We start from the raw sequence: 72,089 nt of genomic DNA, 5'->3' as shown, positions 1-72,089 counted from the left end.
TATACTCTGTCTGTGGTGTGTGTTTCTCTCTAAATAAATACACTTCTTACCTAAAAAAAAAAGATGGGAAAAAACTGAAGTAGAATTCACAGTACATTCTGCTCAGAAAAATTAAATCATCAATCATGATTATTTAACAATTCATACTGTTGTTTTACTGATCTTAAAATGAACAAGCATACTGGTTTTATTCTGCTTTGGTCAGGGGGAACCTACATGATTCACCAAACAGGACTTTTGACAAATTTGATATAGTTATTGTGCCAGTAAGAATCTTTATAAAGGCTTGAATGACTGTCTTTTGCAGTGTTTTCATCTAGTGATTAAGTAACAGAATTGCCCATGACATTAGTTTTATTTTGAACGTAATGTTTGTATTCAGTAGCTCTTAATTGAATCACATTATTTTCCTCAATAATTCACTCTTGAATTCTCATTCTTTTAAAATTAGATAAAAATAGCAAATGTGATTTGCTTTTAGAACTGTGTGCAATTTCCATATCAATATGAGACCCAATTGTTTGGAGTAACTTATAAGAAATAAATATCTATAGTCACTGATGTTTCAAGATGATAATTTTAATCTTTTATAAATAATGAGTATATAAAGATGTTATTTTCTGCTTTTGAGCACACTCATATTCTCAGTGGGAATTCTAAATGATACTGATGTTTTGAAAGTTTAATTTACTCCCCAGCCATAGGATTTAGAAATGATGACTGATATGTCATATTAACTAAGATCAATGGATATGAGTTATAGCTACTGAAATCAGACTTCTGAAGTAATTATCTCTCTTAAAAAATTATATGCATTAAAATCCTGGGTAGAAAATAACTAGTATGCATGAAAGAGAGTTTGAGAATTTAAAACCATCTGAGAATATCCTGAGTTTCTGAAACTAAAATGGAAGCTTGAGTATTCTTAGAAAAAATAGTTAAAGGAAAGGACCGAAGAAAGAAGAAACAAAGAAAAAAGAAAACACGGGAAAAACAAAGACACATGCATGGTTTATTTCATAAGTTAATTTAGGTAATAAGATTACTTTTTTGGAGGGTGATTGATTTGAAGGATTAGAACAGTGTTTGGTACATAGTATGTGCTTAAGAAATATTTGTTGAATGAATGAAAGTAACGGTACAGTGATGATTTATCTGAATTCAACAGAAAATCAGCTAAAAGAAAAATAGACTTCTCCAGATGCCATAAGATCTATAGAATGTCCATCTATGAAGCAAAATATTATAGTTTGTCTTTTTACCTACAGCATAAACACTGATATGTTGTTATTAAAACCTGCTTATAATGAAGGGCTATAGCCTGGTATCCACACATGCTTTACTTTAATTAACAGCAAAGTCTGTTATTAGTAGTGTTTCTTTGCCTACAGTTTTCTGAAACAATGAAATGCCTTGGAATTATAAGTAATATTGAGCCAGATTCACCCAAAATAAATCCTGTAGGAAAATTTGTCACCCTTATACTGTTCTTTTACATTTATATGAAATGTAAATAAGACTTTACTTAAGCAAATTAAGTGCAAATTTCAAATATCTATAAAATTAACTTCATAAACTGAGATTTTAAAAAAATTTCTAGATGAATTGGCTTAATATTGCTGATCATATGTACATTTTTTAAAAAGTTATCAAGTCCCTATTATATGCCCGACACTGTGATTGTTTCTCAAGGTTAAAAGGTGGTTGAGGTAGAATCTCTGCATTTAAAGAGCTCACTTATTCTGAGAGACAATAGCACAGAAACAAGTGAATAAAATAGAGAATGAGAGTTCTTGGTTAGAAAGATGTGCCATGGAAATACAGAGGGTGTAATTCACTCTGTTTGAAAGAAATCAGGAAAACTTCCCAGAGCAGATGATCTCTGAGATACATGTTGAAGGATAAGTAAAAGGTCAACAGGTAGACAAGGCAGATATGGGGATTCAGGCAAAAAGAACAACATGGGCAGTAGCTTTAGAAATGTGATTGTGAAGTTAAAGGTGGTTTTGTGTTGTGGGAGAACAGGACGTTGATGACGGTAATTTGTTATATATCTGGTGAGAGAGGTGGAAATAAAAACAGGAAGGGCTTTATGTACCATTTTAAGGCCTTTGGACTTCCCTACTATGTATGAAAAGAGAGTCAATGGAGGCGTTATAAGGAGAGGAGTCACATAATTAGATCCATAGATTGAAATAGTATTTAAATGATTGAACTGGGGGAGGGAGAGATTGGAAACAGGAACATCAGTAAGAAGCCATTGACATCACCAGGCAACAAATAATGGAAAGCCAGATTAGGAGACTATCAGGGGACTGCAAGATAAATTGTATTTTAATTAAAATAAAGAGGATTTGGTAACTGACCCGTAGAGACCAGAGGGAAGAAAGAATAAAGGATGGCTTCATGTTTCAGGAAGGATGTGCTTCAGTTAGCTTTTGCTGAGTAACAAAACACACCAAAACTAAATTACTTAAACCAACAGTAATTTATTATTGCTCATGAATATCTTGGTCAACTGGACATTTCTGCTCAACTGGGCCAAATTCAGCTGATGTTGGCTGGGCTTGCTTATGTGACTGTGGTCACTTGCTGTGTCAGCTGACTAATCTACTATGGCCTGAGCTGAGAGGCCTAATTTCTGTTCTATGTAGTTTTTTATCCATCATCAGGCTAGTCAGGGGTTTTTCAGAAGGAGTCTGGGCAGGATTCAAAGATAATTAACAGAAGCATGCAAAAACTGTAATCCTTAGCACACAATCACATTCTATTAGTCAAAGCAAGTCACAGGGCCAAAAAGCAAAGAAACAAACAAAAAGCAAGTCAAAAGCTGGGAATAGATTATGCTTTTTGATGGAAGGATTATTGATTTAGGGAGGAGAAAAATTGCAGCCGTTTTTGTAAAGAATCTACTACAGAGTAATTCATTAATAGAAGAGAAAGTAGAGAAGGTGGGTTCGATTGGAAAAGAAAGATAAAATCTTAGAATATATTGAGTTTCAGGTTCTACCTAAACATCTAGAAAAATTCAGTGAGAAATTAAAAGCAGGAAAGGTAAAGTGACTTGCACAACATTATATAAAGTGTAATATTATTATGCTTTGAGACATTTTATACCTAGAACACAGGCTCAATCTGCAATCCAGTATTCTTTCTGCAAATCTATTAATTTATTTAGAAGACACTCCTAGAGGACCAAATGATCAATTATTTATCCACTTGATTCATTATTTCTTGATTTTCTCTCTCCCCTTCTTCCTTCCTCTCTTTCTTCCTTTCTTTCTTTATTCCCAGTATTTACTGAATACCTAATATGCGCTAGATGCTATAGGCATAGACAGGAGAATTGAACTTTACCTTATCTCAGATTGGTTAGTTCAAATCAGATTACAGTGTAATTAGGAAGAACTATGACCACACCCCTTTGCTTAGGAAGATATTTATTTGTTTTGAGCTTCATGTTGGTGATAATCTAGACAACCAACTTTGTTTGCCTTTTGACAAATAAATGAATAACATAAGGTAGACGGAATATAATTAATTGCAAACTGTCTTTCGTAACTTAATTAAACGTTCTGCTCCTACAGCAGGAATTTGAATCTTTTGTGTGGCTGCTAATTAGAGCACATGAAGCCTGTTTTAGTTGGCTAATAATAAGAAAACGAGCAGGAGAGTACTCTTGTTTACCACTATCACAATAGTTTTAACGTAGATATGCTTAATTTCTCAAAGGAAATGGGTTTTAAAATTGTAATGTTTCATGGGGTGTAGGTATGATCTTTCTTTCTTAAACAAAAATCATCTTGTCTAATAAAAACAAAATGAAAACAATTTAATTAAATTTTAAAAATTCTTTTCAAACATGTGTAATGCTTAGTTAAGAAAGAAAACCCACAAACTCACTCCTGGCTATACAATTAATTCATTTACTGGCAAGTAAATATTAGGGTCTCAGTCTTGAGTGAATGATTGGTGGAGATGAAATTTCAGATTTCCTTCTGTCAAATATTGTTATCTAAGAAGTGTCTGTAAAGAGAAGGTAAACTTGGCTCTCTTACCAGTATTATTAAAAAGCTATATCCTCAAGCTCAGCTGAAGTTATTGCAGTTTATGCATTGATATATGCAAGTTCTTTCTAGATTTCTATATCTTTGGAGATCCTGTTACTTACAAATACCTATTCCAAATATGGTTCAAATATTTCAATTAAATTTTTTAATTAAATGATTATATTTAAATTTAAATGTTTGATATTTAAATATTTTGAATTAAATCAGGAATACAAAAGGTCCCAAGTAAGGATTTCACTTTCATTCTCTTGTTCTGGTTAAATTAAAAACACATACCAAAAAGAAAAAAATCGAAAGAGAAAGGAGGTGAGCATTGTTTGAACATGAAATACAAATTCTACACAGTATTTATTTTTTTTACACTCCTTTCCTAGCATATTTGAGAAATTACTATATTTACCCTAAAAGGCAGAGAAGCATATATTCCTCCTAATATGTTTGCCTTGTCCTTTTAAACAGCATATCCAATTGTGTTAATACAGATCTAGAATCTGTTGTACACAGAATATATTCATTTTATAGGATTTTTTTACCTGTTCTTTTAATAAACTAACCATATCTTTTGGCATCTCTTACACTCTTGATGGACATTTTATCCTCAGCCAGAGTTGCTAAGCTTGGCCCTGTCAAAAGCAGACTGAGCAGACCCTCAAGGACATCTACCTGATGGCTGGAGCAGCATCCTGCCCTCAACATTTCAGTCGCTCCTCAGTTCACTGGAATAATTTTAATTAGTTTAGTCCCTACTGAGTTTCTATTTCCTGTTACTCACATGAGGTAAGATATATGCATTACAGTTGGATAAAAAATTGGTAGGTAAATGATTTGCAGGTATATAGCCAAAAGTTTCCAAATCCGAATTAGCAGGGAGGTCAAACAAGTGGAGAAGAAGAAGGAGAAGAGAAGGAAGGTGAGGAAAAGCAGGAGGAGGAGGAGAACAGAAGGAGAAGAAACGCTGTATGCCATGAGCTGCTCGGTGTGCTTTTAGCCTCTGGCTACATAACTCATATTATGGGGAGAGGTGGTGGGAGGTGATCTTCCTGGGAGGTCCAAGAACATACAAAACACTCACAGAAGGATCTGAGTTATAACAGGAGAAATCCACGTTTTTACATTGTGATGCATCCATTTGACACCATGGCTATTTTGAAATTTCAGCCCAGAAGGGTGTTACTGCTGTATTATTTCAGATTACCGAATTCTTCTATAACAGTTAGGAGAAACAAATTAAGAGGATGGATAAAACTAAGTATAGATAGTAAGTAGCTTGTGACAGTCCTTAGACATGGATAAAGTAAGTTCAGCCTAAATATGCTGAACATAGCTAAGAAGGGAGAAAAGGACCAAGTAAGCCCTAAACAGCCATGAGACACTAGTCATCAATCTTCTGTGACACTTACTCTGGCCCCATGTATCTCCTACCTGAGACACACAGATAAAATCCAGAGCTGCTCAGCCAGTCGTCAGTGACCTGCAGCTACTGGCCAGGAGACCTTGAGCGGTGCCTCTCTGCTGGGGGACGTCGTGCTGGCTTCAGGGTTCTCACTGAACCCAGGTCTGCCCCACATTCTGGTCCTGGAAACCACACCATCAGCAGGGAAGGCTGATACAGCAGACACAGGAAAACAATGCATGAACACTGTATGATGCTAGATCCAGGTATTGTCACCTTTCCATTCTTCTTGCTCTGGTTCCTAAGTTTGTGAACCTACTGCCTCTCCTTCCCCTTGAGTTTGCCATCATTTATCAAAACATGACTTGAGCATCTTTCTTTGGTCTGAGGACCTTGCTGGTCCACTGTCTCAGGGATGATTTGCTTATTGTACTTGGAGGCCACTAGCACTTCAAGAACATATCCCACCACACAAGGTATAATTGAGTCCACTTGGTGATGTTTCCAGATCAGGTTAAAAATATTAAGTGGTTTCTCATATTCACGTTAGATTTTTTTAGCAAAAAAAAAAAAGTTCAATTGCAACCTAGTGAGCTGTTGCTGGCCAATGATACTAGTTGTTTCTCTTTTATTTTGAGTCAGTTATCACCAAAATGTCTCAATTACTTCATAGCTCTTTGAGTGTCAAAATGTTTGCCCTCTTCATACATTTACCACAGCAAAAGTCTTATCAAAACTTCATGACCTTAAAGCGCTTTCTCCTCCTCTTACATGTAATGCTTTCCCAGATGCTCTAGTATTTTGAAGGGGGCAGTAGTCTCATGTGTAGCGTGAAAAGCAGTGGAGCGCCCAGTGTGGCATACTAACTCTTATATCCCCCCAGGAGGAAAATACAAATTGGCGTTTCCCTCTTAGCCTCTCCACCTCCCTGCATACTCCCAGGATATGGGTTTACAGATGGACATGAAATTTTTCCTCATTGTGTGTAACGTTTGTTCACCAAGTCTGACATGTATGAACAAGAATTGCTGGAACACTAAGTCACATGTGAATAATGAGAGAACAGCCAAGTTTCCAGCGCTATCAGACAATTCCATTACTCAGCTAAGTAATTTTCAGGGAGTGAAATTTGTGTTTACAATGCTAAAGTAATGGACCTGCATTGCTCTAGACTACTGAAAATAACACGAAATAAATATTTTAGATTCTCAAGTGATGTGTTTGATTAGGTGATTAGGCAGAAATAAATTCAACTGTCAAGTGAACACATTTTGTTTTTAGAGTCTTCCTGAGGAAACTGGGGCTTAGAATAGATAAATTAAAATATTGAGTCTTGGATATTTGACATTCTGTGGTCTCCTAAATGAAACCTTGGGAATTCGATTAAAAATTTCAAGCGGAGACACAGAGAGCTGAATATCTTTGACCCCTATGCAGTTCACCTCTACCTGTGAATTCTTCTTCTTTTCTTTAAGCTCTTATTAAGAAAGGGTGGGCCCATAGCAGTAAGGAATGAAGGGGATCTCCACCACAGCCAAGCAGAGCCACTAAGTCTCCACCTGCACTCATGGGGTGGCAGCTATGGCTAGGTGGCCCTTAGGTTAAAAATATTCAGTAAGTTAATTTCTTTGGTATGTTACTCACCTTGGAAATATTTCCAAGTACAGTAAACCTTTTATAAATTGAAATATTAGATGGCAACATTGTCACAGGTTCTATAGTTCCCGTGTTACATTAGACTTATGATATGCATACGATAATTTGGTGGAATAAAAACATCCTTAAGTGTATGTTGACACTCTAGCTGTACATGAATAACTTAAAAAATTTTCTGTTACGGATTTTGACACCATGTAGGCATAAATTAGCATTACTAATTAATAAATGTTTAAAATGTGAAATAAGTAACCTAATGGGACCAGTCTCCACCAACAAACATGCAAACATCTTGCAAAAGAACTTTCTCTTCCTGTTACTTGAGAAAAAGGAAAAGGATAATAAACAAACAAAATCTACTGAGTATCTAGTATGTACAAGGCCCTGTGTGAACCACTTCCACATACATCGTTTCATGTAATCCTTATGCATCTCATAATATCTCCTTTCTTCCCTCTGCCTCAGAGCTTCCTTCCAATGTACACTGTACAGGATACCATGAACTGAACATTTCATCACAGGCATGTTTACTCACTATTCTCAAGCTCTGAAAAATCTCAGCTGACACTTGACTGGGGCCTTGATGAAGTGACAAGTGACTTGGTGATGATGACATCATACCTTGATGAAGTGACAAGTGACTTGGTGATGACATCATACCTTGATGAAGTGACAAGTGACTTGGTAATAATGATGTCACACCTGGGCACACCAGACAGAGTTGTTTTGTTTTGTTTAGGAGAACTACACAAAGCCAGTGTCTGTAGCATAGATAGTTAACGTCCGTTGGGTTGATGAAATGGAAATTATATAATTTATAATTGAATGCCTTAGTTACAGGACTAAATTAAGTGTAAATTTAGAAGAAAAAAGAAAACAAATTATAATCACATTAAAATAAAATAATCTACCAATTACAAAAGAAGTTAAAATCTAAGATTTATTGGATATATATTTTCCTTCTACTGATTGGTGATGAAATAGCACTTCATTTAAAAAAATGGAAATTGGTTTGTTATCCAATTAAACAATCAACAGCTATTTATTTATTTTTATTTATTTATTTTTTTTCCGCGGTATGCGGGCCTCTCACTGTTGTGGCCTCTTCCGTTGTGGAGCACAGGCTCCGGACGCGCAGGCTCAACGGCCATGGCTCACGGGCCCAGCTGCTCCGCGGCATGTGGGATCTTCCCGGACCAGGGCACGAACCCGTGTCCCCTGCATCGGCAGGTGGACTCTCAACCACTGCGCCACCAGGGAAGCCCAACAGCTATTTATTAAATGCCTACTATAGGTACTATATGTTTGAAATAGCTCAATTTTCTGAAGCACCTATAAGTTTCCCAATTGTTATGTGAATAAGTAGTATGATTTTAAAGACATTTTAAAGCTCTAATTGTTTGATGTCTTATGTATACCCAACAAGTCTCGAAAAACACTATAAAAACACCATTTGAAGATTAACTTTCCCTTTATTACATGTTTGCACGACTACAGTGGAAACAGAAAAATTGAAAAATACGTGGAGACAAGACACTGATTCAATTCCATCCAGAATTGTTAATTTGGATACTGTAGAGAAATCTAAATGATCTAAGCATTTTTTTTTTTTTCGGTACGCGGGCCTCTCACTGTTGTGGCCTCTCCCGTTACGGAGCACAGGCTCCGGACGCGCAGGCTCAGCGGCCATGGCTCACGGGCCCAGCCGCTCCGCGGCATGTGGGATCTTCCTGGACCGGGGCACGGACCCGCATTCCCTGCGTTGGCAGGCGGACCCTCAACCACTGCGCCACCAGGGAAGCCCATATAAGCATTTTTTAAATCAACTGATGGGTGACTCATAATTATTGTCAGTGAACCGAGGTAAACTTTCATTCTGAAATTCATTCTGAAATATACTATTAAAAGTAAATCCCTTTGCAAATGAATTGAAGTGTGAATCTGGGATTCACAGATTTATACGTGGTTACTCTGATTACTTAATTTATCTTAGAGAAGGCCATTGCACAAATAGTTCATTCAGTGGCCCCTCATTGCTCACAGAATGAAAAAATCAAAATCTTTTTTCTGGCATCCAAAGACTACCACAATTTGGATTCGATATAACTTTCTAAACTTTTTTTTCACTATTTCAGTTTAGATACCTTATGCTAGATCAATCCTCAAATAGTGAGTGGTCTCTTAAGTTTTCCTTTAAAAGAGTTTCTTTTTTAGAGCAGTTTTAGGTTCACAGTAAAACTGAGTAGATGGTACAGGGATTTCCCACATAACCTCTGTTGCCACATACACAGAACCTCCTCCACTATCAAAACACTGCAGCAGACGGTACATTTGTAACAACTGATGACCTGCCTTGACACATCATTATCACCCAAACTCCATAGTTTACATTAGGGTTCACTCTTGGTGTTGTACATTCTATGAGTTTTGACAAATGGATAATGACATGTATCCACTACATTATACTATCATGCAGAATAGTTTCATTGACCTAATAATTCTCTATTTATATTCATCCCTCCCTGCCTCTCAGCCTGTGGCAACCACTGATCCTTTTATGGTCTCCATAGTTTTGTCTTTTTCAGGATGTTGTATAATTGGAATCATACAGCACGATGTCTTTTCACATTGGCTTCTTTTACTTAGTAATATGCATTTAAGGCTCTTCATGTCTTTTTATGGCTAGATCGCTCGTTTCTTTTTAAGATTGAGTCATATTCCACTGTCTGGAGGTACCATGGTCTATTTATCTATTCACTTACTGAAGGGCATCTTGATTGCTTCTAAGTTTTAGCAATTATGAATAGAGCTACTGCAAACATTTGTGTGCAGGTGTTTGTGTGGACTTCAGTTTTTAACTCCTTTGGGTTATTATCAAGAATCATGATTGCTGGATGACACAGTAAGAGTATGTTTGGTTTTGTAAGAAGTGTCTTCCGGAGTGTCTGTACCACTTTGCATTCTCACCAGCAATGAATGAGAGTTCCCGTTGCTCCACGTCCTTGTCAGCATTTGCTGTTGTTAATTTTCCATATTTTGGCCATTCTAATAAGTATATAGTGGCATCTCGTTGTTTAATTTAAAATTCCCTAATAACATATGATGTGGGATATCTTTTCATATATTTATTTGCTATCTGTACAGCTTCTTTGGTGATGTCTTGTTCAGGTCTTTTACCTATTTTTAACATGTTTTCTTACTGTTGCGTTTTAAGACATCTTTTTCTATTTGTATTAAAAAGATCAGTCCTTTGTAAAATACGCCTTTACGAATATTTTCCCACAGTCTATAGTTTGTCTACTCATCGTATTGATGTGTCTTTTGCAGTGAAGTTTTACGTTTTAATGACGTCCAAATAATCACTTTTTTTTCATGGATCTTGCCTTTGGTATTGGGTCTCAGTTTATTGCCTTACCCAAGGTCATCTGGGTTTCATCCTGTGTTTTCTTCGAAGAGTTTTTAGTTTTGATTTTACACTAGGTTAATGATCCATTTGGAGCCAATTTTTGTGAAGGGTACAAGGCTTGTGTCTTTTTTTTTTTGCATGTGGATCTCCAGTTGTTCCAGCACCATTTATTAAAAGGGCTATCTTTGCTCCGTTGTACTGCCTTTGCTCCTTTGACAAAAATCAGTTGGCTATATTTATATGGGTCTGTTTCTGTGCTCTCCATTATATTTAATTGATCTATTAGGCAGCACTCAATAGAGGCCCTCTATTATCTAGGCTCCCTTGTCTTATTCACGTCTCAAGGGATGTCCTTGTCAATGTGTATTCAAAGCAACACTGCAGCTCTGCCACCTTCCCTCTTTCCATCTGAAGATCTGCTGGAGTCCCCTAAAAGGCTGACCATTTCCCAACTCAGCTTGTGTCTCAAGTCCTGGTCCCTTGGAGGCTCATTTTTTCCAGTCTTCACTCAGTTGCCAGGTGATGAAGGAACAATGCTATTCTTTTTACTGCTCTTCATTGCCCTTTTCCCAAACTCAATCATGTAAATGAAGGCTTTGCATTCCTGAGCCAAATGAGAACATTGCCCTTTAAATCAAATAATCTGGTGTTTCCACCTGGAAGAGATTGGTTCCAAATTATTGTACCTCTCTGAGTTCCCACTGGTTGTCCGGTGTTGCAGGACTGGGAATCTTCACTGGGGCTCCCACACTTCACAGGGCTGATGTCACTCTGTACGGAGACAGGATTTATCTTTCTCAGTTTGTACATTATCTCCAACTAGGTTAACAGCGAGCCCTCTCTTGATCTTAGAGAAGTAGGCCAGAGAATGTCTGCCCCGAGGAAAGAACTTTAAATTTCTCAAAAACGAGGATTTTTGGGGTCACTTTTCTGGATCTTCCTGATCTTACACATCAGGTCTGTCATTCCACTTGAGTTAGGCGTGTATCGTAATCTCCATCATAAGATACATATATTCCTTGGATGGTGACGATACATTAGATAATCATTTGTTATACTTCTCTGTATTAAGTATGTTAAGAAATAACGAAAAATCTTGTTGTAGAAATTTATAGTAATGGCATGACCTTATGAAAAGTTTTGAAAATCTGGTCCATTTCATCAAGACTTTTTCAGACAAAAACAACAAAATTAGGGACTTAAGACAACATTATTTCCTCATATTTAATTACACGAGAGATAATGCAGGATTGGTGCAGCCAATCCATTTGATTTAAAATAAATGTGTTGATCGTTACTTAAAATATGTGGGCCCAGCATTTCCTGGGCTTTCTATTAAATTCCGTGAAGGAGCGTACTGAGGAGGCTGATTTGGAGTTGCAGCATAAAAATTTTGAGATTAGGAGATAATTATTAGGAGTCATCATTTCAATTAAGTTTAATTTGGAGAATGGTTTACTGCTCTGTGAAAAAATGAAAAACATGAAATGCCTTTGAATGCTGAGCTATATTGACAAACCTCCCCTCTCAGCGGACAAGAATTAAATCAGTTAACTGTGTCTTCTTAAAGCTCCGTAAGATTTAATGTGGCCGGGACATTTATGCTCCCTCCTCTATTAGGTGTGAACTCTAGTAAAGGCTTATAAAGGTGTTTAGGGAGAAACAGAATACAATCTTTGCCAACTCGACTGAGTAGAGATTTATAGAGGAGGATTTGTGTAACTTAAGTCAATAAAGTCCCCAAATGGAGTAATTGAAACATCTGGAATCAATAATCTCATAGGACTAGTTTCCTCTCCTCAACTTCTCTTTTCTTTTGCTTTCTGGCAGCTTATCCAGCCAATAACTCTAGGAAGTTATATTTGGTTTGAGAATTGAAATATGTGTGGAGATGCAGCTGCAAACATCAGTTTAGGGTCAGAATGAGATCAACTATACAGAGATTTAGGAGATGGGAGTTGGAAATAATATCGTCTTATGTGTACCTTTTCAACTACAAAATATATAGGACCATTGTAAGAAATAACAGCATTTTTAAAAATCAGTGTTTAAATGAGACAAATATAGACCTTCTATAGAAATGAACGGGTTTGAAAAGTCAAGATCACATATTAATTTGATTTATCTCAAAGAAGATCTGATCACCAAAGAACAAATGAGCATTTCACCTAATCACACAAAATACGTTAAAAGTGAGCTCAGAAGTCAAATCAAGAAGTTGCAAAAATAAGTAAATAAATAAAATGAGTGCTTTCCTTCCTTCTTTTTTTTTTTAACATATTTATAGGAGTATAATTGCTTTACAATGGTGTGTTAATTTCTGCTTTATAACAAAGTGAATCAGTTATACATATGTTCCCATATCTCTTCCCTCTTGCGTCTCCCTCCCTCCCACCCTCCCTCTCCCACCCCTCTAGGTGGTCACAAAGCACCGAGCTGATCTCCCTGTACTATGCGGCTGCTTCCCACTAGCTATCTGTTTTACATTTGGTAGTGTATATATGTCCATGCCACTCTCTCACTTTGTCACAGCTTACCCTTCCCCCTCCCCATATCCTCAAGTCCATTCTCTAGTAGATCTGTGTCTTTATTCCCGTCTTGCCTCTAGGTTTTTCATGACCTTTTTTTCTTCTTAGATTCCGTATATATGTGTTAGCATATGGTATTTGTTTTTCTCTTTCTGACTTACTTCACTCTGTATGACAGACTCTAGGTCCATCCACCTCACTACAAATAACTCAATTTCGTTTCTTTTCATGGCTGAGTAATATTCCATTGTATATATGTGCCACATCTTCTTTATCCATTCATCTGTCCATGGACACTTAGGTTGCTTCCATGTCCTGGCTATTGTAAATAGTGCTGCAATGAACATTGTGGTCATGACTCTTTTTGAATTATGGTTTTCTCAGGGTATAGGCCCAGTAGTGGGATTGCTGGGTTGCATGGTAGTTCTAATTTTAAGGAACCTCCATACTGGCTGTATCAATTTACATTCCCACCAACAGTGCAAGAGGGTTCTCTTTTCTCCACACCCTCTCCAGCATTTGTTGTTTGTAGATTTTTTGATGACGGCCATTCTGACCGGTGTGAGGTGATACCTCATTGTAGTTTTGATTTGCATTTCTCTAATGATTAGTGATGTTGAGCATTCTTTCATGTGTTTGTTGGCAGTCTGTATATCTTCTTTGGAGAAATGTCTATTTAGGTCTTCTGCCCAGTTTTGGATTGGGTTGTTTTTTTGATATTGAGCTGCATGAGCTGCTTCTAAATTTTGGAGATTAATCCTTTGTCAGTTGCTTCGTTTGCAAATATTTTCTCCCATTCTGAGGGTTGTCTTTTTGTCTTATGGTTTCCTTTGCTGTGCAAAAGCTTTTAAGTTTCATTAGGTCCCATTTATTTATTTTTGTTTTTATTTCCATTTCTCTAGGAGGTGAGTCAAAAAGGATCTTGCTGTGATTTATGTTAATAGAGTGTTCTTCCTATGTTTTCCTCTAAGAGTTTTATAGTGTCTGGCCTTACATTTAGGTCTTTAATTCATTTTGAGTTTATTTTTGTGTATGGTGTTAGGGAGTGTTCTGATTTCATTCTTTTACATGTAGCTGTCCAGTTTTCCCAGCACCACTTATTGAAGAGGCTGTCTTTTCTCCATTGTATATTCTTGCCTCCTTTGTCATAGATAAGGTGAACATTGTGCATGGGTTTATCTCTGGGCTTTCTATCCTGTTCCTTCCTTCTTTTTTGAACGTGGTGTCACTATCTATCCAGCTGCTGAGGCCAGAAACATGAGAGTCGTCCTTGACTTGTTTCCTTAGCATGAAATTTTCTGAAAGTAATAAATAAAACTGAGAGTTTGGTGTTCTTTTTGTATCTAGTTTTGCTCTGATTTGGCTTCTCGGTTTAGTAGACTTCAAGTTGAGGAGGCAGGGATTTCTTCTTTTTTTCCCATTGCCTAATATACCTGGTATCTTGGAGGTACTCAGAAATATTTGTTGAAAACTTGATAGATTATAATCTCAGTGACATCATCAAGCAGGAAAAAATGCAATGCAATCAGTCTACGTCCATCACGATATAGGAAAAATGCACAAAAGTTTGTCACCTTGGGTGAGTTATTTAACCTTCCCAAATCAAAGTTTTCTCACCTGCAATACAGAGGTTAATAATAACAGCAACAGGACAAGGTTACTGTACAAACCACTGATGCTCAAATCCCTCTCCTCTCTCTTTTCTCTTTGTCCTAATGATAGATCCTCATTGAAGACAAAAAAGCAAGGATGATGGCACAACCAAGAGAAAACAGTTTTCCTGGTGGCATGATTGAAGTAGAAATGGCAGCAGAGGTTTAGTGGAGCAACCCAGAGTCTGAGTGGGATGGGGCTGGGGGTGGGTGAGAGGAGCCCCAACAGTGTGAGTGTCAGAGGACATATTCCAGACAGGAACCAGTCCCGGAAAATAATTATCTCAGGAGGTAGACCCTGATACCTAACCCTAAACAGATCCACTCTTCAATAGTAGGGTGACTGAGCAGCCTGGAGGGAGCCCACAGACCTCAGTTCATCTTTGTGCTTATTTGGATCAGAAGTTCTATCAGGAGTGTGATCAGTTGAAACTGTTACTGACGATGAATCCTAAAGTGGCTGCTAATTTAATCGTTTAACACAAGTCAGAGGTTGAGGGTGGCCTCAATTCTATAGCCTGAAATGACTGCCACTGAAATCGATAAAATGGTTAAAGCCCCATTACTAATACATAGGACTGTTCACCCAGTATGACCATTACCTACTGGGAACTAGGATCTCTAGGGATATGACAGCCAGAAAAGGAGGAAGGAGAGGGAGCAAAAGAAGAGGAACACATATACCTCTGAAATCACAGAATATCAGGCTTTCCAAATCACCTGACCAACCCTGGAATCACATGTGCAAATGTACATAAAATTAGATATTTTCACTCTGACGACAATGCCTATTTCATTATTAAGTACAATTTAAATGTTCATTCCAGGAGCAGAGGAGATTGCTTATTCATTCGCTGCCTTTGTTATTTACTTATTAAGAGGTCTTTTAAAAGGGTTTCAATCTAACTGAATTTTCCTAAATTCTGGTTTAGGAAAAGTGTTGGTTATTAGAAGCACATAAATATTCTAGAGCTTTCACTGAATGCAGAAATTCAAGTGAGTTGTGCCAAAGTAATGTAACAAATTCTGATTAATGAGTGAATATCAATGTTGTTTTACAAAAGGTCCTTTTAATTCTGATCAAAGTGCGCAGTCACTGTGCTTATGCTTAAAATCTATAAAACCTTGTTGTCACCATTTATTTATTTCATAAAAGACACTTGTTGAGGTTGATTACATTTGAATTGTCTTTTATTTCTATTTACAACCCAGAAAGTTAAATGAGAGTGCTATCAGCATACTCTTAGGATATGCTCTAGTTTTAAAGATTCCCTCAAACACTTTGAGATAGCTGGTAGGTATGGGATATCTATCAACAACTTGAACAGATCTATATGTCAGTTCCGTAAATTTGAAATAAACTTTACCCTTTATGTTTTATTATGGTCCAATAGTCTTAGAAAATATGTAGTTTTGGATTTTCATCAAATTTTTGCATATTAAATGTTCAATAATGAACTGTTAGATTAAGTAGGTGTATCTGGAATCATTTTTAGTAATTTAAAAATTTTAGAGTAGTTTTATTTTGGAACAATTTACAGAATTAATGCAAAGATGATAAAAATAGTTCCCTTATATCCGACACCCAATTTCCTCCATGGTTAACATTTTATATTAGAATGGTACATTTAAATTTAACTTAAAGTTAACTTTGATCAGCGGTCTGAGGTTTGTTTGTCAGTTTTCTCTTCTGTAAGGTTAGTCTTTCCATAATGTACTCTTTGGAAGAAAGCCATTAGGCACAACCCGCACTGAAGGAGTGGGGAGTCATGCTCTACTTCCTGCAGGGCAGAGTATCTACATAAATTATTGGGAATTCTTCTGTACAAGAGATCTGTCTATTCTCTTCTATTTTTAAATGTATTCAATCATTTATTTACATCAGATAAGGGCTCTCAGGTGTATTTATTTTATATTTTGGATTATAATACAATACTCTTTTTTTTCTTACTCAAATTGTTTTAGCTTTGGCCATTGGGAGATCTTTCAGTTGGATCTTGTATCTGTTTGACATATCCCCATGATTGTGGTGGTGGTGTTTTTTTTTCCTTCTTTGGAGCACTTTTTTCTTTACAGTACTACAAGATACTCCAGGCTCATCTTCTAGGTTACCTCTCCCAGTACCAGAATGTCATTTCTCCAAAGAGACTTGGTTCTTCTTTTGGAGAATAACATTAGAAACCAAGATCTAGGTGCACTCATTGCTTCTGGGGTGTCACTAATTCTGGGCCTTCTCAGTTGACTTAGCAAGGAATTAGATGTGTATATACCAATCTGCACATATACACACACCTTAGATATGTCCATGCGTAACCATTCTGTGTCTACATTAAGCTACATGTGAGTTCATACCGATGTTTGCACTCTATAATCTACTACTCTATAATCTACTACTACATCCTAGTCTCTTTCCATTGCTTATCTATAACTTTCCATTACAACAGAAAGAAAACTCGCCACCAACCATCCATTTACTTAATTGTTAAATTTCAATATACAAGTATAACAGTTTCAGAATTGTTAACCTATAACCCTGTGGGGACCAATATCAGTAATTTGACTAGAGGGTTTTTGTCCAATTCCTTTGCCCTTAGTCTAATAAAATGCACTCATTTCCAAAGTTACTTGGGTGAGCGCATATTCCCATACTGCCTTCAGTGACATTTGTCAGACGTTTAAATTACATTGTCACATTCTGCGTTCCGCCTGTTGTATGGACGCACCAGTTTATTTATCCATTCACCTACTGAAGGACATCTTGGTTGCTTTCAGTTGTTGGTGATTATGGCTAAAACTGCTATAAATATTTGTGTGCAGGTTATTGTGTGGACATAAGTTTTCACACCAGTTGGGCAAATCTCTAGGAATGTGATTGCTGAAATGTGTGGCAAGACTATGTTTAAAATTGTGAGAAACAGCCAGACTGTCTTCCATACTGTCTGTACCATTGTGCATTCCCACTGGCAACAAATGAGAATTCCTATTGCTTTGTATTCACACCAGAAATGGCACTGCAGGTTTTTCTTTTTCATCTTGTTTTTGATTCTTTGCCATTATAGTAGGCATGTAGTATTTTTTCAGTGTTGTTTTCATTGCAATTTCCTGACGACAAATGATGCTGAGCATCTTTTCATTTGGAAGCTGAAACCAGAAGTAACCTGGACTCTAGCATATTATTGTGTTTCATGACAGATTGAGTTCATGAAAGGTCTCACTAATAACACTTTAAATCTGATTTGGATCAGAAGATTTTACTGACATAATTGATAAGGTCATTTAATCTCACACAAGAGCCATCTACCAGCATCTTGTGTTTTGTAAAATCCTACTTAGTGTCTGATTAGAATGCATGACGTTGCTGAATATAATGAAGTTGGGAGCACAGCATCATTCCTCTCTTTTTTACAGTGAGTCAAGAATATATCCAGTTGGTCACCTCTAAAGATCATGGGACTTCTAGTTATTAGCGTAAGGTACCTCTAAGAAGTTGTCAATAAGTAGTTAAGAGAATGTACGAGTGCACTCCCAAAATGGATGAATATATTAATTTTTAAAATATCTTTTGGTAGCCCAGCAGCAAATATATGAAATAGAGTAGAAATTTTATCAGTGATGATCTCAGAGGTTTGATAGACACAAAAAGAGAAATGTTACTAAAATGACTGAGAAAAGCAAACATATGGACACCAAGGGGGAAGAGGCGGTGGGATGAATTGGGAGATTGGGATTGACGTGTAATACACTATTGATACTATGTATAAAATAGATAACTAATGAGAACCTACTGTATAGCTCAGGGAACTCTACTCAGTGCTAGGAAGGAAATTCAAAAAAGAGTGGATATATGTATACGTGTAGCTGATTCACTTTGCTGTACAGCAGAAACTAACACAACATTGTAAAGCAGCTGTACTCCAATGAAAATTAATTATAAAAGTAAAATAAAATAAAAGAGAATTACAGTATGAAATAAATCTTAATTTGGAGGACCTTGACATTTTTTTTCAAATTACACAAATATTTTTATTTTGAAATAACGATGTAATTTTGACAGAATTTAGATTGATAGAAGGCAATTTTGACAACCCATTTTGAACTGGAATTACATAAAATCACATTATACTAAATGGTGTCATTTTATATGAGCTGAAATGTTTGTTAATTGTTACCTGGGTGACTCCAGCAAGCTCCTGTAAATTAGTTGCTGATAATGGGGTTATGTAATCCTTTCTTAAAAAAAGCTACAAGTTTCCTTTTAAGAAATGTTTTGAAATCATCTACAAAATGAAAAAGCAACCTATAGAATGGGAAAAAAATATCTGGAAATCATATATCTGATAAGGGGTTAATATCCGAGATATTAAAAGAACTCATACAACTCAATAGAAAACAAACAATCTGATCAAAAAAATGGACAGAAGTACTGAATAGACATTTTTCAAAAGAAGAAACACAGATGGCCAACAGTTACATGAAAATGTACTCAACATTACTAATCATCAGGGAAATGCAGCTTAAAGCCACAATGTGATATCACCTCACACCTATTAGAATGGTTATTGTCAAAAAGACAAGAAAGGGCTTCCCTGGTGGCGCAGTGGTTGAGAGCCCTCCTGCCGATGCAGGGGACACGGGTTCATGCCCTGGTCCGGGAAGATCCCACATGCCGTGGAGCGGCTGGGCCCGTGAGCCATGGCCGCTGAGCCTGCGCGTCCGGAGCCTGTGCTCCGCAGCGGGAGAGGCCACAACAGTGAGAGGCCCACGTACCACAAAAAAAAAAAAAAAAAAATCAAATCATTATGTTGTACACCTCAAACTAACACAATATTATATGTCAGTTATATCTCAATAAAAAAAGAAAGGAAAAACCTTGTGAAAACTTGAGATGTGAGATGTTAGGACATCAGTGTCAAGAGACACAGGAGGAAGGCATCCAGAGTAGACAGTGTCAGCACCGGCCAAGACGTAGTGTCCAGGGAAAGGGACGAGGTCAGCACAGGATTCTGAGAAGCTGGTACATCAGGTAGATGGATGGAGGGGCTGTCAATAGGGCTGAGGAGAAAACCTAGGAGCAGACTGGAGGAATTCATATCCTTAGCTAAGGGAGGTGAATTTTTCCCAAAGACCAGCTAGAGAAGGCCAAGTTATAAAAGCATATGGTCCTTCTAACTGTCCATTTCCTTTATGAAAGTGAGAAACATCTAAACAAAAGCACTAGCAATAACCATGCAGTCCTTTCTTCACTGATTCAACATAATTTTTGAGTGGGAAAAATTAATTTCTAGTATGTCATGCAATGGACCATGAGTCAGTGGAACCAAGTTCTAGCTGTGATTACTCAAATTAAAAAAAAAGTTTCCTTCTATCTCTGCAGTCGTGTTATATTAATATGTGAACAAGAATTGTAATATAATACATGAAATGAAAATAGATACATTTTATGTTATGAGTGAATTTCCTCCCCCAAGTTTTATCTAACAGTGACATCACATCTAAAAGATGGTTAATTTCTACTGACATACAGGAATTAGGAGTAAGCAAAAAAAATAAAAACAACCAAAAAAGAGACATTGCAATAACTTGAAATGTTTTCATTGCTGCCAATATCATACCATTAATTCACAAAATCCCTTCTTCTTATGTCCTAGGCAGTAACCTCAGGAACAATTAGGGAGTATGTTTCTTTGAGCTGGATAATTAAATGCCAAGAAAACTCACAACTTGATATGTAATTCTCTCAACATCTTGTTGTTTGAAGGAGCCAGTGTTCATATGTAGGATGGATTGAATTCCTAACAACATCTGGCATGAGCAGTGGACTTGGCCCTCACCATAACAGCATTACATTCATGGTCGGAATGACAGCTAAATGGATGGATGGAGCTTGTCTCTAACAGGGCAGATTCATGACTGCAGCATAATGAATCAGAATGTTATAACCTCTGGTCACATACACCCTGGCCTGTTGCTCCTTACAAGCTCTATCAGGGGACAGGGAATAAATTCCTGTTGTCAGATCTAATGGTGAAAGATTCTGGCTTCTAACTTACTGGGAAAGCAAAGTAGAATTTCCATTCCAATAATCTGGATCAAAACACTTCCTGATCACCATGGTCAACTTATTCTGTCACCTAATTAAACCCAAAACATTGCAAATCACGTAAGTTAGCAAAGGAAAGACTGCCTCTTCAACCTTGAAAACCAGTCCTTAAGACAAATACCTTATTAAGTTAGTTAAGTTCTAGGACATGTATTACAGGAGGTTTTCTCTAGGGTTTTTTCATGGGTTAAATAGGGATTAAAGCAAATGGCAAACAAAGTCACAAGAGTTACAAGAGGGCTTCCCTGGCGGCGCAGTGGTTAAGAATCCGCCTACCAATGCAGGGGACACGGGTTCGAGCCCTGATCCAGGAAGATCCCACATGCTGCAGAGCAACTAAGCTCGTGCACCACAACTACTGAGCCTGAGCTCTAGAGTCTGCGAGCCACAACTACTGAAGCCTGCATGCCTAGAGCCTGTGCTCCACAACAAGAGAAGCCACCGCAATGAGAAGCCCGCGCACCGCAAAGAAGAGTAGCCCTCGCTCACCACAACTAGAGAAAGGCCACGTGCAGCAACGAAGACCCAATGCAGCCAAAAATAAATAAATTAAATAAATTAATTAAAAATAAAAGAGTTACAAGAGAAATTGAAATGGAAGAGCAAATTCATACAAACTGATAAGAAGCAAAAATTCCGACCAAAGAAGCTCTCCCACACAAGAAAAAAAAAAAAAAATCCAAGTTCTGAGAAAGGGAATAGCAAAATAGCTCACATTATTTAAATTTTTCCTTAAGCTCGGAAAGATAGCTATATATTTTCTAAGTTGAAGGCCCTTGGATGTTGGGAAGAAATAGTATTATTCATTTTTTAAAAGTTTGAAAATGTGTTCATTTTGCAGTATACTGCTTTCCTTTCCTTCAATATATGCAAGCTTTAGCAAAGCCCAGAATGAAAGAAAGGGGAACCACAAACAGCATGTGCCCTTTGTTGATGGCTACTCATCACTCTTAGGTGCATCCAAAATTAGTATTTGTTCATGAAGGTGAAGTGCCTTTGTCACCCACACGCTGTCATGATTTAGGCTGCCCTATGTTCTGTGCACTTCCATAGGGAGGATTACAGCCAAGCTCATGTTTGCAAACATTTGTAGGTGTCTGCACGGAGTGAATAGTGCCATACTGCCTTGCACTTTTCATTCTTTCGGAGTTTTGAAGACATGATGATATGCCCCAAGAGAGTAGCTGTTTCCTGATGAAATGTGTTTACTAAGGAAACGTGCATAAACTCTATGGGGAGGTAGACAGCTCACTTTCAAGGAGACTAACAGATTAGGATACATGGCATAATGATTGCTTTCTGCAGCACAGAGCACAATGTGAGCTCTGTATTTCTTTAAAGGACTGAAACTATAATTTGGGTATTTTTCAGGTTAATTTGTAATAGTTCCACTAGGAGGAAATCATTCAGGATGCATTATACAAATTGCTACACAATTGAAAAATGAACAAGAGGATTTTAGCGTCCTATAAGTTGCTCTAAAACACATGTTCTGGAAAAGTGCTGTTGGGGTGGGTGGGGAAGTAGAGAGAGAGAGAATCTCGACTGATTCTTTCCCAATGAGTTAAAATTAAGTAGATTCAATAAGTGGTTATGAAAAAGGATGACTACATAGGTGTAAAAACTGCAAAAGTATACCTTGATTTTTGCTTCAATCAGTAAAACTAGAGCATTTTAAAGCTTCTTAAAATATTTAATACTAATAACATTTGAGGGAGATTTTACAACTAATGATATAAAAGAAATTACACACATTGTTCATTAAGGTGTTTTGCAACATCCTTTATCCACCAGGATTCAACATTTTTATTAAATCTTTAGTGATTGAAGCACCATCACTAGTTTTTTAGAGCTGTGTATTCAACTGCAAATACCATGATATCAGTTTAGGTGTTCTGTATGAAAGGGAAAATATTGTTTCGCATATATATATATATATGCAGAATTTTAAGATGAAAGGATAAAGCTGATTGGAAGGAGACACTTTTACATATTGTTGTTTTAAATTTTAACTGTTTGTTCGACATTTCTCCAAAGAAGATATACAGAGGGCCAAGAGACACATGAAAAGATGCTCAACATCGCCAATTATTAGAGAAATGCAAACCAAAACTACAATGAGGTGTCACCTCCCACCGATTAGAATGGGCATCATCAGAAAATCTACAAACAACAAATGCTGGAGAGGGCATTGAGAAAAGGCAACCCTCCTGCACTGTTGGCGGGAATGTAAATTGATACAGCCACTATGGAGAACAGTATGGAGGTGCCTTAAAAAACTAAAAATAGAATTACCTTATGACCCAGCAATCCCACTACTGGGCATATACCCAGAGAAAAACATAATTCAAAAAGACACAAGTACCCCAGCGTTCACTACAGCACTATTTACAATAGCCAGGTCATGGAAGCAACGTAAATGCCCATCGACAGACGAATGGATAAAGAAGAAGTGGTACATATATGCAATGGAATATTACTCAGCCATAAAAAGGAACAAAATTGGGTCATTTGTAGAGACATGGATGGACCTAGAGACTGTCATACAGAGTGAAGTAACTCAAAAAGAGAAAAACAAATACCGTATATTAACGCATATATGTGGAATCTAGAAAAATGGTACAGATGAATTGGTTTGCAGGGCAGAAATAGAGACACAAATGTAGAGAACAAACATATGGACACCAAAGGGGGAAAGTTGGGGGGGAGGGGTGGAGTGTGGTGGTGGGATGAACTGGGAGATTGGGATTGACATGTATACACTAATATATATAAAATAGATAACTAATAAGAACCTACTGTATAAAAAATAAAAACAAACAAAAAATAAAATTTAACTATTTGTGCATAATTCATGTATGTATGGCAAGGGGCAGTGATTTCTAGATCTAGGAAGCCCTTCAGTATTATGTTGTAGGACAAAATACCTCGCTTTTTTAGGGAAAATAATTTCTGCTAATTATCCACCTTAGCCCATCAGAGGATGAAAGAGTGCACTGATACAGTTTTTATTTGATTATTTCATCTTTTGTTGGGCAGTCTTTTTTAGCAAATATTTCAAAACTTTGTTTGGAAAATATCACTTGCTTCAGAAAAAAGTAAAACAAAATGTGAGTAAATATTAAAATATAAACATTTTAATGTTAGCTACATTTTTAAAAAAACAGAAACAACTGTCAGGGCCCTAATTATATCCATCCAATGAGGGTTTTCCCTGTGAAGATTTAGAAAGCAGAGGACTGTCCCCAGGAAAGGACTCAGTAGCTCTTCCCCCATATTGTGTTCTGAGTCAGAGGTACCGCTTACTTCCTGGACATAACTCTCGTGTCCACATAGAACCATTAACTAGGTCACATTCATCCAAAAGAAAATTGTTTTTAACTTGGTATTTTGTAGTATACATGGTCCCAAAGAATACACATGATAATTGACTTTTCATGCCAGGAATTCTAGAATCATGAGAGCACAGATGCACAAAGACATAAAGTGGAGAAAGGGCAGTAAAACTCTTCCACCTCTGAGCCAAGGGGAACGTGTTGGTTTCTTTTAGTCTAAGTTTTTCTGACACAGATTTTCAAAAAAGCGAAATTTCAATACAACTGTAAGTGCAGCGTTAAAAAGCGCACACTGTCAATTCAAGGAAACATTAAAAATGAATCACATATTTTTAAAAAGAGATCATTATATGTCAGTTTTTTAAGTGGAACTTTATTATTTGTTAAGGAAAATATTTTCTGACATTTGTTAAGGCAGTAAAGCAGTCTTTTTTCAGCACTATTGAGATAGGTGTCACACTACCACAGTAGGGGAAAGAAATCAGGCCCAACTCCAAATACAAGGAGAGCAAGTGGGGATTTGTAGCCAAGGAGCAGCTGGGGGGCGGGGGGTGGTCAGTGGGTGGAAAATTACTAAGAGGAAGCATCAAGGGAAGTTTGAACTGACCTAACAGGATTCTTGCTGAAGTCAGGCCAGGGTTGATGAGACATCACCTGGGGACGGGGGGTGAGGGAGAGGGTCAGAAATTTGATCAGATACCAAGGTTGATTAGACATCAAGGATGGGAGGAGGATTTTCTCTAAACTGACTTAGCAGGATTCTTGCTATATCTGGGATCTGCAAGAATAGTTACAGAAGCCCAAGGTTGAGGGCTAGTGGAGAACAAGGCTAGAGGAACCTGAGTAAAGTTGGTCAAGGAGAGTCTAGTCACATCTCACGGAAGTAAGGAGGGATGTTCTGTATTCCCAGTATCTACAACAGGGACTGGAAAATAACAGGGACTTAATAAGCCTATTGGAATGTATAAATACATGTATAAAAGATCTATGTATATTCCATGCATTTTTACTTCTATTTAGTACTTTTAAATGGATTTTCTGATATTATTTGATAGGATACATTTATCGTAATCATGTAAAATATTGGACCTTTGGACTTGTTATTGATGTTAAAAGAAAACACATTTATTTGGGACAGAGCCTCTCAATTTGAAAATCACAGCTTCATTCTTTCAAAACTCTTCATTTGTGGACCTAATATTCGAGGTAAACACTGTATAATTAAATAAATGGATAAACAGAACAAAGGTAAATAGTTTTCAATCTAGTATGTGATAGAGGGTCTAGTTGAAGGAAGGGGTGCTCAGGACCCCCTGGCAGAGTCAGCCGTGCACCACCCTGGGGTGACTGCCCAGGGCAGAGAGGCAGTAAGTGCAAAAAAACCCCAGGGGAGAATAGTCAGTTTGAAGGACAGAGTTGCCTGTGTGGCTCAGTCATAATTAACCAAGGGGAAGTGCTTCAAGGTCAAGTCAGAGGTGGCCCATCTTGCAGAGCTTATGAACTGCGGTCAGGAGTTCCTGACCTTGGTTCCTGACTTGTCCTTAGGTGACAGCAGTGTTTATGAGCCCAGTGGATAAAGAGACTCTCATCAAGAAAAACAGAAAGGAATACAGTTGGAGAAGGAAAACTAGAAGGCAACAAAGGAAAGAATTTTAAGAAGAAAATAGCTAGTCGAGTGTATCCAGTACCACTAAGTCAAATAAAATAAACACATAAGATTATTCATTGGCCCTGGAAACGTAAAAACGAGGAAAGCCTTGAGCCTATTACATTAGTTTGCCTAATAAAATACCACAGGCTGGGTGGCTAACACAACAGATATTTATTTTCTCACAGATCTGAAGGCTAGAAGTCCAAGATCAAGGTGTGGGCAGGTCTGGTTGCTCCTGAGGCCTCTCCTTGGCTTGCATTCTCACTGTGTCCTCACATGGCCTTTTCTCTGTGCACCTGCATCCCCATTAATTTACCTACTTGCAAACGTTTATAATCCCAAAGCCAATACTCACGGCACTCTCCTGGCCATTTGTGCATCAGCCCAGAGGAGGGGGAAGCTTGACTCTCCCAAAGCCTGTGCTCCTCGCTGAGTTTCAACAAGGCGACATGGCCTTCTTGCGTCAGCTCTCATGCTGTAAACAAGTGTCCTTTTCTTGGTCGATACAGTGCCACAGTGTTCATGCTTTTTGGTGGTGATTTTGCTGTTTCGAGTGGCCCCTGAGTGAAGCGCTGAGAGGCTGGTGTTTCTGAGCATGAGGCTGTGATGTGCCTTATAGAGGAAAGATGAAGGTCAGCTATGTGAGTCCTGAGTGACAGTGCTGTTGGCCGTGATTTCACGCTAATGACTCAACACTATATATCAAATGAGGTGTCATTAAACGAAAACACACTTAAAACAAGAATGTCTATTGGTCAGTTGACGTAATATTATGGCCAGAGACTCCCAGGAACCTAAATCTGTATATCCCTGGGAGCAATGTTTTTGTATTCACTAATTCATGGTTGGTGGTGGTTTTTGAGAACTACTTTCACTACTGTACATGCTAAGGGCTCAGTGCTGCCAGAGCAGAAGAGCTGAACTCTCAGGACTCTGGAAGATCTTCAAAGCGGAAAGCAAGGCAGGTTAGAGCCCAGGTGGAGGATGAAGACGTGGTCACTGAGGCTGCCACCACAACCAGCTGTGAGGACAGTGAGTCTGTAGGCACGGTTGCCTCGGGGCTTTCACATGCCCTGGAATTTTGTCCTCATGGTCACCATAAAAGATGTTAAAAAATTATATTTGAGGGCTTCCCTGGTGGCGCAGCGGTTGAGAGTCCGCCTGCCGATGCAGGGGACATGGGTTCGTGCCCCGGTCCGGGAAGATCCCACATGCCGCGGAGCGGCTGGGCCCGTGAGCCATGGCCGCTGAGCCTGCGCGTCCTAGCCTGTGCTCCGCAACGGGAGCGGCCACAACAGTGAGAGGCCCCCGTACCACAAAAAAAAAAGAAAAAATTATATTTTATATGAAGGTGAATTTATAATATAATACACTGAAACATGTTCTTCAACCTAAAACTTCTCTTTTTTCTACTGATTTTAAAAGAAATTAAAACATTTGAGTGAGCTCCTAAAAATATTGTGGGGTTCTGGGCACAGTACCTCATAGGTAAGTCAGCCCTATTTGTAGGTACCAGGGAAGTTAATTGATAAACTTCTTGCTCAATCGTCCCAGTTTTCTCAGTGAGGAAGCAAACATTATCTACTGCAGAGAAGGAGATGAGTTATGGACAGAAAAAGGGATTCATTTAAGTTGAAATTTAGAAATACAAGAAGGAGCTTGCCAAGTTCCAAGTGAAAGTCCCAACCTGAGGATCTTCAGTCTCCATGATTATTTGATTTTTCTTCACAGCCTTGGGTTACAAGTGGAAAAGAGAATGTTCCAGCTGTTAGATTTTGCAGAGATATTGTACATAAAAATTCAAGACGTCATATCAGTGCGGAGACAATGAGTACATAATGCACCCAGGGAGCTGGGTAAGCAAGGCTGGCAGCTCGGGGTAAAATGTAGTTGGTGGTTGTCTGGGAACTGTATATAATTTATCTGTTTTGTGTGTTAGAGAAAGTTTTGGAGCAATTGAATAGTAGGTTTTTGGGAATACGAAAGTGAATGAGCTGTAAGAAGGTAACCAGGGTGAGAGTGAAAGTACAAGATATCAGTGGTGGAGAAATTCCAGATCACAATGAAGTCCAGGGAGTGGGTCGGTACGGTGGAGTGGGAGTGGAGGTCATCCACATGGAGGACTTCAGTGGTTACACTAGGGAGTTGGATAGAAATTGGCCCAAGAGATATTTCAGGCTGGAGAGCCATCCTTGAGCCAGGGATAAAAGAAGAAAAGGCCAAAAAGTAGGGAGATGGCAAGGAAAGGCTTCTGTTACTCTAGACAAAAATATGAGGTTGTTTTCTTTTTTCTTTTTTTTTCTTTGTATTTTGTCCAAGCTTACTAGTGAATAACTGAGTAGTAGCAAATGTAAGGAAGAAAAGTAACAGCTCTGTGTCTTATTCTTGGTCTTATTGTTTGGAAAGTAAGATAATGAGTAACTTACATTGGAAAGGGCTGTAGGGAAGGATATGTTCCCTTGGAATAGCCAGGTTTCTGCCATGGAAAAGAGATAGGATGTAATGAACAGTTAGAATATAGAGCAAATTGATTGCAATAGGAGGGCTATTTAGGCGAAAGGCTTGGTTGGGCTTAAGCAAAGGAAGAATGAGTTTGGGCAAGAATAATATGGCAAAGATAGAGTAGGAATGTAGAAGAAGAATATTCCTGGTTTATATTTTTAGTGGTAGTCAAGGACAAGGGCAACGAGAAGTATGGTGCATTTTAATTCTAACTGAAAACTATGGCATGAAGCTACTTCTCCATCTACGAAGACAAATCTACTGGATGATGTCAAGTCATCAGTTTTTGTAACTATAAAAAAATTATTTTTTTCTCAACAAAGGTTAAGCTTGTTGATTCCTAGGTCAAAATGTAAGAGGACCCAAACTCACTTCCTCAGGAAGCATGTATAGACGCTGAGAGCACTCACCTGGTGTCTTTTGCGCTTGAATTGAGACGTTTTATGGGTTATCTTTTAGTGAGTCAGTCTGAGGACTGCACTACGATTTAACATTGGTTCTATCTAAAAATTAATTAGAAGTTCAAAACACATGATTTTATAAATAAATTTTCAGAAGCTACCTCATTAGTAAGTTGAAGACATAGTGTAGTGCCAAGATTTGTGGTATTGGTGGGTTAAAAAAAAGAAGAGAGAGAGAAAGAACCACACTAAACTAGAGAAGCCAATATTGGTACATGTTACGCAGGAGGATTCCTCAGTGGATTATATCCTTGTTTCATTGGTGTCAGAAACTCCCTGTAGAATTATTTTTTCTTGGATGACTTGTGAGTAATTTAACACACTATTTTAAACAGTGGATAATTACTTTGCTTGGCATGAGGTGCTTCCGAGATAATCCTGGTGTGTGTGGATAGTTTATCCTTTCAAATTTATCATCTCTTGATTTTCTCCAAAATAATTTCTTATTTATCAGTAATTATGTGACCTTCCCCGCACATAAGTCACTTACTTTTACTTACAGAGATAGGATATTGTAGGATTACATAGCCATCCATCCATCTGTGTAGTTTCATGGTAACAGAAAATCCCCTGAAGTCAGCAAATGTCTCCTCTCCAGTTTGTAGCAGTGCTTGAAATTCCATTATTGGAGATATATTGCTTAAGTTCATTGCTGCTTAAACTTAACTTAAAATGAGCTTATATGGTATTAAATTATTCTGATGAATAGCACAGAACAGTTCTCTTCAGGGTAGGGCAAGCGATCACAATGGCAAAATCTCCCAGGGCAGCAGATTTCAAGCATTGCTTCTCAGGGTAATTCTTAGCGATGTTTCAGTGGCTCCACAAATGTCACAGTTAAAGTTCTTATAATTTGTATAGGATACTTGTTTTTATAAAACTCACTTCTCTGACCCTATGGTATGAGGTCTGATATCACAAGGTCTACGTATGTTATTCTGGAAAAAGGAAACAAAATGGATTTTTTAAATGATTTGCTTAACCGCATAGCCTCACCCATCTTCCTTCTTCCCTAATGTTTATATTTCTGTAGCGAATTCAGGCAACCAGAGAAAGGAGAGGGTGCTGCCCTGTGGTTCTCTTCACACTGTGTTAAATAAAATGTCTCTATTCAATATGGGGAGGGATATGGCTAATACTTAATGAGCCCCAAAGCCTCCTGATGTGTTCTGAGTTGAGGTGCGATATTTAAAGGAAGTATGATGCCTCAAGATATGTGTGTGTGTGTGTGTGTGTGTGTGTGTGTGTGTGTGTGTGTGTGTGTTTGTCTGGGGATGAGAGTGAGGGTTTGGAAGAAGAACATTAAAATTACAAGGGACACTTCAAAATAGAAGAAATCGTATATGCCAAGAAATGAAAAATAACAAACTTTCTTAAGCTTCTAGTCATTTGAGATGAATGGTTTTTAGGCCAGAGGTTGCAGCAGGACGTGAGGTGCTTTTGCATCTCACACAGGTTGAGACTTATCTCCTGGCTCACCTGGCTGACAGGATCAGCATTCAGATCCACAGCTCCTTTAGCTTTAACTGGTCCTTCTGCTTCAGTTTTTCCAGCACTCGGGAGGGTCAGGTGCAAATCTAGCTTCTCCTCTGGGACATCCCCATCCAATGGTGTGCTAGAAAACTGGCTGGACGGGAGAAAAAAATAAAATAATCATTTGTGATGTTTGCCAATTTCCGTAGTGTAAACTCCCATTACAGCCAATTTCAAGGTATTCACAGCTTAACGAACAGATGGCAAAATTCCTGCATATTCAACAATCTGCTCTCTTGAGCCAGCATGAGCCAGCTCCAGCCTACCGCTGCCCTGTTGTCTTACAGCATTCGTAGAAGCCAACAACCTTAATTGCTTCCGAGAAAATTCTCGGTAGTAGATGGAAATGAGTCTTTTGTACGTTTAAGGAAAATAAGATTTGATTTATAAGTGATCTAAATTATTGCTGAATCTATAGTAAAGAGTTTTAGAAAACCATTCTAAAAGAGTAAAACGTTTGCGTTCAAAGCCAGTATATTTCATTGCTCTGAGAAGATGAGCAGTTGTCCGAAACGTAAGCCTTTCTTCAACGCACTAAAATATAAAGGTGACCCAATTAAACAGATATATTTCACGCATAAGCACTTTAACACCTCTAGTATCTCTATTTCTTCTTCGCCCTTTTAATACTTTATCAGATGCATACTAGTTTCCTATTTTTTAAATGTTACCTCCATGAATGTCGATTAAATTTCCTTCAATTACATTACAAATTGCTTGAGGATAGAATACAGGTGTCAGTATTTATCCCCACTGTTAGTCACGGTTCTCCAGAAAAACAGAACCAATAGGAGATAAATGATAGATATAGATATATGGAGAGAGAGAGAGAGAGAGAGAGAGAGAGAGAGATTATGAGGAACGAGCTCATGTGATTATGGAGGCTGAGAAGTCCCACCATCTCCCATCAGCAAGACTATAGTATAATTCAGGCCAAGTTCAAGACTAAAAGCCTAAGACCCAGGGTATACAATGGTTTAATTCTCATTATGAGGGGAGGAGAAGATGAGATGAGATATCTCAGCTCAAGCAGTGAGGCAGAAAAAAAGGGGGTGAATTCCTTCTTCCTCTGACTTTTGTTCTATTCAGAACCTCAGTGGGTTGGGTGATGTCCACCCACATTGGGGAGAGCATGCTACTGCGTCCACTGATTCAAGTACTAATCTCATCCGGAGCACCCCCATAGACATCCCTGGAAATAGTGTTTAATCTGGGCACCCTGTGGCCAGTCAAGTTGACACAAAATTAACCATCACAATTTGTCATCCATACATATCTCATTCAACCATATTTAATCTCCAAATAAAGACAACAGCAAGGTCATAATTCTGCCTAACAGGACATAACTATCCTACATAGAACCAAAAACAAACTTAACCCCTGCCCTAGTTCTCAAGTGATGATTATTCTTCTTGATGTCTTTGTAACTTAAATACTATCGTGTAAAATAAACAACACTGAATTTTACATCGAGGTAGTTCAGTTTCCTCCTAGTAGTGGGGATCACTCATCCCAGCCAACAGAGTAACCAGAGTAACTGACCTTCTTTGCCTGTTGATTCAGAGGCATGAGGAGACCAAAATGCTGGATGCAGTCTTAACTGCAGTTCAATGGAATCACTGTGTCTCTGGTGGAAGCATTCCTCCTCTGGAACCAAGACCTGTCAGGCCATCAGAGCATAAAGTCATGGGAACAAGAAGCAAAATTTTGCTGCTGGGTCACTAGAGGTAATAGTGGGTGGCTCATCCCATTTCCACCCCTTGATTCCTGGATTCAGTGAACCCTGGCCATCAGAGAAACAGTGCCATATAGTGGAGCTAATTCAGAGCATATACAATCTTCTGGAGAACGTGGCCCAGCCCTGAAAGGTACTGACTCCTTGTGGTCCAGGTTTCAGCCAAGCAACCAACCAACGAAACTGTCAGAGCCATTCCTATACTGCTCCCCCTCTGCAAAGTGCAACATTCAATGCTGAATCTCTGCTCTGTGAGCTTCTGTCAACAAGTTCAGCCTGATGTTATGTTCCTTCTACTATAATCTCACATCCATAGTATCCATTCCCAAACAAGTTCCCTGGTTTTCTGCCTGTATAAATTAGAAAACTGAAGCCGTTTTTGTTGGAGCATAACACTGATCCTCGTGGGTTTCACCTTGTACCTCACCTTAGGAGCCTGCAGGGACTGCACTCTAGTTATAGGTGTGAAAGGAAAGAGGGGTCCTGAGGAAGGTGAGCATTGTCTTTTGTGGCAGCTGTCTCGGGAGGTGGGGAGAGCAGGATTGGTGCCCTCAGACTGAGGTGAAAAGGCCAATGCCACTGAGTGGAGAGGTCAGTAGCCTGGGAGGTGGGGAGGCACTCCTGCCGGGGTTGAGGAGACTTCTTCCACTGGTAAAGAAGGCGCTTGAGCTGGGAATTTGAACCTCTGAGCTCATTGTTTTCTTTCACCACTTTGTCCGGCAACATTAGAGCAAACAACCAATGTCATTATATTCATGAGTTTTCCAAGAATGTTCAAAAGTATCATGTACAGAGTCACCCAGCTCCTTGCTCCTTCCAAGTGGTTGATGAGTATCCCGTGCAGGTATTTTACGTATCTCTGTAACAGTTCACCCCATGCACTATTGGTGCTCTCTTTACTACTGGAAATTGAGTCATTAGCATCTTTAAATCGAATTATACTAGAGAGCAAACCTAGAAACCCCAGAGCCAATTCAGAAACTCATCCTTCGGACTTCCCTGGTGGTGCAGTGGTAAAGAATCAGCCTTCCAATGCACGAGACGTGAGTTCGATCCCTGGTCGGGGAACTAAGATCCCACATGCCACAGGACAACTAAGCCCACGTGGCACAAAGTACAGAGCCCACGTGCTCTGGAGCCCTCGTGCCACAACTAGAGAGAGAAAACCCGCACGCCACAACTAGAGAGAAGCCCACGCCACAACGAAAGATCCTGCACGCCTCAATGAAGAACCCGTCTGCCAAAACTAAGACCCGAAGCAGCCAAAATTAATTAATTAATTAATTAATTAAATATTAAAAAAAAGAAACTCATCCTTAAAATTCTGTTCCTCTAGAATCACTGTCATTACCAAAACTTGTTTTGGTCAGTGTTCTACAGAGAAACAACCAATAGGATTTTTTTAACTTATCATTTATGTATTTATTTATTTATTACGAAGGATGGGCTCTTGTGATTATGGAGGCTGAGAAATCCCATGAAAGCCAGTGGTGTCTGAGTCTGAAGACCTAAGAACCAGGGGGTACGATGGTGTAAATCCCAGTCAAAGGGCCATAGAAGATGAGATGAGGTGTTTCAACTCAAATAATGAGACAGAAAAGGGGAGAGCAAATTCCTCTTTCCCTTATCTTTTGTTCTAGTCAGACCCTCAATGGACTGGATGGTGATGCCCACCCACATTGGGGAGCACACTCTCCTAAGTCCACCAATTCAAATGCCAATCTCATTGAGAAACACCTTCACAGACATGCCCAAGTAATGTTTAATCTGGGTGCTCCGTGGTCAGTCAAGTTGACACTAAAATTAACCATGACATCCCCGTGGAGCCTAGTGAAATGCCTTGCCCTCAGAAAATGTGTACACAATGACCAGCAGGTGTTCAATTCTCTAAGTTTTAAAGGTCCCTGTCAAGTTGGAAACACTGTACTCCCTGGTTCTTTATATTAATTTTTAAAATCACCCCATTTTCATAATGGTGAATGTCAGGTGAAAACAGGGTGAACATAGACTGAGGTTTCTTTTCGTGCATAAGTTTTGAGACCGAACGCAAGTTCACGTTCCAAAACACAGGGAGGCCAATCTGCAATGTTGAAGTTTGCAGCAGAGAAAGGTTGATTGCGGGTCCAAGAAAGGAGGATGAGTGGCTCTCACTCAAAAACCCCAAACTCCCTGAAGGGTTTCAGCAAAACATTTTTAAAGGTCAGGTGCGGGGGTGGTGCGTTGCAGGGTGTGTGGTCAGCTCGTGCACAGTTCTCTGATTGGTTGATGGTGAGGGAACAGAGCAGTTAACATTATCAATCCTTAGGCGCCAGTAGGTCTGGGGGCTTGTGACCGTCAAGTAGTTAATTTCTTCCATTTGGTGGTGGTTTTAGCATCTGTGAAACAACTCGGGAAGTGTCCATCAGATACTATTATCTGGGTACTTCAGAGAGGAGCTCCAGCAGAGGGCGTGGGGGAGGGCTCTATCCCAGGAAGGCCCCCTAGGGGCCTGCTCCGTTATAGTTTCTGTCTGGTTGATGCATTTAGGGGTTACAAGGAAAAGAAGAAGGTAGAACCAGGGAAAGTTCTGTAACGGAACAGAAGCAGGGAAGGGGAACCCTGGGACTGTGCTGTGCAAATAAGGCTCCTCACTGGAGAACATCCCCAAATGATACCTTAGGAGGAGAGAGAAAAGCGTAGCCTGAGACTAAAAGTCTATATAAAGCTGAAAGGATAGTGTTGCTGGAAGGCAAAGGGGCTGAGAGAATGGAGAAACGGGAATGGGTTAGGTACGAGACCAGCACAGTAGAGTGAAGCTGCTCATTCTCTAAGAAGTGGTAATGTTCTTGTCAGAAATACGCTGATATGTTAGTAACTATGAATATTCGTAGTCATGGAATTCTAGAGTTCTATGGATAGGATGGACACGAGACACATAATCCATCACATTTCACAGATAAAAGAATAGAGGTGTGGGGAGGTTGCTCCAATTTAATTTCATTAAAATACACAGAGTGCTTAATGTATTTTAAAAATAATACAGTAAGTCCCCTACATATGAGCAAGTTCCGTTCCAAGAGCTCATTCCTAAGTCCAATTTGTTCGAGTTTGACAGAGTTAGCCTTGGTAACCAACTAACACAATCAGCTATAGAGTACTGTTCTATAATAGGTTTATAACACTTTTCACACAAATAATACATAAAAAACAAACAAACAAAAAATAAAGAAATTTTTAATCTTACAGTACAGTACCTGGAAAAGGACAGTAGTACAATACAACAGCTGGCATCCAGGGGCTGGCATCGAGTGGACAGGCAAGGAAAGTTACTGACTGGAGGAGGGAGAGGAGGTGGGAGATGGTAGAGCTGAAGGATCGTCAGCAACAGGAGACGGAGGGCAAGCTGCAGTTTGCAGTGAGTACACGCCTGACGTTGATGGAACGTACGTTCGCATCTTTGAAAGTTTGCAACTTGAAGGTTTGTATGTAGGGGACTTACTGTATTATACACCGAAGGGGAGAATATCAAAAAAGACCAGATCCTTTCCTGGAGCTTATTATGCCACTAGTAGAATAAGACAAACATAAAGAACAAATGTAATGGGTGCTACAATGGAAGAAAAACAATTTGTAAGGAATCACGGAACAGAAAAGCATCACTTTGGACTCAAGGAATCACAGAATCCTTTGGCCCAGGGAATCACAGAAGAGGTGTCCTCAACTGGGTTTAAAAGACAGAGACTCCTAATGGTATTTCAGGCGGGATGATTTGGGAGTTACTACCCACCCTCACTCTTACCAATTTTCACTGGATAATCATATCCCATCACTCAAGAATTTTCTCAACTCTTGCTGTCTAACCTCACACACTTATCTGTTAGTGTGCCTCTTTCCTCTAAGACTGGCCTTTAAAAGTTTATTCTAATAGAGAAATTAAGGGGTCATGTCTAGATCGAAGGGATAGCAAGAACAGGGGTGAATTTTAGACATGTGGCAGAGATTGAATCACAAGTAATGGAGGGGCATAAGGAAGAGAGTGAAGCTGGTGGAAGAGAAGATTTGTAGGGGAAGAAGAGGATGGGCTTAGTTTGCCCATATGGAATCTATGCATTAATATGTCTCCACTTCCATGATTACTAATATTTACTGTTTTGGGTTCTTCCTTTGTTTTTTTAATATCCCCAAACCACTTGTCGATATGTATTTTTCATTCAGTAAGCTCAACGTGAATCACTTCATTTCAAAATAGAATGTTCTTGAGTCTCAATAGTTTTCTTCATATATTGCACCGATACATTGACCAGAAAATGATAAGAAAACTGAAAATATTGTTTACTGCATTCAAATCCTTATCATGTTTCTAAGAAAAAGTGTGATTTTTCTGCATTATCCGTATAAGAAAATGAACACATGATTACAAGAGAATCTTCATTTTAAGTTTAACAAAATTCTAGACACATTGACTGAATCTAGGTAATTTTTGTTTTTTCCTAAGTAGAAACCACTTCTGAATAACACTGCTAGCTCAGTTGCGAGTATGAGAGGCACTCTTGTGCATGGCTTTTTAATCCTTCTTGAAATCTGCAAATTATTTTTTGAAATCAGCTAACTCTCTCACCTTTAAAGAAGACTTTTTAAGGATGCTATTAAAAAATAATAGTTTTCTGTTATAAGCTGTCTCCTAGTTCACCTAAGTGTTTAAGTTAACAAAAGACTCGTCAAAAGACAATTTTATCTCAAAGTTGTCGCAGTCAGAATGAACTTCAGCAGACGCAGCCACTGTGGGATTCAAAGGAGTGGACAGAATTTCCACCTGGAAGGCTTTAGGTTCCCCAACAGAGGAAAAATGTGATAGAACTCAAGTGTACTGAAGGAGAATTAGGGTAGAATGGCTGTGGATACCCCAAAACACAACCTGATGAGTTGAAATGTGTCTTGGGATCAGACCTGAAACAGAACATTCAGTCTTTATGCAGACCACTGCAGTCGGAATAGCATTGGTCCAAATCCTAGTTCTACCCTGTACCTTAGGTAACTTTGTTAAACTCATGGACTCTTAGTTTCCTTGACCATTCCTACTGTATACGGTTGTAATGAGGATTAAATAAAAACATACACATGAAGCATTTAGTATGGTTCTGGGAACATTGACAATGAGCAATAAATATTGACTACTAATTTTATCTACAATTTTGAAGCATCCTTCATCATGAATGTATACAATACTTTAGAGCACACTGATTTAAATACTAAGAAATTCAACTTAAAACTGAAACCTTAATGCCTACATTTTTGGAAGTCTGGATATACTGAGCACAGTGTTTTTTTCAAAAGCTTGTTGTGACAGATTATTTGAAGAGGATAATTGATAGTCAGGGAAGCAGAGTCTTGTGAAGCAGAAGGCTCCACAGAAATAATCCTGGGCGTTTTCTAAAAAAGATGTACAACTTAGTAAAATAATTCTGTTAGTGTATTACATGTAGTAGACATTTAGGAAATTAATTAATGGCATTTTTGAGATCAAAATGCTTGACATTACAATTAAGATTATAAAGTATGTTTAAGGAAATAGTAGAGATTGTTTACTTCAAATAAATGTTTTCAGAGACATAAGTTAGCTACAGATTTTTCATGGAAAAAGGGATCCCATTTCTTTTTCATTTAGTAGTGTGAACTTTTGGTCCTTTTCTGTTATTATTTCTGGGTGGTTACAGAGCTTATGATTTCTCTGAGAAGCTATTAGAATTTCACAGGAGAAATTGTTGAAAAATATTTCAGTCTCTAAAGTTGCTACAACATTTGTAAAAAAGATGGATTTTAGTAGAATTGAAAGATTTTCTTGTTTCCGTTAGATAGTTTAGTGAAAACTTCATTGGTTTCATGGAAATTAGAGAAGCCAAGGTCTCCCATGTCATCTCTGTGGTCTTTCTACCAACATACGCTGAGTATCTCCTTAAGTTTTTCTCGCTTTTTAGTTCATGCCATCAAAATACCTCCATTTTCTCTCTAACTTCATTTCGATGCTTCAGATTCTACTATAAATATGATCGCTTTCAAAACATACTGATCCTAATATTCAATAAATATTTAATTTTTACTTTTCTTGCAGCGTACAGTAAAAAGTAACCAAGAGCTGGGATCGAGAGATAAATAGGCAGAGAACCAAAGCTGTGGCTAAATTGTTGCTTCTATGGTCAAATATTGAGAGGAGTCCAAGATCGTCTAAGATAGTCCCTAACCATAAAGAAATAAAGCACATATACTTAAAGGATAGAAATGTCAAAAGAAACCCTTTATTGGTCCCAGTTTTCCTTTCTCACAGATATGTGTCTTGGGCACACTGATGGCAGTCAGAGGTGTCAGACCAAGGAGAGGAACGTGGCACTGGGGACTTTTTTGGGCCTTAAGCAGGTGGCAGACCTCGCTGTCACTCGCACGTTTTGTCTGGTTGCTCTAGACTGCTCACCCTATGTCGTCTGCTCTACAGAGCTGACCTTGGAGTCAGAAGAGTCGGGTTCAAATCCAGGATCTGGCCGTTCTTATTTGTGTGACCTTAGGCATGCTAAGTACCTGCTGGGACATCAGCACGTACATCTGTTAAAAATGGAGCTAATAATCTACTCACAAACTTATGGCAGAAAGGAAATGAAACGATGTACAAGAGACTTGTATGACACTGGCTGAAAATATTAGTTGTCTTCTCCACCACACCCACCGTGGAACAAAGTGTCGTCTTTGTAACGTTTTATTATTTTCTCTCCCTGAAGAGAACCCTTTTGCAATTTTCACGCTTTCCTGATAGCAACGAAGAAATGTTAGAGAGTAAATGTCTCAATTTCCGATGTCTCATCCCACGGCTCACGTGCATCCTACCATCCTTGTCTTGGGGGAAAGACAAGTTAAACCAACAGTAGGTTTGTCATTGTTACACTAATATTTAGTAAAAATCATGTGACAGTGTAGAAAGCTGGATTTAGAATATGACGTCTAACAAAAATCATGTCTTAAATTATCTAAGCCTTAGTCCCCTTCTCTTTAAAATGAGGGTACTACTTTCCCTTTCTTCCCCAGAGAGTATTTTTTGTACCAAGTTAAATCCTTCTGTAGGAAAATATTTTAATATATCTCAGTGTACAGACATAAAATTATGAAGTTTACATTTCAAAGAAACCACACAAGTTAGCCAACGAAGCTGTCACACTTCAACAGTGTGAAAATCGGGCAGTATTGGAGGCAATATTCAACAGCTTCATAGTGAAGACAGGTAGAATACAGGGACTCACTCTACCCTGAATCAGGCAAGTTTCTGATCCCTGAAAGAACAGGATAGGGAAGAAGCAAAAAAAGCAGGGAATGATGATTTTTAACAACAACAACAAATACAGAGTTTTAAGTACAATCCACTCAAGCAGTGAGAATATGAAGGGAACGGATTGTGTGGCCAGTGGAAGTTCCCTCTCGGCAGTCATTTGGAGGCAAGGAGCAACTATATAGTTCAGGGACACATAAACTGAGAACAATAAATATTAAAATTCAAAGTGATTGGCTTGCAATGACCTATTATTTCCATGATCTAAAACTGACTACTCAAAAGTCACAGGGATAACCTCTCAATCTCCCCAGAGGTATGGCTGCCACGGGTACCCAACAGCAAAGAAGACATTTGTAGTGATGATACCTGGAGAGGATGGAAGTTTTCTGTTGATTCTCAGCCACTGCCTTTCTTTTTTATAGCAACCATGTGGATACCAGCAGTGCTCAAATCTTTTTCTTTTCATCCATGGCATTAAGGATAGAGAAAACACACACACACACACACACACACACACACACACACACACACGCCCCTCACTTTGACTAGTTCTTTTAACAAGGCATGGTAAGAACTGCCTACAGGAGGAAAAAGGACGTGGAAAAACACACTCCATAAGAATTTCCAGTCCAGGCGAGAGTGCCAGACCACCAGGCCTTGATGTGTTTGGACAGTGCCAGAACCAGCAGGTCAGAAAACAGAGTTTTGCTGAGGCATAAAGAATGAGGGGAATAATTTTTCAGCTCTGGAGAGTTGGAAGTCAACCTAAGAGCAAAGAAGTAATGCCAATTATATTTTCAGAAAAGTCCTTTAACAATCCTACTCTTCGTCTATTATCAAGGAAAATCAGCTGGGGGAGGGGGCTAGAGGTTGGCAATGAGAGAGAGAAGGGAAAGGCTGGATACTAGCTTTAAAAGAAATGGCTTTTTGATGAAAGAAATTTCATCATTTTGGTACCTACTTAATTTTTTTAAACCAGCCTCAATCAGCCGATGAAGATGTACCATCCTGAGTTTCCTCTGTCCTTGGAAATAGAATTGTGTTTATTCATTCACTGTCACAATAAAGATTAAAACTTTGATGTCAAATACTAACCTGAATGATAGAAAAGCTATTTTATATATTTTAACAGTGGGGAAATGCCTTTACAAGCAACATATTTGCCTGTGTTGAGTTCCTTCAAAATTAAATTTATGGACCATTCATACATTCCAAAAGTGCACGGTCACTGTAGTGTCTAAATGTATCATATGACTTCAGGAATTCAGACGTGGCAGTTCTTCCTACTGAGGCATTAATTGTATAATTGGCAAGTTTAAGAATTAAATATAAAAATCAGTGTATTTATCTGGATTTTAAAATATATTTTGAATTACTAGCTGGTAATTATACTGCTTGAAGTAGAAAAGGGCAGACATTTTTGTTAAAGAGTTTGGAAAAAAAAAAGAAAGGCAAAACCACTTTGTAGAGTTACCAAAAGGGATAGCAGTTTGGTATAAGATGTCAGCTTCCTGGCTCCAACTGGTCTAAGTAGAAAAGGAAAAAAAAAAAACCCACACAGATATTGCCTGAAAGGAAAATAGTCTTGGGGTCCTGCTATTAGCTGAATATTGGATTTTATGCAAAGCATCTCAGTTTCCTTGCCTGGCAATTCAATATCCCCGTATCTGTTTTACCTCCCTTGAACAATAGATCTGAAAACAAGTTAGAAACATATAAAAAGGCACTGAAGAATAAAGAGTTCTACCAAGAAAGTTCTATTATTATTATTTGGTTTAATGACTCATCCGAATCGTGCTCACAGTGGCTTCTCTGGCAGATTTGTACCATTTTTCCTGGTTCTAAGCCCACTTTCACTTGGATTCTTTACAGTCTGGGTTTTTATGGAGGAGACATTCTGACTCTAGGTGAAATGAGATGTGATTTGGATTTTTAGCAGTTTTCCAGAGAAAAGAATTGACCTCTCCCAAACATCAACTCTGTTCTTTAAAAAATAAATGGTGTTTCTTCTTCAGTGAGGTGTAATCACCCTAATAAGCAACAAAGAATCGCAGCACGGTTATTTTATCAAGAGATGGAGCTCGCGCTTGATTTTCTCAAACAGGTGACAAAAGTTGTTGTAAAAGGTCACATCACTTTGTAAGATATTCAGCCAAAGAAATGAGAACAAAACTAGGTCATGTGGGGCCAGTGAAACACCTGGTAATATTTGGAGAATAAATAAAAGAAGAAAATGGATGACCCCACCAAAATGAAGCAACATGGAACATGGCAAACACTGGGAAGTTCTTTTCCTTCAAATGCACATCTCTTTATCCATGTGGGTAATGTCCCTTCACTCCTGGTCAGCTTTCCCTTATGGTTGACCTTTTCAGGGAACAATGTCTCTGCATTCAGTGAGCCAAGTTGAGGTTAGGGAGTATTTCTGAGGCCTTTCCCACTGTTCTCTCAGCTTTTAACTGGGGTTTTCCCTACCAGTTGCAACCTAACGACAAAATCTTTATGATTTCCCTCAACAGACACTGTATTCCACCACGAATGTAATGACTAATAGTAGTTGTTTTCTTTTTAACATCTTTATTGGAGTATAATTGCTTTACAATGGTGTGTTAGTTTCTGCTTTATAACAAAGTGAATCAGCTATACATATACATATATCCCCATATCTCCTCCCTCTTGCGTCTCCCTCCCTCCCACCCTCCCTATCCCACCCCTCTAGGTGGTCACAAAGCCCCGAGCTGATCTCCCTGTGCTATGCAGCTGCTTCCCACTCGCTATCTATTTTTACATTTGGTAGTGTATATATGTCCATGCCACTCTCTCACTTCGTCCCAGCTTAATAGTAATTTGAAAGGCATTCTTATGATGTCATTATTGTTAGCAATTTCCTCACAGGCTCTGATCACTTTAAGAGCAAGTGATATTATTTTTAGATTTTTTGGTATTATTTTCTGTATTCCCAACACCTAGCAAGATATCTGTTATGAGAATAGAGGCTCAATCAGTGTTTGTTGATCTATGAATAAATCCTTAGAGGCTCTGGTGAACATCGACTACACGTGAAGCAATATACCAGGTGCCCATAGAGGAGATGTACTTACGTCTTTGTGTTCAGTACCTTTATCTGTGAAATAAGGATGTTCGAACCTGTTTTAGCTACCACACAGGGTAGGTGTGAAAAGCAAAATAAGAAATCTAAAAGGAAGTTTATCGAAAAATGAAAGATGTTCTAAGATAAAATGTCACTCCTAAGCAACTATGTGACCATGTTATGAACCACATTCATATCCTGCAAAACCTAATTTCATGTGTCAAAGTCAGTTTCCATTGATGTGGGTCCTTCCCCAGACAATACTATGTGAAAGAGGTTTTAATCTATTTTCTGTTCTCATCTGTATCTCTATCTGTATCTGCATCACTAAAGGGCAAGTCTGCAGCTGAGCTACTTGCCCATTTAATCATGTGAAATGGAAGATGGCCTATATAGACAAATTTACAAATCACAATGATTACCAAATGTGGTGCCGCAGGAGGCCTCTCAGGAAATGTGAAGATAAGAAAGGGTAAGGGACGCCAAAGCAAGCAATCAGCTGAAACAAAGAGCACTTGAAGACAATGGAAGAAAAAAGAAGCATCATGATGTGAGCTTTTAATAGAAAAGTCCTAGAAAGAAAGCTAAGTAAATAACTATATGGCAAAAGTACCAGAGAACTGAACAACATTTTATTTCTTACAGAAGTAAGTTACTTAATAATTTAGCAACAGCCTAATAGATGCCAAACAGTGGTCTTGGCTCAAAGGAACCATTTGCAAATATGGCAGTCCTTATCCTTCTGGAGAGTTAAACCTGTTGAAGGAGGTAGTCAATGAACTAGAATTGAACAGTAGCATCCCCCCAGCCCAGGGCACCCTTAAAACCCTGGTAGCATTTATCTCCTCTCCTCCTTCCTGAGGACAGGAAGAAGCAAGAAAGGGATTAGTCCAGAATGAATGAGGAAACCCAAGAGATAAAGCGGCCAAAGAAGCAGAAGTTATGAAAACCTAGGGATAGACAACAGAGAAAACGAAATGAGTGACACTCATGAGTAAACCTATGTAGGCGAGCATGAGGGGAGCGAGAGGGGCACTTCTGCAGCCTTCAAGCTCAGACTCCTGAAAAGCAGCCATCAGTATTATTTCAGCCTTGTCTTTAATGATAAACACTTACTGGTGCCCAAGGTCATGACCTTTAGAGGGCAGTAGTTCACTAGTATCCACTGGAGATGAGAATGGCTTGCAGAGCTGTGATTAGAATAAAATGTGTGGAGATTTTTACATGGGTCATCCAAAAAGTGACTTTTTTCTCCAGACACAGCTGGGTTAAATGTTTTTCTGGTGCCTACTTTTTCATTATAATGATGCCTCCGGGAATCTATGAAGGAAAGAAATTTAATTTGGCTATGAGTAAGGGTGCTGCTAGAAAAGCTTAAAATTCTTTAGCACTTTTTCTTTCCCCCCAAGAAGGAAACAATAGACTTAAGTGTTTTAAAAATGTGCTGACTTCTATCAGGGTTTTAAAATAGACTGATAGGAAGGTTACAGCTCCCACACCCTGCCTGCTGGGCTGAGAGGGGAAACCCTCCCCTAGCTTCACACCCAGTCACCTTGTCGAAACTGGATCCAGTTCAAGGTGACAACGTCCTCCGGGTCGCCTGTGAACGGGTGCACAGCAGATGAGAAGGTGATGGACTCGCCATGTCCTCAGCACTTTGGGACGTTCCCTGGAGGCTTGCCTCACATTCAGCTGAAAGTAACTTCACAAAGTTGTTCTGGCCAAGAGGCTTTGGCTCTGAACCAGCAAGAAAATATTTCTAATTCTTTTTTTATTTTCAAGCTAAGGTCAAAAGAACCTTGAATCCTTAAGAGGTTTTCCAGTATCTTTCACTTGCTCTGTGTGCAGTATAACAACTTGAAGTAAAAAAGGTTTACTCTTCTCCTTTCAGTACATGGCATATTACACCTTAGAGGAGGGACCTAAGCAGAGTTATCACGTGTGCTGTGAAACTAGGTGAATAACTGAACCTTCTTTCTTTGACTGGGCATATGCAGTGCCATTTTTGGTAAAGTGCCATCGACTAAGGAGGAAATCTGCTCAGAAGATTCTGGAGTCATGGGGCTACTGACAAAGTTAATTGCTTTAAAAAAGGAAAGGAGTAGTGGTAGAAGGGTTGGGGACAGTGGTTGGGGATTGTAAAGGTTCCTGCTTAAAAATAAATTGGTATTAGGGAAATGCAACAAAAAGAATGAAATACCACTTCAGAGCCATTAATACGGCTATTGTTAAAACACACACACACACACACACACACACACACACACACACACACACACAGAAAATAACAAGTGTTGGTGAGGATGGGAAGAAATTGGAATCCTTGTGCATTGCCGATGGGAATCTAAAATGGTGCAGCCACTATGGAAAACAGTATGGCGGTTCCTCAAAATATGAAACATAGAATTTCCATGAAATCCAGAATTCCACTTCTGGGTATGTACCCAAAAGAATTAAAAGCAGGGATTCAAACAGATACACCCATTTTCCTGGCAGCATTATTCACAATAGCCAAAATAACCCAAATGTCCATTGACAGATGGATGGATAAACAAAATGTGGTATTTACATACCATGGGATAAGTAAAAGGAAGGTAGTTCTGACACATACTACGACATGGATGAGCCTTGAAGGTATTATACTAAGTGATATAAGCCAGACACAAAAGGACAAATATTGTGTGATTCCACTTATATGAGGTGCCTAGAATATTCAGATTCCTTCTGTATGGAGACAGGAGGCAAGGTGGAATGGGGAGTTATTGTTTAATGAGTATAGATTTTCAGGTCAGGAACACGGCAAGTATGTGGTGATGATTGTTGGACTATAAAGTGAATATACTTAATGCCACTGACTTTACACCTAAATGTCATGTCACGGTAAATGTCACATTTTTTATGTGGTATATTTTGCCAGAAAAACAATTTTGGTAGATCACGAATGGCAGAAGCTCTAGCCATTGCTATTTATTTTCCAATGTCACCCTCAAGAATCTCCAGTAATAATGTCTCCACATGCATTACCCTTCATTAAGCTGCTTATGAGAAATGCAGCTATGAAAGTTCTTTTACGTTATGCATGGTGTACAGATGAGAGCGTTTCTCCAGGGTTTGTTCCCAAGAGTTCAGTGCTAACTCAAGAGAGTGTATCTTCAAATTTCCTGAATAATAATAAACAGATTCCCAAGGCGCTTAGACTTGTTTAAACATTCTCAAGCAGTAATAGTTACTTTACATCCTGGCCAACTTTCAGTGGCAACTAATTGTGTATTATAGGGCTTTAATTGGCATTTTGCTGATTCTTAATAATTTATTACATATATGTGCCATGTGTTCTATATATACTTATGTATAATTAGTAATGATATGTGATTATATCATGGTTAGTGATGTTGAGCATCTTTTCACGTACCTGTTGGTCATTTGTATGTCTGCCTTGGAAAAATGTCTATTCATATCCTCAGTCCATTAAGAAAAAAAATGATCTGGGTTTTTCCACTATTAAGTTGTACATTCTCTATGAATTCTTCAGATGAGTCCCTGTATTCAACTCTAGGCTTTCTCTCTTTTTTTTTAATGGTTTCTCTTTCTTTGTTGAACTTCCTGTTTTGTTTATGCATTATTTTCCTAATTTCATTTAGTTGTCTATCTGTGTTTTCTTATATTTTACTGAAACTCTTTAGAGGATTATTCTGAATTCTTTGTCAGACGGACATACATTTCCATTTCTTTAGGGTCATTCATTGGAGCTGTATTAGTTTCCATTGGTAGTGTCATGTTTCCTCAATTATTCATGATTCTTGTGGCCTTGCAGTGGTCCATGAGCATTTGAAGAAGTAGGAACCTGTTCCAGTCTTCACAGACTGGCTTTGGCAGGCAAATTGCTTTACTAATCAGCCAGTTCAGAGATTCAGGGTGGGCTGTCTGGTGGTGTTTGCAGGCAGGCTTGCCGCTGGTAGGTGGGAAGGTCTGGTGCCTGCATCAGCAGGCGGGCAAGCCTGGTACTTGGATCCATGGGGACAAGTCCAGTGCCTGGAACTTGGGTCCACAGGAGCCGACCAGATGCTGGGAACCAGTGGTATGGGCTAGTCGTCTGGGTCTCTTGGGGTTGGCCTGGTACGAAGGTGGGGTGGGAGCTTGGGTTTGCTAGAGCCCACCTTGAGACTGGGCCTGCAGGTGCCAGCCTTGTGCTAGTTTGGGCCATGAGCCTGGGTCTGTGGGACCCTACTGGGAGCCCAGACCCCTAGAGGCTTGTCTGGCACTGGGGCTGAAGGGGGCTTTGGTGCGTGTGAGCCAGCTCATGGGGGCCAACCTGGTGCGGGGGTGAGTCGGCAGCCTGGGTTCGCAGGAGCCAGTTTGGAGGCTAACTCTGCAGAGGCCAGCCTGGCGCTGGGCCCAGTGGCAAGCTTAGGTTTGTAGGAGTCTGCCTGGAGCCTGGGGCCGCGGGAGCTGCCTATGGCTTTGATGGACTGGGAGCTTGGGTTTCTGGGAGCGCACCAGGAGCGTGGTGATGCGGTACCTCCTGAGGCTGTGGGGAATGTCCAGCTTGTTCAGGATTTGGCCACTTTTCTCTTGAGTTGTCACTTCTATTTGTAGAAGTTATTTATAAATGCTGGATTCTTAGTAATCCATTGTTAGTTTTATATAAATTAAATATCATCTCTGAATTGGTGGCTTGCCTTTTCACTCTCTTAAGGGTGACTTTTGAGGAGTAGAATATTCTAAAGCTAGGAATTTCTCAATCTTTTACATCATAACTAGTGCTTTCTGTGTAGTATCAAGAAATAATGGCACTCTTTTATATTGTATTGTAAAAGTTTCACTGTTCTGCCTTTCATCTTTAGGCATTTAGTGGTCCTGGAATTGCTGTTTGTGGCTGACGTGAGGTTGGGATCAAATTGTATGTTTTTCATAAATGGACACGAAATTAACAGCACTATTTATTGAAATGTCCATTTGTTTCCCACCATGATGCAATTCTGACGTTATAATATATATATTTTTTTCACATCTTTATTGGAGTATAATTGCTTTACAATGGTGTGTTAGTTTCTGCTGTGTAACAGAGTGAATCAGCTATACATATACATATATCCCTGTATCTCCTCCCTCTTGAGTCTCCCTCACTCCCACCCTCCCTAACTCACCCCTCTAGGTGGTCAAAAAGCACTGAGCTGATCTCCCTGCGTTATGCAGCTGCTTCCCACTAGCTATCTATTTTACATCTGGTAGTGTATTTATGTCCATGCCACTCTCTCACTTCATCCCAGCTTACCCTCCCCCAACCCCATGTCCTAAAGTCCATTCTCCACATCTGCATCTTTATTCCTGTCCTACCCCTAGGTTCATTAGGACCTTTTTTTTCAGATTCCATGTATATGTGTTAGCGTATGGTATTAGTTTTTCTCTTCCTGACTTACTTCACTCTGTATGACACTCTCTAGGTCCATCCACCTCACTACAAATAATTTAGTTTCATTTCTTTTTATGGCTGAGTAACATTCCATTGTATATATGTGCCACATCTTCTTTATCCATTCATCTGTCGATGGACACTGAGGTTGCTTCCATGTCCTGGCTATTGTAAATAGAGCTGCAATGAACATTTTGGTACATGACTCTTTTTGAATTATGGTTTTCTCAGGGTATATGCTCAGTAGTGGGATTGCTGGGTCGTATGGTAGTTCTATTTTTAGTTTATTAAGGAACCTCCATACAGTTCTCCATAGTGGCTGTATCAATTTACATTCCCACCAACAGTGCAAGAGCGTTCCCTTTTCTCCACACCCTCTCCAGCATTTTATTCCTTGCAGATTTTTTGGTGGTGGCTATTCTGACTGGTGTGAGGTGATACCTCATTGTAGTTTTGGTTTGCATGTTTCTAATTATTAGTGTAGTTGAGCATTCTTTCATGTGTTTCTTGGCAGTCTGTATATTTTCTTTGGAGAAATGTCTATTTAGGTCTTCTGCCCATTTTTTGATTAGGTTGTTTGTTTTTTTGATATTGAGCTGCATGAGCTGCTTGTCAATTTTGGAGATTAATCCTTTGTCAGTTGCTTTGTTTGCAGATATTTTCTCCCATTCTGACGGTTGTCTTTTCGTCTTCTTTATGGCTTCCTTTGCTGTGCAAAAGCTTTTAAGTTTCATTAGGTCCCATTTGTTTATTTTTGTTTTTATTTCCATTTCTCTAGGAGGTGAGTCAAAAAGGATCTTGCTGTGATTTATGTTAATAGAGTGTTCTGCCTATGTTTTCCTCTAAGACTTTTATAGTGTCTGGCCTTACATTTAGGTCTTTAATCTATTTTGAGTTTGTTTTTGTATATGGTGTTAGGCAGTATTCTAATTTCATTCTTTTACATGTAGCTGTCCAGTTTTCCCAGAACCATTTCTTGAAGAGGCTGTCTTTTCTCCATTATATATTCTTGCCTTCTTTATCAAAGATAAGGTGACTGTATGTGCGTGGGTTTATCTCTGGGCTTTCTATCCTGGTCCATTGATCTATATTTCTGTTTTTGTGCGAGTACCATACTGTCTTGATTACTGTAGCTTTGTAGTTTAGTCTGAAGTCCAGGAGCCTGATTCCTCCAGCTCTGTTTTTCTTTCTCAAGATTGCTTTGGCTATTCGGGGTCTTTTGTGTTTCCATTCAAATTGTGAATTTTTTTGTTCTAATTCTGTGAAAAATGCCACTGGTAGTTCGATAGTGATTGCATTGAATCTGTAGATTGCTTTCGGAAGTATAGTCATTTTCACGATATTGATTCTTCCAATCCAAGATCATGGTATATCTCTCCATATGTTTGTATCATCTTTAATTTCTTTCATCAGTGTCTTATAGTTTTTGGCATATAGGCCTTTTGTCTCCTTAGGTAGGTTTATTCCTAGGTACTTTATTCTTTTTGTTGCAATGGTAAATGGGAGTGTTTCCTTAATTTCTCTTTCAGATTTTTCATCATTAGTGTATAGTAATGCAAGAGATTTCTGTGCATTAATTTTGTATCCTGCTACTTTACCAAATTCATTGATTAGCTCTAGTAGTTTTCTGGTAGCATCTTTAGGATTCTCTATGTATAGTATCATGTCGTCTGCAAACAGTGACAGCTTTACTTCTTCTTTTCCGATGAGGATTCCTTTCATTTCTTTTTCTTCTCTGATTGCTGTGGCTAAAGCTTCCAAAAGTAAGCTGAGTAATAGTGGTAAGAGTGGGCAACCTTGTCTTGTTCCTGATCTTAGAGGAAATGGTTTCAGTTTTTCACCACTGAGAACGATGTTGGCTGTGGGTTTGTCATATATGGCCTTTATTATGTTGAGGTAAGTTTCCTCTGTGCCTATTTTCTATAAATGGGTGTTGAAATTTGTCGAAAACTTTCTCTGCATCTATTGAGATGATCATATGGTTTTTCTCCTTCAATTTGTTAATATGGTGTATCACGTTGATTGATTTGCATATATTGAAGAATCCTTGCATTCCTGGAATAAACCCCACTTGATTATGGTGTATGATCCTTTTAATGTGCTGTTGGATTCTGTTTGCTAGTATTTTGTTGAGGATTTTTGTATCTATGTTCATCAGTGATATTGGCCTGTAGTTTTCTTTCTTTGTGACATCCTTGTTTGGTTTTGATATCAGGGTGATGGTGGCCTCGTAGAATGAGTTTGGGAGTGTTCCTCCCTCTGCTATATTTTGGAAGAGTTTGAGAAGGATAGGTGTTAGCTCTTCTCTAAATGTTTGATAAAATTCAGCTGTGAAGCCATCTGGTCCTGGGCTGTTGTGTGTTGGATGATTTTTAATCACAGTATCAATTTCAGTGCTTGTGATTGGTTTGTTTATATTTTCTATTTCTTCCTGGTTTAGTCTCAGAAGGTTGTGCTTTTCCAAAAATTTGTCCATTTCTTCCAGGTTGTCCATTTTATTGGCATATAGTTGCTTGTAGTAATCTCTCATGATCCTTTGTGCAGTGTCAGTTGTTACTTCTCCTTTTTCATTTCTAATTCTGTTGATTTGAGTTTTCTCCCTTTTTTTCTTGATGAGTCTGGCAAATGGTTTATCAATTTTGTTTATCTTCTCAAAGAAACTACTTTTAGTTTTGTTGATCTTTGCTATCATTTCATTCATTTCTTTTTCATTTATTTCTGATCTGATTTTTGTGATTTCTTTCCTTCTGCTAACTTTGGGGTTTTTTTGTTCTTCTTTCTCTAAGTGCTTTAGATGTAATGTTAGGTTGTTTATTTGAGATGTTTCTTGTTTCTTGAGGTAGGATTGTATTGCTATAAACTTCCCACTTAGAAATGCTTTTGCTGCATCCCATAGGTTTTGGGTCATCATGTTTTCATTGTCATTTGTTTCTATATATTTTTTGATTTCCTCTTTGATTTCTTCAGTGATCTCTTGATTATTTAGTAGTGCACTGTTTAGCCTCCATGTGTTTGTATTTTTTACAGCTTTTTTCTTGTAATTAATATGTAGTCTCATAGCATTGTGATCGGAAAAGATACTTGATACGATTTCAGTTTTCTTAAATTTACCAAGGTCTGATTTGTGACCCAGGATATGATCTATCCTGGAGAATGTTCCATGAGCACTTGAGAAGAAAGTGTATTCTGTTGTTTTTGGATGGAATGTCCTATAAATATCAATTAAGTTGATCTTGTTTAATGTATCATTTAATGCTTGTGTTTCCTTATTTATTTTCATTTTGGTTGATCTGTCCATTGGTGAAAGTGAGGTGTTCAATTCCCATACTATGATTGTGTTGCTGTTGATTTCCCCTTTTATGGCTGTTAGCATTTTCCTTATGTATTCAGGTGCTCCTATGTGGGTGCATAAATATTTACAATTGTTATATCTTCTTCTTGGATTGATGCCTTGATCATTATGTCCTTCTTTGTCTCTTGTAATAGTCTTTATTTTAAGTCTATTTTGTCTGATATAAGAATTGTTTGTAGTGAGGTGGATGGACCTAGAGTCTTTCATACAGAGTAAAGTAAGTCAGAAAGAGAAAAACAAATACTGTATGCTAACACATATATATGGAATCTAAGGGGAAAAAAATGGTCATGAAGAACCTAGGGGTAAGACGGGAATAAAGACACAGACCTACTAGAGAATGGACTTGAGGATATGGGGAAGGGGAAGGGGAAGCTGTGACAAAGTGAGAGAGTGGCATGGACATATATACCCTACCAAACATAAAATAGCTAGCTAGTGGGAAGCAGGCACATAGCACAAGGAGATCAGCCCGGTGTTTTGTGACCACCTAGAGGGGTGGGAGGGAGGGAGACGCAAGAGGGAAGAGATATGGGAACATATGTATATGTATAACTGATTCATTTTGTTATAAAGCAGAAACTAACACACCATTGTAAAGCAATTATACTCCAATAAAGATGTTAAAAAAAAAAAAAAAAGAATTGCTACTCCAGCTTTCTTTTTTGATTTCTATTTGCATGGAATATCTTTTTCCATCCCCTCACTTTCAGTCTGTATGTGTCCCTAGGTCTGAAGTGGGTCTCCTGTAGACAGCATATATATGGGTCTTGTTTTTGTATCCATTCAGCAAGCCTGTGTCTTTTGGTTGGAGCATTTAATCCATTTACATTTAAGGTAATTATTGATATTTACATTCCTATTACAATTTTCTTAAGTTTTGGGTTTGTTATTGTAGGTCTTTTCCTTCTCTTGTGTTTCCTGCTAGAGAAATTCCTTTAGCATTTGTTGTAAAGCTGGTTTGGTGGTGCTGAATTCTCTTAGCTTTTGCTTGTCTGTACAGCTTTTGATTACTCTGTCGAATCTGAATGAGATCCTTGCTGGGTAGAGTAATCTTGGTTGTAGGTTTTTCCTTTTCATCACTTTAAATATGTCTTGCCACTCCCTTCTGGCTTGCAGAGTTTCTGCTGAAAGATCAGCTGTGAACCTTATGGAAATTCCCTTGTATGTTATTTTTTGTTTTTCCCTTGCTGCTTTTAATATTTTTTCTTTGTATTTAATTTTTGATAGTTTGTTTAATATGTGTCTTGGCCTGTTTCTCCTTGGATTTATCCTGTATGGGACTCTTCTGCACTTCCTGTACTTGATTAACTATTTCCTTTGCCTTAATAGGGAAGTTTTCAACTATAATCTCTTCAAATATTTTCTCAGTCCCTGTCTTTTTCTTTTCTTCTTCTGGGACCCCTGTAATTCGAATGTTGGTGCATTTAGTGTTGTCCCAGAGGTCTCTAAGACTGTCCTCATTCTTTTTATTCTTTTTTCTTTATTCTGCTCTGCAGTAGTTATTTCTACTATTTTATCTTCCAGGTCACTTATGCATTCTTCTGCCTCAGTTATTCTGTTATTGATTCCTTCTAGAGAAGTTTTAATTTCATTTATGTGTTGTTCCTCAATGTTTGTTTGCTCTTTAGTTCTTCTAGGTCCTTGTTAAACATTTCTTATATTTTCTCCATTCTGTTTCCAAGATTTTACATCATCTTTACTATCATTAGTCTGAATTCTTTTTCAGGTAGACTGCCTATTCCCTCTTCATTTGTTTGGTCTGGTGGGTTTTTACCTTGCTCCTTCATCTGTTGTGTATTTCTCTGTCTTCTCATTTTGCTTAACTTACTGTGTTTGGGGTCTCCTTTTCGCAGGCTGCAGGTTTGTAGTTCCTGTTGTTTTTGGTTTCTTCCCCCAGTGGCTAAAGTTGGTTCAGTGGGTTGTGTAGGCTTCCTGGTGGAGGGGACTGGTGCCTGTGTTCTGGTGGATGAGGCTGGATCTTGTCTCTCTGGTGGGCAGGTCCACGTCTGGTGGTGTGTTTTGGGGTGTCTGTGACCTTATTATGATTTTAGGCAGCCTGTCTCCTAATGGGTGGGGTTGTATTCCTGTCTTGCTAGTTGTTTAGCATAGCATGTCCAGCACTATAGTTTGCTGGTCATTGAGTGGATCTGGGTCTTAGTGTTGAGATGGAGATCTCTGGGAGAGCCTTCGCTATTTGATATTACATGGAGCCAGGAGGTGTCTGGTGACCAATGTCCTGAATTCAGCTCTCCCACCTCAGAGGCTCAGGCCTGCCAGCTGCCCAGAGCACCAAGACCCTGTCAGCCACACAGCTCAGAAGTAAAGGGAGAAAAAACAAAAGAAAGAAAGAAAGAAAAGAAAAAAATAATAATTAAAATAAAAAATTTTTAAAAATTATTAAAAATAAAAAAGTAATAAAAAAAAGAAAGAAAGAATAGTGCAACCAAACCTAAAAACAAATCCACCAATGATAAGGAGTGCTAAAAACTTTACAAAAAAAAAATACAGACAGAATCCTCGGACAAATGGTAAAAGCAAAGCTATACAGACAAAATCACACAAAGAAGCATATACATACACACTCACAAAAAGAAAAAGGAAAAAAAAATATATATATATAAAAGGAAGAGCGCAACCAAATCAATAAACAAATCTACCAATGATAATAAACTCTAAATACTAAGCTAAGATAAACATAAAACCAGAAACAAGTGAGATGCATAAATCAAACCCCAAGTCTACATTTTCTCCCAACATCCACTGCCTGAATTTTGGGATGATTCGCTGTCTTTTCAGGTATTCCACAGATGCAGGTACATCAAGTTGATTGTGGAGATTTAATCCACTCCTCCTGAGGCTGCTGGGAGAGATTTCCTTTCTCTTCTTTGTTCGCACAGCTCCTGGGGTTCAGCTTTGGAGTTGGCCCCGCCTCTGCGTGTAGGTCGCCTGAGGGTGTCTGTTCCTGCCCAGACAGGACGGGGTTAAAGGAGCAGCTGATTAGGGCTCTCTGGCTCACTCAGGCAGAGGCGAGGGAGGGGTACGGATGCAGGGCGAGCCTGTGGCGGCAGAGGCCGTCATGATCTTGCACCAGTCTGTGATGCGCCGTGCGTTGTCCCGGGGAAGTTGTCCCTGGATCATGGGACCCTGGCAGTGGCGGGCTGCACAGGCTCCCAGGAGGGGCGGTGTGGAGAGTGACCTGTGCCCGCACACAGGCTTCTTGGTGGCGGCAGCAGCAGCCTTAGCGTCTCATGCCCGTCTCTGGTGTCTGCACTTTTAGCCGCGGCTCACGCCTGTCTCTGGAGCTCGTTTAGTCCGCGCTCTTAATCCCCTCTCCTTGCGCACCCCGAAACAATGGTCTCTTGCCTCTTCGGCAGCTCCAGACCTTTTCCCAGACTACCTCCCGGCTAGCTGTGGCGCGCTAGCCCCCTTCAGGATGTGTTCATGCAGCCAACCCCAGTCCTCTCCCTGGAATCTGACCTCCGAAGCCCGAGCCTCAGCTCCCAGCCCCTGCCCGCCCCGGCGGGTGAGCAGATAAGCCCCTCGGGCTGGTGAGTGCTGGTCGGCACCGATCTTCTGTATGGGAATCTCTCCGCTTTGCCCTCTGCACCCCTGTTGCTGCTCTCTCCTCCGTGGCTCCGAAGCTTCCCCCCTCCGCCACCCGCAGTCTCCGCCCATGAAGGGGCTTCCTAGTGTGTGGAAACCTTTCATCCTTCACGGCTCCCTCCCACTGGTGCAGGTCCCATCCCTATTCTTTGTCTCTGTTTTTTCTTTTTTCTTTTGCCCTAGCCAGGTACGTGGGGAGTTTCTTGCCTTCTGGGAAGTCTGAGGTCTTCTGCCAGCATTCAGTAGGTGTTTTGTAAGAGTTGTTCCACATGTAGATGTATTTCTGTTGTATTTGTGGGGAGGAAGGTGATCTCCACATCTTATTCCTCAGCCATCTTGAAGGTCCCTCTCTCTATATTATTCTTTATCTTTCGGACTCTCTTCACTTCAATGTAGATAGTGTGTTCTATGCACACTGTTTTAGGTACATGTTATTCATCAAAAAACAATACAGAATAAAATTTTCTGTCTTCATTGGTTTTATAGTTTTATAGGGAGAATCAGATAAGAAAAAATGAGTGCAGTAAGTAAATTGTCTAAATAAAATAAAGTGATAAGCATTATGGAAAAAGTGAAAAAGTAATTCTGGAATGGAAGGGGGTATCAGTTTAAACAGGCATGGTCTGAGCAAACACACTGAAAAGGTAATGTTTAAGAATTGAAGGAGATTAGAAAGTTTACTATGGTTCTCCAGGGAAAGAGTAATTGGCCAGTGCAAAGACTAGGAGGCCGATGTATGCCTGGCAAGATCAAAGAAAAAGCAAGGAAACCAGTGTGGCTGTCTCAAAGTGAGTTAGAGCTATATTAGTGGGAACTGAGGTCATTGAGTTAATGAGGGACAGATTATGTGGGGTTCCAGCCCATTATAAGGTCTTTGGGAAGCCATTGCATCGTCTTGAAGAATCAGGTTTATGTTTCGTAGGATCCTACTGGCTGGGGTAAGAAGTGAATCAGGGAGATTAATTAGGAGGATATTGTACAAGTACACATTACATATGATTATAGTGTGAACCAGATGGTTCCAATGGAGGTAGACAAATAAGGTCAAGTGCTGCATATTTTAAAAGTAGAGCCAACAAAATATACGAATAGATTGGTATGTTTACAAAAGAAAAGGGTGAGTAAGAGTGAGTCTGGGTTGGGTTTTGGGGGGATAATTAGAAATCTAATACTAGTTATATTGAGTTTGAGTTGTTCATTGGGCTTCCAACTGGAAATACTGAAAAAACGCAGAGATGTGAGTCTGTAGTTCCAAAGAGATGTCTAAATTTCAAATACAAATTCTCTTCAATTTTTCATTCTCTGAGGCACATCTACACGTTCTTAAGTACCTGGCTTTATAAGTATAGTAAGACTAGATATGTGAAAAGGCAGTCCTCCCATGCTATTCTTCTTCTCTAAGAATGTCTTAACTATTCTTTGTCCTTTGCACTTTCATAAAAATTGTAAAATAAGTTTATCAAGTTTTATTAAAAAGCAAAAGCAAAAATAAGCAAAAACTACTAATACTTTCAATGTAATTTCTTTGAATCTATAACATATTTTTGGAGAAATTAAGAACTTAATAGTTATGAGACTTCCAATGTGAATATGGTTTATATATCAATTTATATAGATCTTAATTTCTCTTAATGATGTTTTATAATTTTTTTCTATAGAAGTCTTGCACATATTACTTTAAAAATTTTGCTGCTATTGTAAAAGTTGTAGTTATTGCCCCTTTAGCATTTGCTGATATGCAGAAATACAGTGGATTTTTGCTTATTAATTTCTTTTCCAGCAAACTTACTAAAATTAATAATTTCTAATTGTAGATTTAATATTTAAATAATTCTAAGATCTAATATTTAAATATTAGATTTAATATTTAAATAATTTAATATTTAAATATTATTTAATATTATTAATATAATATTTATATATTTTATATATTTATAATATTTATAATATATTTATAATATAACATATTATAATATAATCATATATAATTAATATATATAAATATATATTAATTATATATATATTTATATATATATAAAATTATTTATATAATATATATTATAATATAATATATTATAATATATAAATAATATTTATAATATATATAAATATTTTAATAATGTTTATATATAATTATTAATATAATATTTAATATTATTTAATATTTAATAATTTAATATTTAAACATTATTATTTAATAATAATATTTAAATATAAGATTTAATATTTAAATAATTCTAAGATCTAAGTAAATTATAATTTACTAATATTAGCAATAATTCCTCTGTGGATTTTGTTACACATTTTTGCTCTTTTTCCTTTTTCTTTGTTTTTCCTTTTTGCTTGGAGGAGGCAAGGAACTATTGCACTAGGTGAGACCTATATAAAATATTGAACTGAAATGGTGGCATTACACATCTTTATTTTGCTTTTCGTCCCCAAAATGAACACTGCCAGTGTTTTACCAGTAGGTATGATGTCAGTTGTAAGGTTTTTGTAGATATGCTTTATAGGAAGTAGTTACTTTCAATTATTTGTTTGCTATGAGGTTCTGGCTTTTGGTTTCACAATGGATGGATTTTGAATTTTATCAGAAACTTCTGTATATATTGAGATAATTTATTGATTTTTACTTTAAACATTCCATGATAAATATATCTACTAATATTCTGATATGAAAAAAATTTTACATTCCTGGGGTAAACCTGGCTTGGTCATGGTATATTATCCTTTTTTTCACTCTGTTTTTAAGTCTGCTTTCCTTTCATTTGCTTTTTTGCCTCTATTGTCATGAATGACATGAAATTGTAATTTCCTTTCCCTTATGCCCTTCTTGCATTTTACTTTCTAGGTTTATGTTAGCCTCAGAAAATGAGCCACCAACTATTTCCTCTTTATCTTTTCTCTAGCCTGTGTTAGATTTTATTCACTTCTGCTTTCATTGTTCATAAAAACTCTCTGATGAAGTCGTCTAGGCCTAGAGTTTTTTCTGAGGGAAGGTTTTTGCTTTTTTTTTTTTTTTTTAATATTTATTTATTTATTTAGGCTGCACCAGGTCTTAGTTGAGGCATGAAGGATCTAGTGCCCCGACCAGGGATTAAACCCGGGCCCCCTGCGTCAGGAGCGCGCAGTCTTACCCACTGGACCACCAGGGACATCCCTGAGGGAAGGTTTTTGAATAATGAGTCAAACTTCTTAATGATTTTTGGACTAATCAGGTTTTCTGTTTTTTCTTAGGTCAATTTTGCTAAGTTGTGTGTGTGTGTGTGTGTGTTTTTTTTAAAGAACATTTTCATTTCATTGAAATTGTAAAATGTTGGCATAAAGCTTTTTATGGTGTCTTTTCATTACCTCTTCAGTGCCTTCAATATTTGTTGAGTGTTCCTTCATAAATTTCTGAAATAGGCTATTTTGCCTGCACTTGTCTTCCTTGAATAATATTGTTAGAGGTATTTCAATTTTATCAGCCTTTTCAAAACACCATCTTTTTACTTTGTTGATTTTACCTATTAATTGTACAAATTCTAGTTTATTGCTTTCTGTCCTTACCTTTGATATTCCCTTTCCTCTCCTTTCATCAAGTTTATTTTGCTTTTCTTTCTATTCTTCTTCTAATTTCTTGAGATACATGTTTCTTTAGTTTTTCATTATATTTTCTTTTCATATATGCACTACCAAGCCCATAATTTTGGTTGCAACCCATAAATTTAGATATGCATTTTATTTATTGTTCAGTTCAAAATATTGTCATTTCTATTATTGGGATCAATAAGTTTTTTAGAACTCTGTTTCTTAATCTTCAATCATGTGGGAAGTTTTCTAGTTTTTGTAATTGATTTTCATCTTAATTAAATTGTATTCTTAGACTATAGAATATGTCCTATATTATTTCAATTTGAAATTTCTTGAGAGTTGATTTATGTTCCAAGAAATGGTCAGTTTTTATAATTCTGCGACGTATGTTCAAAAAGAATGTTCTTGGATGAAGAATTCTGTTCCATACTGTGTTTAGGCAATGTTTGTTAATTGTGGTCTCCAAATTTCTTTTACTAATGTTTGTTCTCAAAACTGCTGATGGAAATACGCTAAAATCTTTTAGTTTGGTTGTTTTATTTTATATCAGTTTTTTATTTATACATTTTGATGCTCTGTTTTGAGGTACATTAGATTTTATCTTTAATAAGTTCCTCATTTTATTTCTAAAAATATTTATTTGTGTTTTGTTTAAAGTCTGTTTTGTCTTCTATTAATAAAAGTTCACCAGATTTTTATGGTTATTATTTTAGTGCTGCTATTTCCTTTAATATCCTTTCTTTTTCAGTGTTTGTGTTTCATTATGTTTTAAATAAGACAGAAGATGGTGGAATCTTTAAAAAAAAAAGCCCTAACTAATAATGTTTGTCCTTTACCTAGAGGATTGGATCTGGTGATATTTGCTATTATTGATACAATTGGTTTAATTCATCATTTTTGTGCTTTCTATTTATCAGAGCTGTTCAATTTTCCTTTCCTCTCTTTTAATGTTTCTTTTAGAATTAGCTGTTTTCAATCATTCTACTTTTTAAAAATTAGTATCTGTAAATTTGACTCTGTTTTTTATATATTACTACAACCTTTATTATTAAAATTTAATTTTAATACTTTCACCATCCTCCAAAACCAACACATGAATTTTAGAACACTTTAAACCTTTTAATCTCTTCTCAACATTCTTTTATGTTTGTCATTTATTTTACTTCTGTCTTGTTTGCTCTTATAATCTCACAGACCTTTACCATTATTGGTATGGCCAGTACTTTAGATTTACCCACATATTTGCCAGTTTCTTTCTCTGTATTCATTACAGGGTCTGAGACTTTTCATCTGGGAGCCTTTCCCTTCTGCAAGAAATACAGACTTTAGACATTTCTTGGGCTTGTTGCAGTTAGTTAGTCCCTGAGACCCCTTTGATAGAGGGTGAGATTTTAGGCTCCCCCTGTACTGAGGGTGGATCCTGGGTGAGCCAGCACAGCATTACAACAGTCTCCTTTGTGACTCCCCACTTAGACAGACTCTCTACTTCATTTCTGTTTGTCTTACCATTAAAACTGTTAGTACAAGTTTTTCTTGGTAAACAGATGCCCTCAGGGAAAATCAGCTTCAGTGTTCCCTGCTTTCTCCTCTGAATTCCCCTTTCCCTTAGATTTTAAAAACATGGGGAGAAATGGCTCATTAGCAGAGAACATTTCATCTCTTAAAAGGATAATCTCCTCCAACTACAACCTTGTCTATATCCCTCCTGTCTCAGAGGAATAACTGTTTCTATTTTTATCCAATAAGAGATCCTCTTCTGAGCCTCCAGCTGTCACCTCTTCTTACTTCTTTGCTCTATTAATTATCCCATATTTCTCCTCTGAAGAAACTCCCAGTTTCTTTTCCCATCATTCTCAAATATCTTAAAGTCTCCTCCATTTATTAAAAACAAACAAAAGAACCTCTTAGACTTACTTCTACAATAAGCTATTGTTCAATCTCATTATCTATAAAAGTTATCATTTTTTTCAAGAGTCTATATTTGTTGCTCCTGGTTTCTCCTTCTTAACCCACTTAAATGAGGCAAAAGAAAAGAAAAAGAAGAAAAGAAAGAAAGGAAATTACCTCGATCACATTTGGAGAATCTCTCTCTTCTTCTATCTACAGATGGTAAAATATCTCTACTTCTTTTGAGTCTTTTATAATAGAGACATTATCACGAAATAAAAGCTGAATGAATACTCCTGTCACATAAGGCCTACCTTCATTCAGTAATAACAACATGGAAATGACTCGTTCTTGAGGCTGGGACAAACTGGCTCTTATTTAGAAGGGTGAGTCTTAACCAGCTCTTGACTGGTAGTACTCAGAACTGTCACTGGTACTGTCAGAACTCAGTAAGTACTTGCTAAAAAATAACTAAAATCTTATGGCAATTTCCAAGGAAAATCATTCTGAACATCAGTGGTTTTTAACACATATTGTACTATGTGGAAAACCTTCAAGGATTACCTCTTATATTATTAATAAATATATTTTTATATTATCCTAAAGAATGTAAGTTTTACACATATAGATCATAATGTTTCTCCTTTGTAAAAATGAAAAGATATCTGAATTTAATAAGGTAAAGAAATTTACAGTGTGTCCTGTGCTACCTGTGTGATTCAGATTAAATGTTACTATATATAAAGTTAGTGAGTAGCTCTGGAAGCATTTATCATTCTGATTTAATAAGAAAATGAACAAGTCTTTGATCATAGGCCTTATATAAAGAGTTACAGAAGGGATTTGTGCCTTTTCTTATTTTATAGCACTGTATTTAATGCTTTACACCCCCTTTTTAATATTGTATCTCGGCACCAGCAGTTCCTAGCTGTGTGATCTTGGTCAAGTTACTTAACCTCTCTGTGCTCTATAAAATAGCAAATGATAATAATTATTCCTACTTCATAGGAAGGAACAACACATCAAAAATAATGGCTATAGGGGCTTCTCTGGTGGTGCAGTGGTTGAGAGTCCGCCTGCCGATGCAGGGGACGTGGGTTCGTGCCCCGGTCCGGGAAGATCCCACATGCCGCGGAGCGGCTGGGCCTGTGAGCCATAGCCGCTGAGCCTGCGCGTCCGGAGCTTGTGCTCCGCAACGGGAGAGGCTACAACAGTGAGAGGCCCAAGTACAGCAAAAAAAAAAAAAAAAAAAAAAAAAAAAGGCTATATATGCAAGCACTTGATTAATTACAAATAGTTAATTAATACAAATGCATTTTAAAAATGTTATTTGTGTGGTACTTCACTGAAATATATATATGAATATTATAGCTCCAAACTAAACATCACACATTGATTTGCAATGGAGAACACTTAATGACTCCATATATAAATGCTTATTACATTTATAATACTTTTTTGGTGGAAAGTTTTTATTTAATAAAATCCCTTTTTATTAATTATATATACATATATCACATATATATATTTGTGGGTCTTAAATTTACATTTCTGAAATATTCTCTTTAATGCTTAAATCAATCATTCATGATCCAGATTCTTCAGTAAGGCTGAAATAATAACAAAAATAACCAGACATTTTTTAAAGTATTCAGTAATATTTAGTACGCATAGTATGAGTTTCAAATGTCCTTTATATTCTGTTTCTGAGAAATCATAGCCTGTATTTTACATAGAATTCCTTTTATTGTGTCATATAAACAATATGTTTTAAAGAATAGCTTTTCCCCTGTATGATCCATCATCATATATTATACAATGGAAATGAGAGATTAACTTGCCCTGGACAAAAATAATATGGTAATATTGATGACAAAACATAGAAATGGTAATACTGAACAGATTTATTATATATGTGTGTGTGTGGTGTTTGTGTGTGTATATGTATATTTTGTTAAATGTAAAACATATCTTGTTAAAGAACCTGTTTTTGTTTCTAAATTCAAAATTTCCCTCTTGTTTTTAATGTGGCATCAAAACATGCCACAAGGGTTAGCAACTAGAGAGAAACATTACAAAGGTGTGATGAAAGTGTTTCTTATTAATTCATGAATTCATGAATTCATATGAATCTCTGATGTTGCAGATACTTGTAAATTTTCACCCTCATTTCTTTAGATTGATATAATTGACATTATTGTGCTTTAGTATGTTAGTCCTTTCTTTGGCATCAGAATGCGTCATAGCTTTGGACATGTTGGATAATAGTATTTTTTTCTTTTATGGAAATAGATGATCATACACAGAACTCTTGTAAATGATTTCTGAGAAAGGAATAGTAAGATAAATATTGAAGGACAAGTGGATTCAAAGATTGAATTCATTTGTTTTTTCTAATAACAAAGCATTAAATTTTAATGTTGCATTTGTTCATGACACTTAAAAGCTGTTGAGTGGAATGCAGAGCAGGGCTAGTTTGTTTCGTTGGTTTATTTTGTAGAATTAAATCAAGCTTCAGGCTTCCCAAGTGTGACTTGAAATTATGCTTCCATGTTTGTCGTGTGGTTCTTTGTGTGATCCTCTGGTCTGAGGCAGATTCTTTCATGCCTTCCCATCCACTTTCCCATTAAGAGGTAGGGTCTGTTTCTCTGCCTGTCCCCACCCTCACCCCAGGGCTGGCCTGGGACAGCTTTGACCATTAGAGCATGGCAGAAGTAACACTGTGACAGTTCTGGGCTTTAAGAAGATTGGCCTCTTTTGCCTTGGAATTTTGGAGCCCTGAACCACCTTGTAAATGTTTACTGCCCTGCTGGAGAGACCCATGGCAAGGCCCTAAGAATACATGAAGGGATCCAGCACATCCATGCTTCCAGATGCTTCTGGAAGCAGGCATGTGCACAGAAACCTCTTGAGCTCTCCAGATGAGTCTGGCCACCCAGTGACTCAAGGTGGTGCCACCTGAGAGGGAAGAATCAACAGGTAAGACCTGATTGAATTCCTGACACACAACACTGTGAGGTTTAATAAAATGGTGGTAATTTTTAACCTCTTGTTTTTAGGTAGTTGGGCAACAATAGATAACCAGAACAAAATTACCAAGGAAATGGTTAGTGTCACCAAAGCAGCCAAAAATAATATTAATGATATTAATTTTCAAAAACAATAAAAGCTAAAATTTAAATCCTGAGTTTCTAGTTCTGTACATATGCCTTCACAATGTCTTGGTGACCCCAAAACCAATACAATCAAAATTTTAAATAAATAAATAAATAAAATATATAGTTTATTCTTAATCAGTGGTTTCTACACAAAGAAATTTTGTTATTGACAATATTTTCGCTTTTCATCCATATTGTAGGTCAGAGGAAGGTGTGTTTAATAATCTGTGGCCTTAAGAATTATAGTATTTTAAAAGTGTTTTGAGTAGAAGAAACAAATTAATAAAAGAAGAGAATGCATGAACTTGTGGGAAGTGATGGTCCAAGTTGCCAGATGAGATGCAGGGCAACTGATGGAGAAAGTGTGGCTCATAAACCCGGTCGCTCAGCTAGACCTCCCACCACTTCTTTGTCTCTTTATTGCCTTGGGGGCTTCTGCTTGGAGCCCCTTCATTCTTCTCCTTGGTTGATCCTTCTCATGTAGCTTCATGACTTGTTTAATGTCACTCAGTCAATGACATTTTCCTTTTGAGCATTATAGATAAGTGTGTCCCCCAAATTCATATTTGAATTTACCTTGGAGGAAATCCCAATCTCCAAGGTAATGGTATTAGGAGGTGGGGCCTTTGGTAGATGATTAGGTGATGAGGGTGGAGCCCCCATAAATGGGATTCGTGCCCTTATAAAAGAGGGCTGGGGAAGCTTCCTTGCCCCTCCACCATGTGAGGACACAGCAAAAAGATGGCAGTCTGTGAACCAGGAAGTGGGTTCTCACCAGACACCAAACCTGCTGGCACTTTGATCTTGGACTCCCAGCCTCCAGAACTGTGAGAAATAAATGTTTGTTGTTTATAAGCCACCTAGTCTATGATGTTCTGTTGTAACAGCCTGAATGGACTAAGACATCAGCCAATGACAGATGTTTAATTCCTTCATCTTTGCAGCCCCATAGACCTGGGGAAGAGCTAAATGAGTCTCTGGATGTGCATTTTTACATAGAGAACCTGTCCATTGTAAGCCTGGTGGTTGTCCAAGGCAGCTGTGCTTCAGTGAGCGATACAGAGGTCCAGGCTTTTCCAATCCATGGTTCCATTGTCACAATGCAGGCGTTTTATAGTGCAGGGAAAGAATAGGCTTCTTACCACCTCAAACTATGTGTAAGAGGGCTGGAAGGGCTAGTCCCCCATGTGTGCAGGAGGGATAGGATAACCAGACATAGGGGGGCAATGTCTACACCATACTTAATCTGTAAGATATCAGACAAAGCCAGGAAGTGAAGAAGGTGCTATGAGCAATTCAGTTCCTTTATAGACATTACCCTATTAACCTTTATAAATTGTCTTTATTGGAGGTAAAGCCATTTCAGTAGATAAGCCCATGTTCACAATGCAGGAGAAGTGAGCACCCCAGATTCATCAAGCTCTAGAAATTGAGAGACTGTGTTATTCAAACTCCTAATGTGGTATGTAACCAAGGGGACACATCCAGTGAGTGGCCAAGATGGCAGGGGGGATCTCTGTCTTTGAGCTACAGTGGTAACACAGTTTCAATCACATTGTAGATGATAAAGAAACTGGAGAGAAGGGAGCTTTGGAATTGAAAGTATTTCACCATCTTCCCTTGGTTCCCACTTTCTCCACCTTCTTTCTGGCCCGATGTTTCTCGTTGAAAAGTGGACCAAATCCTGGCCTTTGTGTTTGGAAACACACAAACGCATCAAACACACACTGTGGATTTATTTACAAGGGTTGAAAGCATGAACTCTGACTTTAAAGGTGTTTTGTTGTTGTTATTTTTTACTAAGTAGAGCATGGGATTTGTTCTTGCTTGCCAAACAGTTCAAATAAATAGTTTGCTTAATGAAAAGAGGCTTGAGAAAGAGTCTTACTTTGAAAAAGAGATTATGATTAAAATTCTTAGAATTGCAGCCCATAGGAACAAATATTTTATGGACAAGGTGATTTGAAGAAATAATTCATTTTAAAAATCAACTCTACTAATTAAGTTTCCAAATGCATGCATGCAGAGTTGGCTTAATTAGTAATTCCATATGTATGCAGTAGATGCAATAATATGGAATGTATGTATGCAGTAGAATGAACAGCTTCCTTAGCACCTGAGGTATGAGTCATTTTTGCCCAAAGCAAGCAGGATAGTGAGCTATACTACAGGATAATGAAGATTTAAGGGGGGAAGAAAGAGTTCTGGCATAATTTTAAAAGGATATTTTAGCTATTGAAGTAGGTATCTGTCAACTAATGCTTTTTAAGTACGTTTTTTAAATAGGTAAGAAATGAGTTTTATGTTGCTCAATTTCTTGAATTAAAATAGATTAAAACTACAGATTAAATAAAATCTTTATTCCCAGAGCTACTCCTGGGTACGATGTTAGGCACTTAAGCAGCTCTTAAATTCTTTGGGTCCATTAGAATTCCATTTATTCTGTCATTATTTCAGCTGAAAAAGCTGCTTTCATTTGTGGATACATAATTTACAGTTATAAATATTTAAAGTGGGTTTTTCATCTTCTCTCTCTCTTTTTTTTTTTTTTAACCATCTCTTTTCCCCAGACTTCTCTCTTCTGCCCCAGGATCACAGTACATGTGACATTGTTTCTGTCTTGGTTCCTACTCCAAGTTTCTGTTTTACTAAATTGCTTATTCCTCTGCAACCCTTGAGCTTTTATTAGTGTCCCTCCCTGAAGACCAGAGCTTTTTTGTAAGTTTCAGGAAAGAACTGAGTTTGGCTACTTTTAAATTGATCTCTTTATTTTTGTTATCAGCTTTTTTTGTTCCATTTACTATTTGAGTTCTCTATGTTTCCTTTTTTACCCAAGTCATGACTAGAAGTTGGCTTATCCTTTAGTTATTTTGTTTCACACACCCAAATTCACCGCTAAGGTGAGCAAGTTGCATCTTCCATTGCTTGTTTTACTGCAAAGGGTCTTAGTTCCTCTGTCTACCTCTCTGCTGGCCACACCTCATGGAGCCCCCTGAAGCACGACTGTCACCAAATTACCTTTGCCCTCAAAACAACAAACATGGTTCCATTATTATTTTGATATTTAGAATATCACATGTGTCAATATCAATTCCTGTATTTAATCCATTACCCAAAGCAAAAGGAAACTGGGATGCAAGGAGAAGTTAAAAGGAAACAACGTAAGTGTATCATCTATGTAAATGTATGTATGAAAGCATTTCAATCTTCATTCAGGGATTTTGCTTCACAGAATACAGCCTTAGCTTACTCAGTTTCTACTCCCTCTTCCCACCAATATTGGCTGTGAGAGACCAGAACCCATCCTTCTGATCCATCCTTCATGTGAGCACTAATACCACACAGTATAAGAATTCTATCAGAAAATAAAATTGTGTAATGTATTATATGTAGAAACGAAATGCTAACGGTCTGATCAGCTGTCTCTTATCAGTCTCACGCCAGTTACTGCACAGTGTCTACGCTCTCACTGGTGTGCACGCTCCCATGGCCCACCTGGGCTCTCCCTTCCTGAAGCCTCACCTCCAATACTTTCAGAGCCCATGGACTTCTGTCATTTTACCATTTAATTTGAATTCTCTATGTTAATTTCATCTTGTCATGTGTCGTGGAATTTACATTGTGCTTGTTCACCATTGTATCCTCAATTACTTAGTCTCAGTTGCAGATTTTAATGCATTAAATGTTTACTACCAATCCTGTAGCTACAGTTTTCTCCATTCAATTATGCATTTTGATTTGTCTCTTTCTAAGATGGACACTACATTTTATCATTTCTTTCACAGTTGGAATTATCTGCTTATTTTTCTTGGTGCTTGAATGAGCTAGTAGACAGTGATGTTCCTGGATATAACTTTATTCCCCCAGAGATTTATGAATATTTCTTTGTGTTATTTATATCATTTTCTTATCAATTTTTGCTGGTATATGTTATTTTCCTTCTACCTACAAGTTTAATACATTTATATTTCAGAAAATATTGCTGTACTGTCTTCTAGAACATATTCTCTTCATTATATTGAGCTGTCTATTCCAAGGAACTTTTCCTTTTATTGAATTTTCGTCATGTATTCTCAATATTTTTCATCTTCTCACTAATTCCTTCCACCTTGTATCCTGGCAGCATTTATCACTGCTCTACAAGTCTTGCATCCATGCCAGAATTTTCACTTTGCACATGGTGTATTCTTTTCCTTTACCTTTTAACTGATTTATTTGATTTTCGATGGCATCACTTGACCCGCAATTTATGTTCTTATGTCTGCAGTCTCTCTGGATAGCCTTATAATCCAGTCTTTGAGATATGCTTAATAATTATCCCATAATATAGAATATTTCTAGAGAATCTGCGTCTATTCCTTCAAAAAACAAATCTGTATCTTGCAGAATGGGTTCTTCATTTTTCTTTTATTCTGCTATGTTCCTTTTTTGTTTGAGGAGGTGAGGATGGGAAGACTATACTCTTATTGGCATGGTTACCATGCCGTTCATTTCATCTTGCTTATGTTAAGGTAACATATCTGTTCAGATTTTCTATTTACAGTAGCAAATTGTGAGTGAATACTCCTGGGCAATTTGTTTACCCTCCTTGAAGATTTAGTTTTAGAATTTCATGTAACTTCTGTTTGTTAACTTTGTGTCTTGAGCATATGCTATTGGACTATTTTTTTATATACTAATTTGTGGAAGTGAGAAAGAAAAAGCGCGTGGTTGGGTTGAAGGCAGACCTTGCTAGGGAGTCTAAGTTGTCTGTGGAGATCTCTTCACTTGCCCTTGCCAAGGGAATATCACACTCCAGTGATCTTTGGCTTGTTCTCCAGTTACCACCATATCCTGGAGCTCTGAATATGGTCAATCGGCAGTCAACATCCATCTCTGACTCTTCTTACGTGCCTTATGGTATTGTAGAAGCTGAAAAACTAACACCCATTTCCCAGATTCCTTTGTAAGTGGGTTTAAGTAGGCAAATTGGATGTATTCATGCTACATCTGGATTCATCTTTGAGGTGAAATCTATCATTCTGCTGCTATTTCTTCTGGCAGGCAAGATCCCAGGGATGTGAACATTAAGGTGAACTGTGGGGACCAGCCTCAGTGATCCGCCTCCTGTTCACCGGCACCGTGAGGAGGTTCCAGGTGGTCTGGGGAGTGGATGTACTAGTGGTAGTGACTTCCAGATCCTTAGATCGCAGCTATGGCAGTGACTGCTAAACAAAATAGACCCACTCTTACTCCCAGCTCCTATTATATTAGTCCTTACAAGAATATTCTATTCCTTGTATTAAATCCCTCTCTGCTTAAAATACCCAAGTCGATGTGTTGCACTGAACGTCTGATATGCCTAGAATATGGCAAGACCTGACATGCCTTCCTGCTAATGCTGTAGCCATCAGGTGACATGTAGGATTTCTTACTCTTTAGGGTTTATCCTTGATTTTACCCAAGCTGCCCACTTAGTACTTAAGTTTGTTTGTTTGATACAGGTTTTGTTTTCTCCAGGTGGTGGTGGTTTATTTTACTAGGTTTGGAGGGAGACAGAGTTTGAAATCCTGCTTTACACTATCATCTTTCCGTCATAGTGAAGAGAATCATTTAAAAACTCATCAAGAAAAAATGTATATTGTGTTTTCTTTGACAAATTTAATTTAAGTCTTCCCCAGAGGCCTTATAAATTCAGAGTGAAAATACAATTAATCGTATTTTCAATTAATTTGTGTAAGGTCTATTTTATAATACCGTATTTATGTTATACATTTACTTGATGATACAAGGTCAGTTTTTCACAAACATATTTTGACCATTTTAAACAATTGCTCTTTGGATCACTGACTATTTATTGCCTGTCTCTTATGCACCAAGCACTTTTCTAGGCCCTAGGGAAAAAAGATAAGTAAGACAAATTCTTAGCTTTGTGTCTCCAGTGCATATTACTGTTTCAGAAACTACCATTCTATGTCTCTAAAATGGCAATGCCCTAAAGTAGAGTAACTTATCTTTCATATACTTTATAGTAACTGAAATAAAAGAATGAAGACATGTATTGGTTCTGCTACTTACCTTGTTCATTAATCTTCATATAAATCTACATAAGCAAATATCATAAACTTTTACATATGGGGAAACAAAGATCAGAAATAGGAACTGACTTGAAAATCATATTTCAGGTCATTGAATAGTGGTGTTGAATTTTAAAATCCATATTCTTTTCTCTTCCTTGTGCATTTTCTCAAGAGATACAGTGATAAAAAGGTAATTTTTTGAAAAATTTGATACCCATGCTATTTTACACCTAAATGCTATTAACCTTCCCAAACCAATTTTTAGGTTCATTATTTAATTTAGTAGCTAAACATTACCAGGATCTTGGCAGGAGTGGAATTGTCCCCATTTTATAAATGTGGGCAGTGGAGGTACCACATCTAAGTTTTTACATTTTACTGACTACATCAAGTTATTTTGTTAATTTCCAGACATCACGGGATTGCTGGATGAAACATCCAAAACTTTAAAAAGGACAACTGCTTTTACTTACCTAAATTTTGCCAAGTAAATACATTGAACAGAATTTTAAAAAATAATAGGGAAACTCATACCCTCTGATAATATTTCTGAGTAATATTCATTTCCATTTTACTTAATTGGTAATATTTTAAAATTTGGCTTAAAAATGAATATCAGGAAAGATTACATGAATGCATCCATAAAATTTTAAAATGAATTTTACTACAGAATGGAACCAACCTGTGAATTAGGACTATTATAGAAACGTAATGCTGTTTCGGCTCAAAAACAGACATGTTTTCTCATGCCCCTATACCTTTGCTTTGGCTTTATCAACCTCAGAATCTTTTCAAACATCTAACTATGGACTAGCGAGCAAATCAAGCAACACGTCAGCTCTACAGGGGCATCATTTCCTCCACAGTGGAGCCATGTCAGACAAAGAAAAGAGCCAAGGAGGTAGATGGAGGGTGTGTCTTACAGCCATGGCCTTCAAAATGTATGTTGTGCCGTTGAAAGAAGAAAATCGGAGTGATCAAATAGGAAGGTTTAAAGAGACCTTGGAAATCAATGCCACTGTTCCTTTTACCAGGCAAAATGATAGAAAACCACCTGGGATTGTTTCAAACTAAGCTATTTGTCTTTGGTTGTTTTTCTGTTTTACACTAGTCAGAATTTGTTCATTTTTAATCTCAAAGTTATTTTATACTTCAACTATTGTTTAGAACTGTCAAAAGTCTTGTATATTGAGTTGTATAATATACCTTGTCCCCATTCAATCCTTTGCGCCCCTCAAATGTACATATTTCGATTGTCCCTTATATTACCATGATAAATTGATGATGACCTCCTTAAATGTCATGTGCAATGTGAACGTATGACTGGATTGCAGATTGTTGTTCAGACACCTTTCGCATTAATTTTAAGATAGCTTTCTTAAAGATTACAGGCAAAGGGGGAAATAAAAGAACAATCCCATGGATCTCATAAGAGCTATTCAGAACATAAATTCTTTTCAAACTATGGTCGCTAAAAATTCAACTGAGATAACAGAGAACTCCCTTCTTAAAAAGATACAGAAGCAATTCAGAGCTTACTATTTTCGCACAAAGAATATCAGAATCTAATTCCTAACAATGTAAAATGTTGCCAAGGCTCCCAGCTATAACTCGTCAAAGCTTTCAGGGATTTCCAATTTGCACTTTCATCTTCCTGCCAACCCTGTGTATATACATAGTGACTTGAACAGCTCCATGTTGTTCTCCTTCCAAAGACACATTTTAATAACATAGGTGCTGCTAATTTTAGGATTTAGGGGTGGGGGTGGGACGTTTAACTACTGGCAAACATGTTGGTGTCATACTTCGGAAATCATTAGCCATTAACGTACAGTGAATTTTGTAACACACAGAGAACTTCAAGTAACAGACCCTGCCATCGTAATGCTACTAGAATTAGAAATCATTTCTATAAACAGCAGAATGAAGTCCTGATGAAGAGGGCCATGAGTAGGATGAACATGTTGAAATACAAAACATTTGTATGTATGGCCGAAATAGGAGGTGGCGAGACGCACGTACCACACACATTTACTGAGAGACGGCTTTCCTATTCAGGCTGGGCTTGGACAGTCTGCAGAGGTCAACTGCCACTGCAAACAGAGAGGGCACTAACTAAGCAGCTGCATTATCTATCAGTAAGACAGGATCTGAATGACTGGCTGATATTTAAAAAAATGATCCTCAATATTTTCATATTTTAAAAGGAGTATTAAAGTGACATCAGCAAGATGGCAGAGTACAAAGACCCAGACCATCCTCCACCCCACGAATTAATCAACAGTTCATGGACAAGTTTCGTTTCAGAGAAATCCAGAAACCAAATGAAAGACTCCTGCACTCCAGGTAACCATGAAACCAGACCCACATAAGCAGGTAAGGAGAGGTGGAATAGCCTCCCACAGGAATGCCTGACCCGAGCACAGTGTCGTGCAATCAAATTCCTGGCTTTTACCATGGAAAGGAGGGGTTGGTTTGCACATCCAGTGAACCGACTTTCCCAAGGGGGCTCACCAGAGAACTGACCTCAGTTCTGCCAGTCTTGGAGCTCAGATGGGTCCACCTCAGTCTAGTAGCCTGGAGCAGAATGGAGACAGAAGTTTGTGATCACAGATGCCATACCTCCCCTCCTTTCCA

Source organism: Stenella coeruleoalba (assembly GCF_951394435.1).
Source record: "Stenella coeruleoalba genome assembly, chromosome: 2".
Lineage (NCBI taxonomy): Eukaryota > Metazoa > Chordata > Mammalia > Artiodactyla > Delphinidae > Stenella > Stenella coeruleoalba.
This window is presented reverse-complemented; position numbering follows the sequence as displayed.